Consider the following 72,089-nt stretch of genomic DNA (forward strand, 5'->3'; position numbering starts at 1 on the left):
CAACCCAAGCACCACGTTCCGGTTACTCAATTCGGACGTCTCTAAGCGGGTTATTTCGCCCTACTCATGATAACTTGTTAGCGAAGTGAGTGCAAAGAAATTGAGCAGCCACACGAACCTTTTTACGCGAGATGTAATGACAACCCAAGCACCACGTTTCGGTTACTCAGCCCGATGTACAGCCCAAATTTTTCACTCTTAACATTCGTATCAGAGGAGTATTTTTTTTTTGCATTTAAAAATTTGACATATGATAAAAAGTAGGCAGTGAAGCAAACTCATAATTCCCAAAAATTTCTTACCCATGAAGTTTAGGTTATTGAAAAGTTTATGTGTAAAGAACTAAATAGCTAAATAGGTCAAACCATAAGTGTACCATCCCCAATTTATCAAAAGAAAAATTTTACCTTTTACCGAAAACATGCAGAAATAGCGATTACAGATAAGCAAATTAGAACCAATTTATATTTCCCTCCCCCCTACTTATTTTACATTGTCCCAATGTAATTTTAAAAAAATAAAAGTAAAGATAAGTAGGAGAAAGAAAGAAAAAGAAACTTCCCATGCATTTCAACGTCGTGGAGGGTGGTCTCGTAGATAGAGTGAGCCTTGGCTGAAATAAAAAGAATTTTGTGGGTTGACATGTGGAATTTAATTTTGTCTTGGAATATTTTCCTGCAAAAATAAAAATGAAAATAAAATAAAATAGTAAAAATAAATAATAATAATATGAAATTTTTTTTCAAATTTATTAGTTAAGCTATAAACTCGAGAAATAAATTATTAAAAACCAAGATTACGAGATTTGGTAAAACAGTCGTGATAAATGCACCAAGTAAGTTCCCAAGAAAGAGAGGTGAGTCACAATGGACATACTTAAGTACCAAGTCTTTCCTTAGACAGAACTAATCCTTGACATGCATTTTCATTTTCCATTTTACCAAAAATTTTATTTGCATAAAGGAAAAGAAAATTTGGGTTGCCTCCCAACAGCGCTTTGTTTAACGTCGTTTAGCTCGACGACCTGTGTTATTCAAATTCTTTATCCTTTTGTAATAGACTGCAAGGCGGTTGCATGATCTTCGAGAAGTCTTTTATGAATCGTCTGTAAAATTCGTACACCGTGAAATCATTCATGAAGACTTCAATGATTTTCTCGACATAATCGGAGAATATGCTCACCATGCATCTCTGGAAAGTGGCCGGAGCATTACAGAGTCCAAACGACATTCGTCTATACGCAAACATTCCGGAAGGGCACGTGAAAGTTGTTTTGTCTTGATCCTCTGCCTCCCTCAATACTTCGAGGATTTCTTTTTCCTCCTTCGCTTTCTTATCCTTTGCGAGCCTCTCTAGAAAAGGGGGTGGCAACACGAATGGTTTCTGAATTTCTAATTCTGGTCTGACTTTTGGATCAGAGATCTGCTTTTCCTGTTCCTTGTCTTGCCCATGACTTTTGTCTGGAACTGTATCCAGAATCTTTGTCTACAAAGAGTTATTGCACTTACATTCTGCCTAGGATTCGGCTCTGTCTGGGAAGGTAATTTACCTTGAGATTCCAAATGATTAACCGCCATCGAGAGTTTACTAACTTGATTAGTTAACTCTTGTATTGATGCGTCTATCCTTTGTTGGCGCAACATCGACGACAAGTCTTTCCATAACAGCTTCTAGAGATGTGCTCGGCTTGGATGACAGTTGCGGAGGTCTTGGTTGGAACGATGGATTATATCGAGGATTAGCTCCGTAATTCAAGTTGGGATGATCCTTCCACCCGAGATTGTAAGCGTTAGAGAAAGGATCATAGCGTCTTTGTGGAGGTCCCGGAAAACCTCCAACAGCATCAACATGTGCCTTTGAATTTTCGTTAAGGATTGGGCACAAATCCGTCAGATGTTCAGATGTAGTACAAACTCCACACAGTTAGGTCCGATTCTTCTTTTCTGTAAGCATAGATTGAACAATATTAGTAAGCTTATCCAATTTATCTTATAAGGATGAAACGTTTACCCCATTAACCCGTCTTGTGGGTTCTGAATTTGGCCGATACTGTTGAGAATTTGCCGCCATGGTGGATATTAGTTCTCTTGCCCTTTGAGGAGTCATATTGACAAGCGCCTCTCCACTAGCAGTGTCAATCATTTTCATTTCCATAAGGATTAAACCCTCATAGAAATACTGAAGAAGTGATTGCTCAGTCAAACCGTGTTGAGGACAACTTGCACACAGTCTTTTGTACCGCTCCCAATAGTCATAGAGCGATCCGCTTTCCATTTGGCGAATTCCCACTATGTCTCTCCTAAGTTCAGCTGCTCACGATGCTGGCAAAAATCTGTCAAGAAAAACACGAGATAAGTCATCCCACGTTGTAATAGAACCTGGAGGTAAGTAAAATAACCATTCTTTTGCTGTATCAACTAAAGAAAAAGGAAAGGCTCGAAGTTTAATTTCATCTTCGGTTACTCCTAGTGGTTTCATGCTTGAGCAGACCATGTGAAATTCTCTCAAGTGGGTATGTGGATTCTCATTCTTCAAGCATCAAAAAGTGGGAAAAAGGTGGATCAGGCCTGACTTCAACTCGAATGGGGTTTCTCCGATTGGATAGTTGTGCATAACGGTGTTTGCTCGTTGGGAGCAGCGGCTAGTTGACGAATAGTTCGGTTCCCCATCCTTTCTGGTTCGCCGAGGTTGTCTTCTACTTCTTTTGTTTTGGAAAGTGGTTCGGTCTCAGGAACAACCACTTCAACTTGTTTCCCACGTCGAATTGCCTCTGCAAGAATTGCTTGTCTCAATTTTTCAATGTCGATTTCTAAGAGCCCTTGTCCTAGCTCAACTTCTTCTTTACTTGCACGTTTAAGAGATTCTATCTCTTTTTGTCGTGCTCGTGCTGATTTTTCGATCACTGGGTCGTATTCGAGATCTCCGGATGAAGATCTAGTCATGAAGATGATTAAAACAATTATAAGTGTCGCCAGTTCCCCGGAAACGGCGCCAAAACTGATGGGTGTCGAATCCACCAATATAAACCTACGCCTTAGTTTGCAAATTATGCAGTAAAAGGAGTAGGGTCGATCCCTCAGAGACTGGTTTACTGGAAATTGTTCCTTTCTTTACCAGATTTTTGTCGGGGCAGCTGTCGTGCCCAAGATGTTCGGGGGGATAAAAAATTGAAAACCTAAAATTAACAGAAAAATAACGTCAAAAGTAAAAGTTGAAAACAGAATAATAAAAATCGTGAAATAAATATTAGGAAAAATTAATTAGAATGAGCTCAGCTTTAGGCACGAATTTTCCTCGTCTTTGAAACGATCCTCGAAATTGGATGAACTCCTCTTTTCCAATAAGCTAGTTATAGCTACCAAGGACGCCTCGGACACCAACTCTTCCTTGTGTAAATTAGTTATGGAACGTCCAATAACTAATTCTTACCGATCGAACAACCACGAAACGTTCGTGATTTAGAACTCCGGCAGCTTTGCGTTCTAGAAGAGCCTAGCTCGAACCAATCCCCTCAACCGCGTGGGACATTTAAATCCGGTTATTACTTCCCTTGACGGAACCAAACAACAATCTCCACTTGGCACGCCAATGTGTTCACAGAAAACCAATTAGAAACGTTCCTTTTGGAATTCCAACTGTACGTCTAACCACACTAAATCAAACGACGTCTTTTTTGACTTAGTGTTGATCTAACTTTATGAGTTGACAAAATCATACTCTTAATCCGGAGAAGTAATAAGTACTGGAATTTTAGGAGTTAAATGGCTCGGGTTCGTAACTCACGGATTTTGACGAGGCTAATTTCGGCCTAAAGCTGAAAATAGATTTAGTTAGCTAAGGTTTGGAGCATGTTGGTATTTGATAAATTAAATAAGGTAGAAAGGGTGAAAAGATGGGTGATGTGATTGAGTATGGGGGTGGAAAAAAATATATTAAAGTGGGGTGGTTGAAAAAGGGAATTTGAAAAATGAGTTGTAAATGGTAAGTAGTAACAAGCTGGAAGTTTTAGGAATTGAAAGTTAAAAAAACTAAAGACAATAAATAAATTTGTGAAAAGTTGAAAATAAAAGTGAAATGGATGGTAGGCTACTGGAACTAATAAATTGAAGGAAAACAATCTAAAGAAACAACAAAGGCTACGTGAGAAAGGAGAGAATTGTCAGATAAAAGCTTAATATTTTTTTGATTGATGAATTGATGAACAATACAAGCTCTATTTATACTAGGGGATTTACTAAATTAGGAGCCAACTAGTCATAGGAAATTAAGGAAAAATATCCCATAATAAAATAAATCCCAAAATAATCTCCCCCACTAAGTCAACAAAATTTTCAGCTAATTAATATTGGAAAAATTCTATTTTGGCCCTCCTTCTTTGCTTCTTTCTTTAATTTGGCCCAATTATTTCCTTTTTCTTCTATTTAGCCCCAAATTGCATTCCTACACAAAATTCAATAAATATGGCAAAATTAGTGGTGCATTCTCATAAATTAACCAATTTAATTACATAAAATATGTAACTTTAGCATTTAATCAAAATCCAAGGTGCCCTCCAAGTTATATCTTCAGCACGAAGATTCTGAAAAATCGAGACCCAGTGCTGTTCAGTGACATCCTTTGGCCAATCTTTGTCAAAGTAGGCTTCTAACGGAGCGAATGTTTTTGAAAACATACGGAAATGTGTGCGTTCCACTTTCTAAAACTGACTAAAAATCCAAACATTAAGTAACTGAGCGCATCCGAATGAAACGCCCTTCCCCGTTCTTCCTACAAGCATTTAGGGATCGAAAAGTCTCGGTCAATATGGTTGGGACGGGGTTGATTCCTTGCCTTAACTTTTCAAAGAAATCTACTACCGCAACATCAACGTGCCCAAGAACCTTTGGGAAGACGATCAGTCCGTAAATGGCCAAGGAAAACAAATCTATTCTTTTCAAAACATCTGGATGATTCAGAACTTACTCCCGAAGAGAAAACCACGGAACACAACTGATTTCATTCTTCTTCTTTATCTATTTTTCAGCCCATATATCAATCATCCCCGTCAACTTCATTAGCTTTTTCTTGAAAGTCATTGGTTTAGGTTCCTTCACATATATCTTGTTGAGTTGCACATTGTCAATGCGAAGCAGGGCAGCATACTCTTCTATGGTCGGAGTCATGTCTTCCTGATTGAAAGTGAAACACTGATAGGCTGGGTCCCAGAATCGAACCATGGCTTGGATCAACTGCTCGTTCACATTGACTGCTATCAAGTGAGCTATATCCCCGTACTTTTCAGTGAAGATGCCTCTAGTATCTGAGTCTCATTGTTTCCAAATCCTAGTCAAGTCTTCGAGATCGTTCTGACGAGCATTTGAAGTCACATGCTCGGGAAGATCAGAGGTGTATCCTTCCTTTAAACTGTCCCCTTTCGCTTTTTGAGTCCTCAAAGACCAATCTCGGACTACAGCATTTTTCTCAGTTACTTGCGTAATTGACTCCTCCATCAGAAACCCATTTTTTACAACCAATCTCTAATCAACACCTTCCTCATAAGATGCCTATGATGCATGATGAAAAATAAAATGAAGAACAAATAACCTTGGTTAGAGATCACAACAGATATAAACAGAAGAAAAAAGAAAAATAAAGACTAAGGAAAATTTAACAAATTAAGTTATTCAATCATGTAATTTGGTGGAACAGACCCACACATTTTTTTTGCCCCAACATGCTTTACAAAAACTTACCGCACATACCATCAGACAATCTATCCGACCCAATTTATTAAACAGACTCAATTCATTTGCAAATAAGTGTAAATGTAAAAGAAATAAAAGGTAAGAGGCGTTTCTCCCGTGTACTTATTTTGGTGACTATTCAATGGACGAGGGTTCGACATGGCTCTAATCGGGTGGCTCATACGGTTCACTGTATGTGGTTTCGGTTCTAGAAAGGTACACGAATTGTCCGTACTATCACCTACTAAGGCTAGTATGGAACATCGGTCATCACTATCACAGGCTCGCGAGCTCAATTCAAGGGATTACATTTACTTATGCCTATGCGGAGGGACAAGTTAACTCACAAAAGCATAAGTCATATGTAACCCGGAAGTATTTCACTAGCCTGTGCGGAGGGACGAGTTAACTCACGAAGGCATAGCGTTTACTTCCACTTAAACAGACGGAGCCCAGGTAGAGAGCTCATGTTATGCAAGAATGCAAGTGCACGGTGTGTGGGGAGAAACTCACAAACCTTTTTATTTTTTATTTTTACTAAAAAACAAACTAAAAAAACTGTAAAACTTAAAGTTGAGAAAAAACAAAAAAAAATAAAACGAGTTAAAAAAATATTAATTTGAAAACCGGATGCAGATGCATGACTTTTTTAAAAATAAAATTCAAGGATCACGATTAAAAATTAATTTGAACAAGAAATTTTGAAAATTTTGACAATACGCGTTTAACATCAGACTAGACTCTAAAAAAAAGTCCCTAGTGGAGTCGCCAGCTGTAGCGACATAAAAAAAATTTGCACGTATCGGGCGCTAGTCGAAATGATTATTGCAAATTTGAAAATAGTATCTCGATTTTATTTGAAAAGGGAGTCGCCACCGATCTTTTTTTTTCTATGTGTGATCGGGCACCTAATAAATTATCTTTTTAAAAGAAAAATTTATTTTTAAACTTTTCGAAAAAAGAGGTAATTTTAGATCTACGTGGAAATCCAGAGAAAATTAGAGTTCGGGAGTCGGTTACGCGCGATGAAGGTATTAGTACCCTCGCGATGCCCAAAATTGGTATCTTGTTGAGCGCGTGTTGTCTTAATTTTTAAAAATACGAGTTCAATTTAATATTTAGTCGTGATCCGATTGAAACACGAGAAATTTTTTGTTTGAAAACACGAGAATTTTGAAACACAATAACTTTTTTTTTGAAAACACGAAAATTTTAAAACATGAAATTTTTTTTTGAAAACACGAGAATTTTTCGAAAACAGGAAATTTTTTGAAACATGAACTTTTTTTTGAAAACACAAAAATTTATGAAACGCGAGAATTTTTTTTTGAAAACTCAAATTTTTTTTACGCAAAAATTGTTGAAAACACGAATTTTTTTGGAACACGAATTTTTTTGAAAACACGGAAATTTCTGAAATACCGGAATTTTTGAAAACACAAAGATTTTTGAAACATGAATTTTTTTTATTTTTCCTTAAAGACGTATCGTATTTAACACAAACTGGTTATATTCACTCAACATAGCATGAAATCATCGAATTGGTGTCAAATCGATTCAATTTAATATTTAATCGTGATTCTATTAAAACACGAGAAATTTTTATTTTTATTCTTATTTTTATTTATTAAAAACACGAGAATTTTTGAATATTTTCGGTGTTTTTTTAAAAGGGCGTCCCGTATTTAACACGAGCCATCGATATTCACCCAACATAGCGATGAATTCTATGACTTAATATTAAATCGGTTCGTTGCCTTATGCATTAAAATTATTCGAATAAAAAAATTAAAAAAAAACATAATACAACATAAAATGCTCAAAGAAAATGCCAATAATATTAAACACGAGACAATATTTGAGTATTAAGACAAAATTAAAAGATTAAGAATTTACCAAAAGCCCAAGGTTATAGGCTTGAATTTTGGGCCCTTTCCCCCTTTTTTTCCTTTTCCTTCTTTTTTTGTTTTTTATTTTTTAGGGGGCCTGCTGCGAATTGGGCCTGCTTCAATGCTGTTGGGCTGCACTGGTCTGGGCCGCTGCACTACTGGGCTGCTGTTTTTTGGGTCAGGCCTGCTTATGGGGCAGCTGGAAGTGGGTTGCTGCTGTGAGTGGCCTGCTGCTGACTACTAGGTGTGCTGGGTTCAGATTCGGGTCGTGTTCGGTCGGGTCGGGTCGGGTTGACCCGACTGTTATATTATTTTTATTTTTTTTCTTTTTTCTTTCTTCTTTCTTTTTCTTTCTTTTTCTTCTTCTTCTTCTTTGGGCCGAACCCTAGCTGCCTTGCGCCGTCGACGACGCTCCCTTCGCCTGGTCCGACGGTCAACGATGGCACGCAATGGAACTCTCCTCTTCTCTTTTATTTTTCTTCTTTGCTTGTTTTTTTTTTCTTTTTGTTTGCTATTTTTTTTGTCTTTGCCCTTTTTTATTGGCTTTCTTTGTCTTTGGTGGATGGGGGAACGACGGCCGGTGGTGAGGGACGGCGATGGACGCGGCGACGTGGGGCTTTTCGCTGCTGTTTTTTGCTTGCTTTTGTTGTTTTTTTTCTCCTTTCTTGCTTGGCTTTTAGGTGGCGGTTTTGGCGATGGTGGCCGTGACGGTGGCGATGGCTTTGGCTGCTGTTTCCCTTGTGTTTTGCTGCTTTTTTTTCAAAAAAATTTTCTATTTTCTTTGTTGCCCGAATCCCCTTTCTTTCTCTCATTTTCTTCTTTTAAATCCTTCAATTTTGTCTTCTTCTTCTTTGTTTTCAGGTGGCAGCAAAAGAGGGGGAGCATGCCGAACGGCCGATTGGGGGTGTCAGGCGTGGAGAGCGGGCCACGCCCGAATGCTGATTGGGGCGGTCTTGTCATTCCCAGAAGGACCAAATTGTAAAGGGTGTAAAGTTTTTGGGGGAAATGCAATTTTAGGAAAATATGGGGCCAAAATGTAATTTTTAGAAAGTTGAGGGTTAAAATGTCATTTTTAAAAAGTTTAGGGGCTAAAATATAATTTTTGAAAAGTTGAGAGGTCAAAATGTACTTTTTATTTTTTGTATTTTTCCAATACTTTTTTAAAAGATAATAATAATAAAATAAAATAAAAACATGAAACCGAGCCGGACAAAATTTAGTGCTTACAGCTATTTTGTGATCCTTGACTGGGTACTGGATATATGTATGCGTATTGCATGTGAAAATCGTTAGTGATTTTGATATATATATTTTATACGAGCTTGATCTATATCTGAATGGTTATACAAACTTTTGCATTAACCGTGACTTGAATTTTGTATTTGCATTGGGTTGGGAACTGTATACTAGAGGTAGTGATCTGCTCTAACTCAGTGGCTAAGCCACGGATATTGTAATTGAATTTGACATTTAATGTAATCTGTACAACAACTAGGCTGCAAATATTCTAAAATATGTCATACCGACACTATGTGGTGTGTAGGGCTTAATAGGTATTGAACACCTATTGTGGTGTGTTGGGTTGGACGGAGACAGTGTGTAAGGATAGGGGTAGGAAACTGCATTTGATTCTGATCTGTTCCATATCTGAAATTGGTGACTCTACTAAACATCTGTTTTGTTAAGCAGAATTGTACATTCTTTGTTTTTGATTATGTATATGGTTGAGAAGTTACTTTTGCAAACATAATTCTATTGATTGTATTTTGAAATCGTTTGTTGAGTTAGTTACTCACTTTGACTGTTGATTGAACTATAGGTAGCCCACAAGGTTAATCAAGTCGGCGAATCGGGAGCTCGGTCGTTCTACTTATTATCTTTTATGTTATTAGTAGTTTTAATATGCTTTTCGTAAATTCGATTTCCTAGGATGTTGAATCATGGATTGAACTTTATGTTTGTTAAGTTCCTTTGATTCGAAATGGTTTTAAAAACAAAACTAGACTTTAGGAATTCGTATTTTGAAAAATCATTGATGTAATTCTCTAGACTTGGCCTTGTCATTTAAGCCGGGTATAGGACGTTACAAATTTTGAATCCATGAAGTTTTATTTTTTAATATTGCAATCCCTAAAGATAAATGCCTATAAACCACATTCTTTATATATTAAGAAGAATTCTAAGTGATAATCATAGCTTATATTCGTAACTAAAGAAAAGCCAAAAAGGAAAAAAAAGGAAAAATGGAAAAAGACAAATTAACATACAAAATTATATATTTAAAAAAAAAAACACACTGAAATCAACACATACCAGTACTGCGTCAAATTAAGCATTGAGTTAATTCATCCTACCCCTCCTCCGACTCTGTATCTTTCTTCCAAAATACTTGACAAACAATTTATGTTTCATCGGGTTAAAAAGGTAACCGAGAATTATTAGTCCATTCACTACCCCACTTCCATATCCCAGCATGATTGCTTTCCACCCAAATTGAAGCCATAAATCTTCACCATCATCTTTCTTTGGCAATGACGACGGCGGTGGTGATAAGCCTTCGGGATAGCATTTGTTTGACAATGGATTTCCACAAAATCCTAGGTTGCCCTCCAATGAGTTGTTTCCAAACGTACCGAACTGTTTGCCTATGTTGAACTTTGGCCTGCAATGCAACATGAAACCAGCAGCTAGCTCCCAGCAAGTTTAGCAACAGCAAAGCAACTTGAAGTGCAGCATTGGAGCTGAACCGAATGCAACAGTAGCTTTGTTCGTTTTGTTTCAATGTAATCTTGTTTAGTTGTGACTTGTGTAAGTGAGTTAGTAGGATTAGTCCTTGATTAGTGCTTGATGTAATGGCTGATATGTCAGCTCATTTTGTGTGTAATTTAAGTTATCTATTTAGTCATGTATTAGTGGGGGCAGTTAAGCCATTAGGTAACTGTTAAGTTAACATTTTGTACCTCATATATTATTTCAAATTTTGAATGAAATATACAATGTTCTTCAGTTACATTTTTGTGCTTTTGCTTCTGTCTTTCTTTCTGTTTTTGCTTCGATTTCATTGCTTCTGTTTAGTTATCTTATTTTTGTTTTAATGCCTTTGTTCCAACAGCCTAGCGGTATGAGTCCGATCAGCAGATCATGAGAAACATTGAAAAATCCAAGGAAAGTGAGTTGCACCAGCTCTTGAGGGATCTCCCCGAAGAGTTTGTTCCAAGAAAGGTCCAAAGCTTGGAGGTTTGAGAGGTTTCCCAATGATGATGGAATTGGACCTGAAAGAAAATTGTTGGAAAGGTTGAGAAATTGAAGTGCCTGTAGAATTTGAATGTCTTTTGGAATGCAACCATCAAATTTATTGCTTGACAGATCAACGGCTACCAAGAAATCTTCTCGTATTTTAATTCCACGCCTGCCTTTGTCATTGTCATTGAGTAGGAAAAGTCAATAGTCCAATATGTTTCTCTTCCTTCAAAACTAACGTCTGCCTTTAAGTACCTTAACTTGCCAACAGCAACAACTTTCATGGCCTTCCATATTTGGAAGTGACGAGATGGCAAACAACCTGTCAATTTATTGAAGGAAAGATCAAGAATTTGCAACTTTGTAAACTCATTGGATTTTGGTTCTCCAATTGCACCATGAAATCCATTATGTCGTAGGATGAGAATTTTCAACTCTTGAAGTCTTCCCAACCAAGAGGGAAACGTATCCTATATTTGATTATTTCCCAAATTAAGAAGCTCTAGCATGTTGCAGTTAACCAGTGATCTCGGAATACGTCCATTCAATTGATTTTGACTAAGATCAATCATCTTCAATGTGTTTCCTTTTTCACATGCTCGAGGAATAGGGCCACTAAAGTTATTGTTTTGGAGATTTAGTACTGAAAGTGATTCGCTTAGTTTGCCCAAACATGGTGGAAGCATGCCGCTGAAGCTGTTATTTGATAGGTCAAGTACAGTTATAGAAGTCAGGTTGCATATCCCTGATGAGATTTCTCCCTTGAGTAGGTTGTTTGAGACAAAATATTGGTAAATGGAAGCGGGTAGAAAGTTTTCACTCAAATCTAAAAGTTGAAGAGTTTGAGCAGATAAGCCCCATATCCATTTGGGGATAAACCCATGGATTTTGTTACCACCAAGATCAAGATACTCCAGTTTGTCTTGACTCGAAAGAAAATTCGGGAACTTGGATAAGTTGCAAGAAGCCAGTGTTAACAAGGTAAACTTTGGAACAGTAACATTAATAACAGTTGTACTGAGCAATGAAAACTGATTACTAGACAGTTGAAGCGCCTTCAGCTTTTTAAGATTAGAAAGGATTCCGCTGAGGTGGTTACCAAATAAATCAAGAAATTTAAGATTTTTAAGGATAAAGATTGATTTTGGTATCGAACCCCAAAATTCATTAAAACCGAGAGCCAAACTGGTCAGCCCGGTAAGATTACCAAACCAAGATGGGATTCGTTCAGAAAATTGATTCTGGGAAAGTCTCAAATATGTAAGCTTGGTAAGGTTTTCTAAATAAGCTTGGTCAAATTGAATCCTAATTTTGTGGTTCCATATGCGTATGATTTTTAGTAAGAATAAAAATTTTGAATATTCAAATCAAATCTTCATTTATATATTTAAAATAATTTTTTAAAATTTTAAGATTTTTAAAAATTAAATTTAATGATTTCAAGAATCTAATTAATTAAATATTTTATTTTTAATTATAATTAACAAAAATGAAAATCAACAAGAAAAATTCATTTATTCTCTTTCAACTATTATTATATATATTGTTTGCAATTATTAATTTTGAGTAAAATAATTTTGAGTTCGAGAGCTCAAGTTATTAACTGTCTTATTTATTACTTTTTAATATATCTACAATCATTATTTTTTTTAAAAAAAATTCTATAATTAATAATAATAGGTCTTAAATATGCGAATAATAATGATAAAATATTAGAAATATTGAAAAAATGCTCACTTAAAATACAAAATAAACTATGCACCAAAATAAAAAGAGTTAATATGTAGTTTTCTGAACTTGTCCAAAAGCATTTAGTTGGTATTTGAACTTATATTTCGTTATCTAAGTTAGTACATCTACACTAATATTGTTAGTTTATGACGTGGCATTAATAGAGAATCTATTGGTTATAAATTTATTTTTGAAAATAATTATAATAATTATTATTTGCATCTAAAAAAATTCATTTGAATAAATAAATTTTCAAAAAAGATAGGTTACTTAGAAACATTGTAATGTTATGAAAAAAGGTAAGTTGTTCCATAAGTAATGTGTTAAGTGACAGTTTGTTTAGTGAAAAACACACTCAACCTTAAGTAATACTTAATAATATCATTTTCGCTATTCTATTTTTGTTATTTTATAACTTCTTGGATCTTAGAGACAAAAGTAAAGCCTTAAGGATAAAGAATCATGCATAAATCCTTTTCTTGCACCATAATTATCTAACTCGATTTTCGAGATGTGACAACTCTACCAAAAAAATTACTTTAACATGATGGGTACGGATTAGTATTTTTTAAGGAAAAAAAAACTAACATCAACACTTCAACCGAAGTAGTTAAAGATGTTAAGTATTTTGATTAACTAATGTCATTATAATAGTATAGAGGCTAAGTTTTACCAAATAAAAGTATAGGAATTAAATCTTAAATTTAAACATAGTAAAAAGATCATAACCATAATTAAGGCTAAGCGTTGGATTGAATCGAGAAAAAACATTTCGAGTTAATCGAGTCAATGAATTTTATTTTATTTAGTTTTGACAAAGCTTACAAATAAACAAATTACATTCTATTAATTTTCAAACAATTTTTTTTTATATATTTTACAGATGCAATTATTAGATTTATTATTCCATATTTTGTGCCCAAAAAATATTCATTAACCAAATTCATTTTAATTTTATTACAAATAATTTATTACCAAAATTCAAATTACTCGTGGGAATAACGATTTTGGATATTGAAACCAAATATTTTTAAATTGTAAATTAAAAAAAATTAATATGGTATATCCAAGAATCTAAATAATGAAATATTTTATTTTTAATTGTAATTAAATTTTTTATTGAGTTGGTGTCACCTTCAACTAAGTCACCAACTCAGGGAAATTATGATAATGTTCTTCTATAATTAAAACAAGTTATATTATTTGAGCATAAATTAGTCTTTTTCATTTAAAAAAAATAAGCATATGGTGGGATTTGAACCTATACTAATTGAGTTAGTAAAACCTTTAATTTATTACTCAACTAAAACTTTATTTTAATATTTTTATACATTTCAATTTTTACTATGAACACTATATTCCCTCTATCAAGTGTGTGTGTCTACAAATATCTAGATAGATATTGATTTATTTGATTGAGTTTGAGTCACAAGTTAACTTGACACCGACTTAAGATTGATGGCAATATCGGGAAAAAATTTTAATCTAATATTTTTTTATTTTAACAGTGTACACATTTCATGTGTTATTATTAATTAGTTTCGAACCATACATTTCATTATTTATTGTATGTTATTTTTAAACATACATTTGAATCCTAATTTTGTGGTTTCCATATGCCTATGATAGGATTTTTAGTAAGAATAAAAATTTTGGATATTCAAATCAAATATTCATTTATATATTTAAAGTAATTGTTTGAATTTTAAGGTTTTAAAAAAATAAATTTAATGATTTCAAGAATCTAATTAATTAAATATTTTATTTTTAATTATAATTAACAAAAATGAAAATCAACAAGAAAAATTCATTTCTTCTCTTTCTAACTATTATTATATATATTGTTTGCAATTATTAATTTTGAATAAAATAATTTTGAGTTCGAGAGCTCAAGTTATTAACTCTCTTATTTATTACTTTTTAATATATCTATGATTATTATTTAAAAAAACAAAGCTTTCTATAATTAATAAATAATAGGTCTTAAATATGTAAATAATAATGATAAATGTATTAGAAATATTGAAAAAAATGCTCACTTAAAATACAAAATAAACTATGCACCAAAATGAAAAGAGTTAATATGTAGTTTGTCAATGAACTTGTTCCATAAGTAACGTGTTAAGTGACAGTTTGTTTAGTGAAAAACGCACTCAGCCTTAAGTAATACTTAATAATATCATTTTTGCTATTCTGTTTTTTCTTATTTTATAACTTCTTGAATCTTAGATACAAAATTAAAGCTTTAAGGATAAAGAATCATGCATAAATCTTTTTCTTGCACCATAATCTTCTAAGAACAGATGTCATCATTATTGTAATATCAATTTTAGATTTTAAATTAAGTCAATAGATGAGAAACATGATGTGCTGTGTTGACTGGTTGGGAGTAGAGGTGATCATGGGTCGGGCCGGGCCGGCTTTAGGCCGGGTCCAAACAAAAATTTAGGCTCGTTTTTTAGGCTCAGGCCCGGGCTCGGCCCGAAATATGGGCCTAAAAATTTGTCTAAGCCCGGCCCAAAAGAAAATTGCTAAGCCTGAGCCCGACCCAGCCCATATTAAATATATATATTTGATTAAAAATAAAAAATATATATTTAATATATAATTCTGGCTGGGCCAGGCCGGGCCCGGGCCAAAAAAGTTTTACCTGAGGACCGGCCCATTTAGAGTCTAAACCCATATTTCGGGCATATATTTTTATTCGAACCCTCCCATTTTTCGGGCGGGCTTTAGGCCGGGCTGGGTAGCCCAACCCATGATCACCTCTAGTTGGGAGTCACCCAAGATGGTCTAACATAAACCATTCAACTATCATAATGAAAATGTTGTTTGAATCGAACTGGATTAACTAGGGTGCCGATCCAAAGAGTGATTTTGAACCGATACAAATTGGTTAAAATTTGATTTTTAATTGAATCGATTGAACCAATTAAACTGATCAAATTAATAAACCGATGATCTGACCAGTTCCATCATTAATCTAATTTAAAATACAGTGACAAATTAATGAGAATGAAAATTTTTACGACTCCACTATTATTCACTAATTATTAAATTACATGATAATATAACATCTATTAGTTGTCATAATATTTAATATGTCATGTAGGGGTAAGCATTCGATCGAATCGAATTGAATCGAATAAAAAGTTTTCGAGTTAATCAAGTTTTCGAATCTCATTTTATCATCCTAACTTTATTTGAAGTTTTCTCGAATCGAGTCGAGTGAGATGGAATTCGAATCGAATCAAATCTAATATATTTGTTCGAGTTAAATTTTAAAAAATAATTTTGGGTCCTTGTAACCACTGTCACCCATCGTAATAAAATTTGTCCACTTTAATCAAAATTTGTATTAACTTTCATCACCTCATAATTTATTTATTACTTTTTTATATATTGATTAGCTTCTTTGCTTGCTTAATTGTTTCAATTATCTTCAGATTCTTGTCACTATGTATTTTGAAATTAAAAAATATATTAAATGTAAAAATATTATTTTTTAATAAAAGTTATTTTAAAAATAAAATGTGAAATTGATACCAATATAAAATTTTAACACGAATATTTTATGGCATAATTAATAATTCAATTTTAATATAAATATTCAATATGACTAAATAATTTAATAATATAAATAATATAAAATGTGAAATTTAATTTAATAATATAAATAGTAGATATAAATAAAATTATTACTATTTATGTTTAGTGATTTTTTATTTGAGAATAAAGGGTGAGAAGTAAAAGTTTAGGGGAAAAATAAAAAGTTTTGGAGAATAAAAGTTTGAGGGAAAGTAAATAGGGGAGTAAAATTTTGGAGGGAAAATATTAAAAAAAAATTGGAGGGGGAAGGGTTTGGGGTAGATGAGAGGTGGGATGGGAATGAAATAAAAGTTTTAGGGGAAAAGTGGAAGGAAGTAAAAATTTTGGGGGAAAATAAAATGTTTTGAGGGTTTTTGGGAGTAAAATTTTGAGAAAAAGTAAATGGGAGAGTAAAATTTTGGTGGGAAATGGATTTTGGGTAGATTGGGGGATTGGGAGGGGAGGGGAGTAAAAGTTTTGGGGGAAAGTGCGAAGGAGTAAAAGTTTTGAGGGAAAAGTAAAAATGTTTGGGAGTTTGGGGTAAAAATGTAAAATATTATAGTTTGATATTCGAATTATTCGAGTTATTCGAATTCGAAAACTCAACTCGATTCGAACTCGAAATTTGAAAAAAAAATTCGAGTTGATTCAAATAACTCGATTTGTTTAACTCAAAATTCGAAATTTTTTTATTTTTTCGAGTCAAATCGAGTTTTTCTCACCCCTAATGTCACGTAAGAATGCCCACAAGTGATTATGAATTTTAAAACTAATAACAACTTTTAAAAAAAAAATAAATTTTGTTTACTTAAATTTTTTTAAAATACTTGTTCACGTAAATTATATAAAAATTTCTATTAGTTGACTAATATTTATAAAATAATTAATATCTTATGCTCCTTGAAGTTGTAAATAGGGGTGGGTAAAACTCGATTCGACTCGAAAAAAGAAAAAAAATTCGAATTTCGAGTTAAACGAATCGAGTTATTCGAATCAACTCGAATTTTTTTTAAAATTTTGAGTTCGAATCGAGTTGAGTTTTCGAATTCGAATAACTCGAATAATTCGAATAATTCGAATATCAAACTATAATATTTTATATTTTTACTCCAAACTCCCAAACCTTTTTACTTTTCCCTCAAAACTTTTACTCGTTCTCACTTTCCCCCAAAACTTTTACTCCTCTCCCCTCCCAACTTCCCAATTTATCCAAAATCCATTTCCACCAAAATTTTACTCTCCCATTTACTTTTTCTCAAAATTTTACTCTCAAAAACTCTCAAAACCTTTTATTTTCCCTCAAAATTTTTACTCCCTCCTACTTTTCCCCTAAAACTTTTATTTTCTTCTCATGCCACCTCCCATCTACCCCAAACCCTCCCCCCTCCAATTTTTTTTAAAAATATATTTTCCCTCCAAAATTTTACTCTCCCCTATTTACTTTCCCTCAAATTTTTATTCCCCAAAATTTTTTATTTCCCCCCTAAACTTTTACTTCTCACCATTTACTCTCAAATAAAAAATCAAAATTATCCAAAAAAATCACTAAACATAAATAGTAATAATTTTATTTATATCTACTATTTATATTATTAAATAAATTTCACATTTTATATTATTTATATTATTGAATTGTTTAGTCATATTGAATATTTATATTAAAATTTAATTATTAATTATGCCATAAAATATTCGTGTTAAAATTTTATATTGGTATCAATTCCACATTTTATTTTTAAAATACCTTTTATTAAAAAATCATATTTTTTACATTTAATATATTTTTTAATTCTAAAATACATAGTGACAAGAATCTAAAGATTTAACTAAACAAGCAGAGAAACTAACCAATATATAAAAAATTAATAAATAAATTATGATGTGACGAAAGTTAATAAAAAATTTGATTAAGGTGGACAAATTTTATTACGATGGGTGACAGTGGTTATAAGGACCCAAAATTATTTTTTAAAATTTAACTTGAACAAATATATTTGATTCGAATCTCATCTCACTCGACTCGATTCGAGAAAACTTCAAATAAAGTTAGGATGATAAAATGAGATTCGAAAACTCGATTAACTCGAAAATTTTCGATTCGATTCGATCGGATACTTACCCCTAAATTCTTCAATTTCGACTTCTTTCACTTGAAACAAAGAATAATTTGTCAACATAACTTTTCATTGTAACCTGGTTGTGGATTTTATGTATTTTTTAAATTCTTTTCCATATTTTTTGAATTTTTAATGCACTTTTACACAAAATAGAATTTTTACCAAAACTTATTTTTGGATAATTTTCTATTTTAGACTTTGAGATTGTTTTGAAAAAAATTTTAAAATCAAGGTGTGTAAATGTACAGGTGAAATACATTATGTATAAATTAATAAAACGATGTGTAACATAAAAATAACTAATTGGTAGTAAAAGATTCTATAGTCAAATAATAACATAAACTTAAAATTAGGATTAAATATTTATATTACAAGTGAAATATATTATGTATAAATTAATAAAACGATGTATAACATAAAAATAAATAATTGATAGTAAAAGATAATTGTAAATTTTTTATAACTTATTAACTAAGCATATATTATAATTTAAAATTAATAAGAAATTATTACATCAAATTCATTAATAAATACTTATTTAACCAAACAACTCGTTGCATCTGATAAGGAAATAAAAAAGGTTGATAGATTGCAGTAGTTGGATCCAAGTTGAACTGGGATTATGACTCTGTTCACATCGTGAGAGGAGAGAAGGCGAGGAACCGGGAGTTATGGCACACCTCGCCTGATGCCCTTCTCTCGACCTTACAGAATAAGATTAAAGATGGGAGGAATGTTTATATAGCAACAAATGAAGCTGAAACATCCTTCTTTGAACCTTTGAAACACAAATATACCACTCGTTTTCTTAACGACTATAAGGAACTTTGGGATCAAAACAATGAGTGGTATTCAGACACAGCAAAGCTTAACAATGGAGCTCCCGTCGACTTCGACGTTTACATGAGGGCCTTTGTTGATGCAGAACCTTTCTTAAGAGGGAAGAAACAAATCGAAACATTCAACGATGGTAAAGATGGTGTAAACACCTGCAATATTGCAGCCATTTAATCCTTATAGTGATGTCTTAAACTTCATTGCAACATTTGGGTATGTTGTAATTGTAGTTGTAACTAGTTTCTTCCTTACCTTTTAATAATAAACTGCATCACTTACCTGACATTGCTTTGTCAACTGCTTTTTGATCAACCGTACTCATATTGTAATCGAGGGGTGGAATTTGCCTTCTACATTGTGATTAAAAAGAATAGATTAAATTATGAGAAAATTAAAATTTAAATACATAAATATATTATATTAAGAATACTAAATACAATAAAATTATTTATCATGTTATTATTAATTATCTTTAGTTGGTGTGAGTTAGCTTGTGATAACAACTTAATCAACAAGAGATATTATACTATTCTTACAAATAAAAAAAATCGTTTATTTTAAAGAGATATTACTTTTTACAAGAGTTATTTTTTTTCTAATTTCAAATTTAATTTTTTACTAACTATTCTTTATTTTATGTCTAATTGTTGTAGTATATACATAATAAATAAAATTTTTCCCTCATGTTATTACTATTAAAGATATCAACACCACCATAACACCATGGTCTTTTGTTGAACAAGTTTATGTCCATATTTTCTTTGTTTATTTATTAGCTATTTTTGGTTACTTAATTGTTTGGTTGTTACCAAATTTTTAGTGGATCTGTTTTGCCTATAAATAGGTCTTTGCTAAGCCTATAAATATGCAGTCATTTCATTGAATAATATTATCATCCCTTTGCAGTTTTATTCTTCCTGTGAGTTATATGTTCTTTTTATTTTTTGTCATTTGTCAGCTATTAGTTCTACAATTACACTAGTAACCAAATAACTCAGACCCCCAATAATAGAAGGTATTATCCTCGTGTCAAGTTTTGTCCCCAACCTCCATGTAGAGTAATGTATGGTTCACAGAGGAGGGCACCTTTGTTGGTGGAGATAAATACTTACAGGACTCGATAAATGTGTCAGTATCAAACGTGTGAATAATAATGGAGGTACTTAAGCGCATCATAGCTCGAACCACTAACATAAGCTTAAGACTAACTTATTTACAAATATGATACAACTTGAGCTACAAAACCTTGACGCACGAATAATAATACTTAATTCAAGTTCGAATTTAAATAATTTTACTCAAATAATTTGCAAATTGAATTTTTTAAACAAATTTACGGATTCAAATAATTAAAAAATTACAAATATGCAACCTGCTCCTATTCCTGGTTAATTCGGTTCTCTTTAGGAACAATTTCATTACAACTGTATTTCTGTTACCTAAAAAAATTGCAATCCATGAAGTTTTCCTTTTTAATATTTCAACCACATTCGTTTTACATTAATAAGAATTGTACATAATAATCATACCTTATATTCGTAATTCAACAGAAGGCCAAAAAGATAATAAATAAAAAAAAAGGAAAAAGGGAAAAAGACAAATTAACATACATAATTATATATTTAAAAAAACACATTCATATAAACACTTACTAGTACTGCGTCAAATTAAGCATTGAGTTAATTCATCCTACCCCTCCTCCGATTCTGCATCTTTCTTCCAAAATACTTGACAAACAACTTATGTTTCATCGGGTTGAAGAGGTAACCGAGAACTAGTCCATTCACTACCCCACTTCCATATCCCAACATGATTGCTTTCCACCCAAATTGAAGCCATGAATCTTCACCATCTTCTTTCTTTGACAATGACGGCGGCGGTGGTGATAAGCCTTCGGGATAGCATTTCTTTGACAATGGATTTCCACATAATCCTAGGTTGTCCTCAAATGAGTTGTTTTCGAACGTACCAAATTGTTTGCCTTGCGGTATGGGACCGGTCAGCTGATTATGAGAGACATTAAAAAATCCAAGGAAAGTGAGTTGCACCAGCTCTTGGGGGATCTCCCCGGACAGCTTGTTTCGAGAAAGGTCCAAAGCTTGGAGGTTAGAGAGATTTGCCAATGATGATGGAATTGGACCTGAAAGAAAATTGTTGGAAAGGTTGAGGAACTGAAGTGCCTTTAGCATTTGAATGTCTTCTGGAATGCAGCCATCAAATTTATTGCTTGACAGATCAATGGCTACCAAGATATCTTGAATCCTCTCGTATTTTGTTTCCACGCCTGCCTTTGTCATTGTCATTGAGTAGGAAAAGTCATGAACCCAACTTCTTTCTCCCGCTTTAAAACTAATGTCTGCCTCCAAGTACCTTAACTTGCCAATATCAACAACTTTCATGGCCTTCCATCTTTGGAAGTGACGAGATCGTAAACAACCTGTCAATTTATTGAAGGAAAGATCAAGTATTCGCAACTTTGGAAACTCATTGGATTTTGGTTCTCCAATTGCACCATGAAATCCATTGTGCCGTAGGATGAGAATTCTCAACTCTGGAAGCCTTCCCAACCAAGAGGGAGACGTATCCTCTATTTGATTATTTCCCAAATTAAGAAACCCTAGCATGTTGCAGTTAACCAGTGATCTCGGAATACGTCCATTCAATTGATTTTGACTAAGATCAATCATCCTCAATGCGCTTCCTTTTTCACATGCTCGAGGAATAGGGCCACTAAAGTTATTGTTTTGGAGATCTAGTACTGAAAGTGATTTGCTTAGGTTGCCCAAACATGGTGGAAGCATGCCACTGAAGCTGTTATTTGATAGGTCAAGTACAGCGATAGAGGTCAGATTGCAGATTATTGATGAGATTTCTCCCTTCAATAAGTTGTTTGAAATAAAGTAATTGTAAATGGAAGCGGGTGGAATTGGAAGGGATCCTTGTAGCTTGTTAGAGCCAAGGTCCAACTCTCTTAAATTGATCCATTGAGGGACAACAGTTGTTTGGTCGAAACCTGTAAGAAAGTTTTCACTTAAATCTAAAACTTGAAGAGTTTGACCAGATAAGCCCCATATCCATTTGGGGATACACCCATGGATTTTGTTACCACCAAGATCAAGAAGCTTCAGTTTGTCTTGACTCGAAAGTAAACTCGGGAACTTGGATAAGTTGCAAGAAGCCAATGTTAACAAGGTAAACTTTGGAACAGTAACATTAATAACAGTTGTACTGAGCAATGAAAACTGATTACTAGACAGTTGAAGCGTCTTCAGCTTTTTAAGATTTAGAAAGGATTCTAATTTGTAGGTGCCGCTGAGGTGGTTACCGTATAAATCAAGATCTACAAGATTTTTCAGTGTAAAGATTGATTTTGGTATCGAACCCCAAAATTCATTCGAACCGAGAGCCAAAGTGTTCAGCCCAGTAAGATTACCAAACCAAGATGGGATTCGTTCAGAAAATTGATTCCGGGTAAGTGTCAAATATGTAAGCTTGGTAAGGTTTTTTAAATAAGATAGGACTTCACCGTATGAATTTGTAGAATCTAAATTCAATGCGGTTAGTTTGGTTAGCTGAGTAAGCCAAGGCAAAGTGGCAGGGCTAAATTCATTTCCAGCTAGAGAGAGGTAAGTGAGCTGGGTAAGGTTGGCAAGGGAAGTGGGAAATGTACCATGCAATTCACAATCTTCAAGAGAGAGATATGTTAAAGCAGATAAATTTGCCAAACTCTGAGGGATTGTTGAAGATACATTTACCATGTCAAGATCAAGAATCTTGAGGTTCAATAACCTCTCGGATAAACTTTTCAAACTTGGGTTTCGGAGCTCTAATGGATTCCCAGAGAGATCAAGTCTCACCAGGTTTGAAAGCTGTAGAACTTCATATGGAATTTGACCTGTAAAGCCAGACGAGGAGAGGTCCAACCGTGATAGCCTTGTAAGGTTAGCAATTGCAGAAGGGATTTCAGAGCCGTTGAAGTCATTGTCCGAAAGGCTGAGCCTTCTAAGGTGATGGAGCTGGAAAACTTCAATAGGAAATGAACCATGCAATTCACAAGCGTCAAGAGAGAGATATGTTAAAGCAGATAAATTTGCCAAACTCTGAGGGATTGTCGACGATACATTTACCATGTCAAGATCAAGAATCTTGAGGTTCAATAACCTCTCGGATAAACTTTTCAAGCTTGGGTTTCGGAGCTCTAATCGATTCCTAGAGAGATCAAGTATCACCAGGTTTGAAAGCAATAGAACTTCATATGGAATTTGACCTGTAAAGCCAGACGAGGAGAGGTCCAACCGTGATAGCCTTGTAAGGTTACCAATTGCAGAAGGGATTTCAGAGCGATTGAAGTTATTGTCCGAAAGGTTGAGCCTTCTAAGGTGATGGAGCTGGAAAAGGCTGTTGTTGGAGTTGATAGAGCCATAAAGGAAACTACTGCTGAGATCAAGTCCAATAACGTGACCAGTGTTATCATCGCACTCAATTCCATCCCAAGAGCAGCAATCCCCACCGACCTGTCCTTCAAGTTTCCATGAACTAACTTTCGGATAAGCTAAAGTATCATAAGAAGCTGACCGATTAAGAATGAAGCCATCCTTCAACCGCAACAAAGCAGAGCGTTCAGAATCCAGACAAGATCGCAGCACAGAAGAAACACATTGAGTAAGAAAATGAGAGAGAATTAAAAAGAGTAAGCATTTTAGTAGAAAGTGTTGTAATAACTGCCCCATATTAGCTCAACAGATTTGTTGTTGTTGTTGTAAAGTGTTGCAAATAACAGCCACTTTTATAGACAAATCAAGTTGTGTATATGCGTATGTATATGCGTATGTATGCATCATTGACAATGAGAGTTCGGTTATGTGTGGAAATGTCCAACTAGCAAACTCTCATAGGCCATCGTGGTCCCATTTTCCATGGTCGTATAAGTAGAAAAAATAAGGAGCTAATAAAGGATTCGAATAAGCTATTGTCAATTGAAAATGATAATAATGACATTGAAATTAAGGTCCCATGTTGCTTTGGTTGGCCTCTCAATGGCAGGCTAGATTCTTCTTATACCCCAAGTAATTCACGCATACTAGTTTTTTATATTATATTTATATTTATTTGTTTAAAAATTATTACAAAATCTATTAAATTTAAAATATATATTATGATTCAAGAAGTTTAAATAATATAATATAAACTTTTATTGTGATCAATTTGTACTAATTTTAATTTAATTTAGAAATATTTTGTCAGAAGAATATTTTTGAATTTAATATAAAAAACATTTTAATTTAAAAGAAAGTGTTCTGAAAGTGTTTTCTTTTAAATTTGTATTAAAACATTATTATAACTTAATTTAAAACCAAACTATAGATTAAATTGTACTGCATTGTTCAAATTCTGAAAGCATGCTTACTACTTTAAATTATTATGTTTAGAATGGGGATTCTGCATTAAAAGTACAAAAACAACAACAGAAGATGTGTTTAAAGAAGTATGCCAACTTACTTTAGTATATTCATGATCGTGCCACGTGTGGATCAATGTAATTATATTAAATTAGTTATTTAAATTGTTTTTAAAAAATTAAATCGTTGCACTTAAAACAATAATATGATCAAAGTAATACAATATAATAATATAATATACGATAAAATATGGACTCTTGGCAGCTCAACATCGTAATCACGATCCAACCTAAAGTCCATAATTCAACGGATTGCTTTTGAGAGTTTCGATCCAAACCAATTGTCAATATTCTTATTCCCAAGTGGAGAGATCTTTCATAATGAACTAGATATTCACCACGTAATCAACATAGCTTAAATATAAGGTTCAATAAATTACCAACATCTAAACGTGGAACATATCTCCATACAAATTTGATGGTCAAAGAAGTGGACACTCCTTTTGGCATTAAATTATTAGTTTCATATTTTTTAATAATATAAAATAATAATTTCAATGTACAAGAAAAAGGTAATTGATTCCAAAACTAAATTATTTAAATTAACAAATTTAATGTATTATTTAATTTTGGAATGGATGATTTTGTTTAATATATCATTTTTAATATTTTTAAATTGTTTTTTTTTGGTAAAACTAAATGATTAAGAATGTCTAGAAGTTTGAGTTGAGTTTGGACGAGTTACACTAATGTGTGGAAAACTGTTTTCTTTTCAAAATTTTAACTTTGAAAACCAGAAATTCATTTTAGTCTACTTAGATGGTTTTGTAGTTTCGTGCTAGAAATCGACGGATATTAACGAGTTTATCAAAAGAAAAGAAAGGCAAGTCCAAAAGCAAATTACAAACCCAAAAGATCAAATCATAGTTATTTCAATGCAAAACAACCCAAGTTCCCGTACGTCATTCGGTCTTAAGTTAGATGTCCACCTGAACAGATTACGATAAGGCAAAGGATGAGTTATAAAGCATCGCATATAACCGAACTCAGATACAAATTAACAGATTTTATTATATAAATCAAAGTAACACAAGGAACTTAATAACAATTTTATAACTAAGACAAAATAGATCTAGAGCATCACAAACATTTCTACAACAGCAGTACAACAGAATCGAACAAAACAGAATGAAGCAGAACATAATAAAACAAGTAGCGTATAACAGTACAAAGTAGAGCAGAAGATGTGTTATGAAGATGTTGTATTTTCAAACAAATCAGAATGCAAATTTATTAGAAAACATCCTACCCAAACTCTGCTACACACTAAAATAGAGTTCCCCCAAGACTCGTCCAACCAAATCACACCAACAGATAACTGTGGATGGTGCCACTAGAATTTTGCAGTTAAGATTGCCAGATCGGTTACAAGTGGTCAAGCCACTATAGTACAGCTGAGCTGCCAAAACAGAAATGAAGATAAACCACCAGATAATGCAAATCATTAACTGCCAAAAACTTCCTCCTTTCACATCAACCTAAATCCCATGCAACATGTCATGGCATACATATGCAGAATCAGAGTGATGAGCATGTAAGTCATACTATCTTTCAATAACAGAACCAAGAGACATAAGAGTCCATGTTTTGTAAAACAAACTTATCAAATCTCAACGGCCCTATTACATATTCCATGAAGTCACATGCATAGTTATAAATCAAAATCAGTAACAATTAGTCTAACATATTCAGATATTGTGTATTCCTCATCAACAAAGTAACGTAAAGGGTCATAAATCAGAATCAGTAACAATCAATTTAACATAATCAAATGTCATATATTCTTCATCAACAAAGTAACGTAGAGATGTATCAACAAACTTAACAGAGTACAGATCGTACCTGGATAATTCGCATATGTCAGACAATAACGCATTACGTTATGACAAATCCTACTCACTTAGGTTCAAACATAGCAAACATACGTACAAATCACAAGTTGTTCATCATCAGATCATTAGATATCAAGTTATATAACCTAATTCAGATCGTATAAACCCTACAGTAGGCCTGTTTTCGTTTCGAACGACGCTTGTGACCCAAGGGAAAAAATTAAAATTTTGCTTCACACGCCCGTGTAGTTTCACACGACCTAGAAAATTGACCCATGTGACTCCATACAGTCTAGCACGTGCCCATGTGCTTGTCTGTGTATCCCACATGGCCTGATGCACGCCCTGCCACTTGCCCGTGTGGTCCTGATTAGCAAATAGTGAGTTACACGGCTTGGACACACACCCATGTCATTGGCCCGTGTGAACCTTACATAATTCATAACAACACACGATTTGGGCACATGTCCGTGTACCTCTAATTTTTGTGAACAGTAAGTTACATGGCTTACTACATGACCTACCACATGCTCGTGTGGCATCGATAGTCCCATTTTTCGACGATTAAATTTCAAAGAAGAAGGGGTTTCCTATACCCACCTAATTCGGACTCGATGTAGGAGCAACAAGGATGAATCCTCATCCCTAAACGACAAGCAATTGCCCAACAAATGATTAATTCGTAATCAAATCGCTAAAAACTAGCATTCTAAAATCGAAGTTGCATTGAAGAACTTTCGACACCAAAACTTTAAATCAAACTTACCGGCCAGTGAATTAACTAGAAGGAGAAGTCCAGCCTCGTACAGAATCGATGTAATGTAACATAACAAAAAGATTGTCACTTGAAAATAAGGAACCAAAATGAAGAAATTGAAGAACGAAAACAAAATGAAAACGTCGCAGAAAAAGAAGGAACAAAATGAAAATGAAAGTGCCAGAGGTTTCTAGAAGGTTTTAAATAACCAACCGAAACTAACTACCTTTTAACGAAATTCAAAAATAATAAATTCCCTATTGCTTTCTCGAGGATTCAAACACAAGACTAAAGATTATAAAAAACTTAACCATTGAACCAACTTGCTCATTCTTGACATCAATTGACTGAATTTAATTTATAAGCCAAATGTTTAAGGGTAAGGGTTTAAGCAAAATAACAAAATTTCCAGAAATATGATTCAAACCCAAAACCTCACACACATATCCAACACACTTGACCACTGAACCAAACCAATTTACTTGTCAAAATTTCCAAGATCTAAACTCATAATTAAGGAATGACCACTCTTGGTTTCAAAACCCTATTTTTTCTAACTCGGTTTTTGAGATGTTACATGCCTTGTATATTTAAAATGCAAGAGATTAATATAAAATTGTTATCATTTAAAAATAATTTAAAAAAAGTATAATAATTTTAATATATTTCATTATATTGTATGCCAATCACAGTTATTTTAGAATGGCATATGTTAGAATATTATACGTGTAATAATTTTAATATATTTCATTATACTGTTCGTACAGTTGTCAAGTATTTATAAAAATGTGTCGTAATCTAAGCACAATTTAAAATGAAAGATAGAGAATAAAAAAATGAATACTATAATAATACTAAAATGTAAATTATAATATGTGTTTCTGTATATTATTTATCACTTGGGAATGTACATTTATCATCATGTAATTAAATGTTTTTACTATTTTCTATTTATTCAAACGGTTATATTATGGAAATAATTTATTTTATATCATGTGTCTGATTTTTTTATATTAATTTAGTTATTTATTCAATTAGTTATATTATGAGATTAATTGTCGTGTGAATATAAATATTTAATATGTGATATTTGAAATTAAAAAAATTAATGCAAGAAAAGTTTTTAATTTTGGGGAATCAAGAAAATTTATTTCGTGTTCTTTACTGAAAGGGAACAATACAAGGGGAAGGTTGCAGGACAAGCCACCGGATTACGATTTAGAGGGTTTGCATATAATACAATGGTTTTCTCGAAGGCAATGGCGGACTTTGTCAGTATCTTGGAATAATGAGTCAAAAGAAAACCGATAGAAGACGATGAGTCGTCAAGAGAGGAGGTTATGGAAGATGAGAGTACATGTAATGATAAGGTTAGTTGTTGAGATGTCTACTTATTTTTGGGTTGGTTTTTTTTACTATTTATTTTTTTATGGATACAAAATTTTTTTGTTGGAACTATTAAGGAGTCGGGCATCCCCATTTCCATAATGTTGTAAAAGAATATAGAAAGAAGTTTTCCCCTGATTTAGTTAGTTTCTTTGAAACCCGGGTTAGTGGAGCAAGAGCTGATGGTATTATTTCTAGAATTGGGTATCCTAATTCATATTAGGTTGAAGCTAATGGGTTTGCTAGAGGTATTCGGATTTGTTGGAATGAGGATTTTTTGGTAGATGTATTGGTTGTTAATTCGTAGGTTATCCATTTAAGGGTTCGCAATAAGCAAGGTTCAGATAGTTTCCTTTGTTTGGCTATTTCTGCTTGTCCATAGTCGGCTAAGCGGAAAAAAACTTTGGCAGCTTTTGGGTAATCTGGTAGTGTCAATGGTCGAGCCTTGGATTTTAGCTAGGGATTTTAATTTGATCATCGGTAATTCTGAAAGAGAGGATGGTGCTTCTATTTCAAGGGTTGGGTGTAAACAATTCCGCAAGTTTTTGTTTAATAATGGGTTAAGGGACCTGGGAGCCTGTGGTTATCAATTTACTTGGTGCTAGGGAGCTTATCTCAGAGGTTGGATAGAGTTATTTGCAACGAGGAATGAGATTCTTTTACGCCTGAATGTTCCATTAGAAATTTACATAAGCTAAAATTTGATCACAGACCAATTCTTATCTCGCTTCAGCCACTACTCAATAGAGGTCATAGGGCATTCCGTTGTCTTGCGAGTTGGATGGTACGTACTAATTTAAAACACCTTGTCATGGAGAGTTGGATTAACGATGGGGCATTGGTGCGAATTTAGAGCATATTAAGGAAGTGTCTTAGGAGTGGAATAAAATGGTTTTTGACAACATTTTTATTCGCAAATGGAAATTGATTTCTGAATTAAACTGAATTCAAAGAGTTTTAGAATTAAAGTCTTTTTCTCCCCTAATACACCTAGGGCTCTAGCTAGTGCTATTTGTGCTAATATGGGGTTCACCTATGTGGATGACTTGGGCAACTATCTTGGAATGCCTTTATTCACTAGAGTTACGATAGGTACTTTTTCTTTCGTGGTGGATAAAGTAAGAAGTTGTCTAGTTAGGAAGTGAGGACTTTGTCCCTAGTAGGTCATTTAGCGTTGGTAAGTGCAGTCTTTTTGGCTATTCCAAACTATTTCATGAATATGGTTTGTATCCCATGTATCTCTTTGTAAGGAAATCGAGCATATTGCCCAAAATTTTATTTGGGGTTCTAATTCAAATTCTAAAAAACCCGCTTTAGTATCTTGGGATGATTGTTGTTGTCCTCTCGATGTTGGCGGGCTAATAAGAATAAAATTTTCCTATTGAAGTTTAGGTTTTAGCTTATTTCGAAAAACTGATGCTCTTTGGGTCAAAGTGTTGAGGAATAAATACAATGTAAAAAGTCTGCTACCAAGGTCTATTGTTAGAAGTAACTGCTCGTTTCTTTGGAGATAGTTGATGAAGGTCTGGCTTGAAGTAATTGCTAATGTCTATTGGTCCATTGGAGATAGTCGGCTCATGAATTTTTGGAATGATGTGTGGATTCAAAAATTAAGGCCCCTTCATATGTTTTATAAAGGTATTGGTCAACCGGATGATACACTACAGGTTTGTGAGTTTGTTACAAAAAGTGGAAGTTGGGACTAGTCTCGTTTAAGTTATCTTGTACTAGATCATATTGTCGTACAGATCACAACCATCTTGCTTCCTTCTTCTAATGTAGGTCAAGATAGATTAGCATGGAAATGGATGAGGAAAGATGATTTTTCCACAATTGTAACTTATAGGAATACGCATGCTATTGATGACATGGGTTCCATTTCGATTTGGAAGATTATTTGGAAAGAGATGACACCTCAAAGGGTTCGAGTTTTCCTTTGGCTTTTGTGGCAAAAAAAATTATTGATGAATGGTGAGCGAGTGAAAAGACACACAACAAGTGATGGGGGTTGTCCTAGATGTAGTAGTGTGTTGGAAACGGAATCCTGTGATTGCCCATTTGCTAAATCAGTGTGGCTATTGATAATTCCAACGCGAGTTTAGGGCTTTTTTTCTCTTCCGTTTGATGAGTGGTTTCTTTGGAATATGCAAAATATAGTGATTTCTGGTATAGAGAATATGGATTGGCAGACTCTATTTTCTAAAATAAGTTGATTGCTTTGGAAAGACCGAAACTCATTTGTTTTTTCTAACAACCATAGTTGTATTCAAGCTATTATGGTTACAGGTTTTTCTTGGGCAATGAGTTATGCAAAAACTGGTTCAAGTTTGTTTCAACCAAGTCCTATGCGCACGCTGTTGCATTGGTCTCAACCGAAGAAGGTTGTAACACCCCAAAACCTGGCCTAGGAGTTTTGTCTAGATCTCTGAGGTTACATTGATCACTGAAGTGATCAAAAAGCAATTTACAAAAAGAAATGTTAAAAACTCATTTCGAATACAGTTAACTAAATTTGAACTAAATTGTTTAACAATTTAATATTCAAAACAGTAATTAAGTTATGTTAAAAACATTCAGAAATAAAATCCACAGTTCCCATAAACACTTATGGTCCAAAACAGTTTAATAAATTAAGAATTGAAGAAAAACTTTATTAGCTTAATTTTAAACTTATCATTTTGAGACCTCTGGTATGCTGAGTCCAGCTTCAGAACACGAGAGTACCTAAAAGAGAGAAAACTAAGGGGATGAGCTACGCGAGCTCAGTGTGAGTCCGAAACATAAACAAATGCCAAAAGACGAGGTTTCAAAAATAATTATCCCAAACAAGAACCACAGTTAATGTACAAAAACCTTGAAGCCGTAATCAGAGGTACGACACATCAAATAAGTATAAACATTCGCAAATAATTTTAACAAAATCATAATCAAGCACATATGCTTTAATGCAAACCGAATGCAACAAGTTAAAACCCACCCAACCATCTGAACACCACTTCGACCACCCTGCATACCACATAAGACCATGTTAGATACATCCACCCTACACACCACAAATGGTGGAACTAAGCCACTCTGGTAATAATATGCAGCTCAGTTGACATATATTTCTTACAGGTGTACCGCTGTATAGAAATATTGCAGTTAAATTGCCCAAACAAACTCCCGTCTCTGCACAACTAAAATCCCAGAATGTTCATGCAAATGCAAAATTCACACTATTTGCAAACAATCATACAGAAATTGATTACACGTATTCGGACAATCAATTTCAGAATCAGTTATACCCATGTTCAATTACTGGATAACATCTCAATTCCAATTAATACATTGCTTTAACACCTAACCAAACCATTAACTTAGTTCTATAGTTACGGATAAACGCATGAACCCAAGCTGAAACAGAGTCCAATCACCATTACCAAAGCCCAATTTAGGGTCAGATTACATAAAATCAAAAGACGGGTCAGTTAAAGACACTTTACAAAAATCTGTGAAACAGGGCCACACGGTCGTGTGGAAGTGCCTAGGCTGTGTAGAGGTCTACGCTCCCGTGTGATGGTCTACAAGCCCGTGTGTGAGCTACACACACCCGTGTCTGAGCTACACACATCCGTGTGAAGGGGATACACGCTTGTGTGACCAAGTTACATGGCCGTGTGAGTAGCCCGTGTAACTCACTGTCTGAAATTGTTAAAATAATGAATAGATTGGACACGGCCGTGTGGAATCTCACACATCCGCGTGCAAATCGAAAAAAATCCCCATATTGCAGCCACACAACCGTATGGCACCAAAAATTGCCCAAAATTCCTAATTCCCAAAGTCACATGGTCGTGTGAACCGCCCATGTGCAGCACACACCCGTGTGGCTACCAGTGTGGTCACGAAACCATACCAAAATAGGCTAAAAAGTGTGCTTTCCTCTATGAAACGAGTTTTTAACATCAGTAGTTCTAAAAACCCACACTGAAATTGATTGAAAATCATGTAATGCATCATCAGAATGACCCCTACCCATTCTAATTTCAAAAACATACGGTTTAATTTCAGTAACATACAAGAAATAATTGAATTCCATGGAATCCAACATCGAAACTAAACAATTTAGAAACACACCCGTAATTTCCAAATACCACAAAACCTTACAACAGTTCGGTACCAAGATTAAACAGGTTAGAACACACACCTGTTTTTGCGATCTAAAACACCCAGAAAAAACCTCTGATGTATTGTAATACCCTCAATCCAAAAATTTCTTGTCGACAAAAGTGAAACCAAATGACGAACAAAACATAAATCAAACAGCGAGAGAAACAAAAATTGGTGACAAGAAAACAAGATTTTCAAAAGTAAAAGACCCAATTTTGAAATTGATGCAGAAAAACAAGAACGAAACAAAAATAGAAAACGTGAATAGCAAATAGAACGTGAAAGCTTTTTTTTTTACTTTTCTAATCTTTCAAAACAATTAAAACTAGAAATAAAGTTAGCAAAATAAATGTGTGTAATTTAAAATTAATATTTACAAAATTTAAGTCAAAATTTCCTTATTACACACATCAGGTTTTGAACTTAGGAACAAGAGTGAGCTTAACAACTAACCACTAGAGCACATGCTTATATTGTTCTAAACACTCAGGAAAACATAAAAACATACTTGAAACCTCTGACTTACATGCAAAACCTTAACCCTTCTAACCCTTAATCTCAGGATGTTAGAGGGGTCGGATAAAACTTAATATGGATGGTGCAGTCTCAGCCAGTAGTCTTTCTTCATCCATTGGAGGTGTGTTTAGAGATTCAAATGCTAATTGGTTGTGTGGTTTCTTGATGGCTTTTGGCAAGGATTATGTATTCAAAATAGAAGCAAAGGTGGTCTTAGAAGATCTTTTTATCGCTTGCAAGAAGGGTTTTAGATAGTTAGGGGTTGAATGTGATAATGTACTATTGGTGGAGTTAGTTTTAGCTGATGTGGGAGAAAATAGTAGTTTGGTAGAGTTACAATTGTTGCATCAAATTCTGAGATGGAGTTGAAGAGTAAGGATTTGTCATATTCTAAGAATTCGTAATGAAGTTGTCGATCATATGACTAAGGGCCAGTTCTTCATTGCTTTTGAAAAGTGCTTTTGAAAAGTGCTGTGGAGAAGTGCTTTTGAAAATTTTGAGTGTTTGGTATTACTGTCAAAAAGTACTTTTGAAGAATAAAATGTCCATTTTAGACATGATATTATAAAGTAACAAATATGTATTTAAATAATGTTCAAATTAGTTAATATTATGATATTTTAGCAAAAATATCAAAAAAAAATTATTATAACTTATTATTAATATTTTAATATATAATATTAATTTTAAATATTTCTAAGTAATTAAAATTATTTATTTATTAAATTTAATTAGAATATATAACCTATATTTAAATATTTAAATATAATAATTAAATATTTGTAATTAGATATTGACACATTGTCTAATAAAAGTATTCGCGCGCATAGCGCATACTACTTTTTAATACCATATAAAAGTAAGGTTAAATACTACTCAACAATTTAATATACCATATATATTTTTAGAAATAAATAAATTGCCATTAAAAGAAAGGCTACCCACGCTTGGTTATACAAATAAAGCAATTCCTAAAAGATTATTATAAATACAGAAAGTTTGTGTGTGTGGTGGGGCTAAAAAAGTAAAAAACCAGCTTAGAAGCACTTTTCTGCTAGAAAAGCTATAAATTTCTGCTTCTTCATCTTGGCAAAAGCACTTTAAAGAAGTTGAAAAATTGACCCCAAATGACGGTTATTCTTCATTACTTTTCACTCAAAAGCACTTTTGGGTGTAAAAGTGCTTTTCCACCGGGTAGAAGAACTAGCCCTAAATGTTAAACTTATGGAGTTTCAAGTTTGCAAGTATACGATGATCCCCAAATAAGGTGAAAAGTTTACTGTTAGCTAATTTAACTCAATTGATGCCAAATTAAGATGTAATTGATTGTTGTTTCGCTATATACTGTTATTTTTCTACCAAAAAAAATTATTACTTTGTTAATATCTAAATAAATATATTTTATTATATTTATAAAAAATGTTTGTATTTATTGATATGTAAAAGTTTTTTTTTAAAAATAAATATTAAAAGAATTATGTAATTTCATAAAAGCTTGACATTAGGAATTAAAAATGGAAATTAAATGTTTAAAGTTGGTTATTAATGAAAACTTTATATTTAAAACTTAGTTTAAAAATGAGATGCACTTTAAATATAACTTAAAAAATATTTTAAAATTTAAAAAACTATCCCAAAACTCAAAAGTTTTGGTTCCCTACTTTCTTCCCTTTGCTATGTTTATGTATGGATAGTCTTATTTATTATTTTTTAATATATTTATAATCATTAATTATAAAAAAAAACCATTTCTATAATTAATAAATGAGTATTACATATAAGAATAATGATGATAAATGTAATAAAACAGTGAAAAATATATTCACTTAAAATACGAAAAGTAGTGATTGATCCTAATGTATTGAAGTGGCAAAGGCCGTTGTCGTCGTCCCATTTTCTATTGTCGTATCAGTGGAAAAAAGAAAACAGAATCTAATTGACTAAGTCTAATTATATAGGACAATTTAGTAGCAATCAATTAATAGACCAAGACTTTAAAATACTGTCAATTTACTAATCTTCCTTTGCGAATGAGTGCAAATTACTTCCAACTTCGGATACTGGAACAACTTGCTCAATCATTTTTGAAGTTTCAACACAACCTCTTAATTTTCTGTTTAAGATTATATAAGAGTATAAAATTAAAAGCCATTGTCGTCGTCCCATTTTCTATTGTCGTATAAGTAGAAAAAAGCAATCAGAATCTAATTCACCAAGTCTTTAATTACTCATTTTATGTCCATAGATTTTGATATTCCTTTGTGAATGACTGAAAATTACATATATTTGGACCCACAATGAGGAGAATTAATGAAGGTCTAATCGCTCCAGTGCTTTGGTTGCTAACAGGCAGGCATAACCCAGGTTGCCTAAACGCTACAGTTTGTGGATCATAAGGGGTAGCCTTTGCTATCTTCTTCGGTTTCTTCCTCCACCTTCAATCTCACTTCCAACTTTATAATCCATTATTCTGGAATAATCCACTCAAATAGTTATCTTCTTTATCTATATTACAAGGAATGCCATGAAATTTTCTTATTCTACACGAACAGTAACTTTTTGTTTTTTTAATATTCTAAGGGTTAAGATAAACCTTCAGTTTAAAATTTTAAAAAATAATTTTTAAAAAAAATGCACTTAATTGAATCCTCAATGATTAAAAAAAACTCAATTAACCATTTTTGATTAACAGAAACCGTTAGTTGACCAGTTTGACCATGAACCGTTTTGACATGGTTGATGGAATCACTAAAAACTGTCATGTGGCAATAATATATTGAGGTGCAAAAAATAAAAATATTTTTTATAAAAATAAATCTATTCTAAAAAAATTAATTAAAATGTGCATATAGAATGAATTTGAACAATTGTTCAAATCCATTTTGAATGAGTGCAAAATTAATAATTCTTTTTTTATTTGGTGAATTACATTAGGAGAGTAAAACCTTAACAGCAACAAAACTAGTACGGCTCAAATCCAGGCTATACCTGAGGCGATGAATACCCTGACTATCAGGCCAACACAGGAAATTCCAAAACTAATAAATTTTAAAAATTACCAAAAAAAAACATATTTAAAAAATATATAAAAATTTCAAATCTAAAAAAACTCGTGAATATAATTCCAAATCTGTAAAAACAAAAACAACATATATGTATGCTAATATATATTTAAGAAATTATTTTATTTTGAGTTTTTACAGGTTTGAAATATATATTTAGAATTTTTAAATAATTTTAAAATTTTTAGTTTAGCATTCATCCAAAATGAATTTAGACAAATTATTGTCCAGATTCATTCTATATGCATATTTTAATTAATTTTTTTAAGAAAATATTTTATTTTTGTTGTGACCTCCCCAACCCGGTCTAGACGGTAGACTCAAATTTGGGAGATTACATTAACCATCGAAGTGGTTCGGTCTTTGTCAAAATCAATTTATATTTAAAACTCTAGTTTATTCCAGTGATTTACAATTTATAGTCTAGTTAAACTTATTAGAGTTAACAGTGGAATTAAAACGTAAGTCTTTTAAATAAAACAATTCGGTTTAATCACATATTAAAAAATGATAACCTAAATTTTATAACCTCTTCCTCCTAAGGAATTAAAAATAATAACATTAACGGAAATAAAGATGAAAATGTCGTGTCTGCGTCCTAGCCGGAAGGATTAGTTGTAAAGATCAAAATTAGAGGGAGTGAGCTATGAAAGCTCAATGTGAGTCCTTTTACAATAAAATAAATCATACAATTATCTTTTAAAACATTAAATAACACCATACATCACTATTAAGGTTAACAATCGGTTATAAATATCTGTCAATTTCAAATATGGTAATTCGATGATATTATTCTAGTCAAGCAATATTAATTTTCTCAAACATATATAATCAATTGAATCAATTTCAGAGTTATTCTCACTGTTCATTAAAGATATATGCACATAAATCAATTCAACCATTTCATCAAGTAAATTCAATCATGTATGCATAAATTGTCAAATATGTCATACAAAAATCGGTTGTCCTAACCCCAACCACTAGCGCTCCAAAATTGAGAGTTCCTTTCAACTCCCTCCACCATCACTCCAATTTGTGGACTTAATACCGCATTCGAATTCGGTAATTGTAGATAAAAGCTATCGGTAACTGCGGAAACACAATCATCTCGTGGATAAGAGCTATCAGGGGGACTGTGGGAGCATAGTAAAAATGTCACAGTTAGGATCTGCTGTAACTATGGGTACACAACGAGACTGTCGTAGCTGGAATCTTCTATAACTGTGAGTACACAGTGAACGATTAAATGCAGATAAATTTTCGGTACCTTTTCCAATCATATCAACCCAACCCATGCGAATGCATTACAATTAATTAAAATGCATTCAAACATTATAATATTCAATATTCTATCTCTTTGCAAATCAATAGCATTCATGGATCAATTAAGCATTCAATATGTCAACCATTGAGGGCATATGAATCATTCAATAGGGTATTTATACAAATAATACGTAAAGTTATTCACGATTTAATCAATTAACCAAGATTAATTCAATTAATAAATTCAATCATCCATATATCTCATTGTTTTACTCCTAACCCATGACCTACTTGTATAATCTAGTTCTCTAACTATCATTAAAAACCTAATTAGGGACTGATTTGAATACAATAATAAAAGTTAAGCAAAAACTGTAATTTTTAAGTTTCAAGGGCCACATGGTCGAGTGATCGGACCGTGTTTGAAACCCCCAGCCATGTGTGAAGCGAAGATTTGAGGGACTACAAAGGAACATGACCGTGTATGAGACCATGTGATCTACACGGGTTGGCCACTCGCCCGTGTGGTAGGCCGTGTGTGACTGGGCTGTTTCAACTTTTGACTCAATTTTTCATAAAAGATCAGACACCTAACTTTCGGGTCCCGTACGATGGTCCTCACGTCCAAGTATGATTCGAATTACCTACACGAGTCTTTCTATTGACAAAATGCAAGAATTAATGACAGATTTCAAGATTTAAGGGGTTTCCACAAGATCATAAAAGATCCGTAATGGATGAAAGTTCTAACGAAAATAATGATTTTCCAAAATTGATGAGATCTATCTACTGTTAAATGAGAAAAACTTACCAATCTTGATAGAAATTTAGAAATTGATGGCGCGAAATTCAACGATTAATGATAAACGATTTGATTTGGACTTGATTGCAAAGTTAAGATTAAAGAACTAAAATTTCAACAAGAACTTTGAGAGAATTTTGTAAAAAAGGGTTTGTAGAGAAAATTGAGAAGAAATATGGAGAATGGGGGTTTCAATTTGGGTTAGAATCAAATAGGAAATCCTAATTGTGCTAGGAAGTGGTTTATTAGTTGGACTTTGGAAAAAATAAGGGTTGTTTGACAATTAACCCTTTTTGGCTGAAATCAAGGAAAAAATAAAGAAAATGAAGCAAAACCAATGTAACTTAAACCTAGATCAAGTGAATGGGAAGGAAAAAGCTTAGCCAATGGGCTAGTGCCATTCTATGACCATATTTTACCACAATTAATACATAAGTTACTTTAATATTAATTCCTTATATATAGAAAAGTAAAAGGGAAAAGTGAAAATGTGAGATTATTTTACCACAATTAATACATAAGTTACTTTAATATTAATTCCTTATATATAGAAAAAGTAAAAAGGGAAAAGTGAAAATGTGAGATTTGAACCTTGGTTCTCAATAAATTTTACTAAACACTTAACCATTAATGCTAGAGTTTATGTAAATTTAAAATTCTAACCTCTTAATTTTTGAGTGTTACATTTGTAAAAATATTTTTTTTATTTCCACATTAGCATACTACCACATGGAAGCTGGTGGCTTTCGTTAGCCATGTCAGCACACTTAACGGTCAACTAACGGTTCCCATTAACGGAATGAGCCAATTGATGTTTTTTTTTTGGACCACTGAGGGATCAATCGAATGCAGTTTTTCATAAGGGTTCAATTGATTTTTTTATTTATTTTAGGGTTTTTTTACCCTTTAGCTATTGTAATAATATAGGTGATTAATTTCCAATTTTGATTCTTATATTACGTTCAAATTTAAAACTTAATTTCTATACTTTAATTCTTTATATAATTTGATTCATCAACTTTTACAATATCTTAGTGAGTCTAAATACTTGATTTTTTTTAAAATCCTAACATGAATTTTTTTTCAATCCTATTATAACAAAAAAATTATTTTATCATGATGAGTTATAATGGATGTTTTTAAGAAAAAAATTCACAACAATATTTTAATTGAGGTAATTAGAAGTTATAATCATTAGAACTAATTAATATAATTATAATGATAGATAGATCAAATTTTACCAAATAAAAGTGTGGAAACTAATATCAACTTTTTTATGAATTACAACAACAGGGTAAAGTCCGAATAACAAACACAACACACTTTGAACATGACAAAATGATCAAAATCATAATAGAACTAGAATCTTTACAAAACCCAAATTATATCAAATAAAAATATAAAAAAAACTCAAATTAAGCATTATAAAAAAGATCATAAAGACAATATATACTTAATTTATAATCAATATTATAATTAAAATGAAAATTTTGATTTCATCGGTCTTTATTTTTCACAAATTCGTATGTAATAGGTTTGATTATTAGATTTATTATATTAGATCGATTCATGCTACAAATCAATTTGAACTAAACAATATTCATTATTTAAATTCACTTTATATTGGTGGTTAAGCTTCTAAATGCCTCTGGTCCTGTATTTGAGTTTGTGCGTTTAGGATGTATTTTTATGTCATTCAGTAAAATTGGTTTCTTTACTTAATTAAATTGTTTTTTTTTTCTATTTCCCTCTTTTCTTTTCTTTTCTTTTTTACATTTTTTTTCCTTCTTCTTCCTGCATTTTTCTTTTTGTCATACTTTTCTTCTTTATCGACTGCTCATTTATCTCTTATCGCTATTGTTATTCTATCGGGCGAATTGCGTATTTCATTGTTTCGACTAAAAAGTTAACCTCGTAAGTTCATTGGTGAAATTCAATTAATGTTCATTTTTGTTTTTTAAATTGTCAAAATTGGTTTCTAGTTGTTAAAAATAGAATGTCAGTAATGACAATATATCACAAAAAAAAATAAAGAACACACAGATTTTACGTGGAAACCCTTTCGGGAAAAAAACCACGGGCAAAGGAGAAGAAAATTCACTATGTCGAATTTGAATTATTACAAGAGGAGTAGACTATGTCTATTTATAGGCCTGTAAAACCATATTCTAAAAGGAGTGTAGTAAGATTGAAACACCTTATTCTAATCAATATCAAATAGATAGAGTTCAATAAGGTTTAAAAAACCTTATTCTAAAAATAAAATAAAAGAAGTATAATTCTATAGGGATTTTACTTTTATTTTATTTTACCACTATATTTGATTTAAATAAGGATTCGGGTCACTTAATTCTAACACTGGTTAATTTGTTCAATTTCTTGGTCTGAATGTTCAGTTGACTTCCTTTTTAGGCAAAGATCGAAAGGGTAACATTCCTTTAACGAATTAGGTCTGTGTATTGTTGTTTCACACGGGAGTTAGTGTTCGATTCTCGAGTTGGGGTTTTACGTCGAAGTTTTTGATGTATTTCAATTTTTTATGTGAATTTAGTGTTGTGATGGTGAATGAATCATTTGATTGGGCAATTGGTTGTTGTTTTTAGGTTCCGAGATCGTCTGTGTTGCTCCTACATCGAATTCGTATCAGGTTTGTAATAAAAACCCAGAAATTTTACAAATGGAGGAAGCCAAAATCCATGGCTGTCAACACCACACGGCCGTGTGGTAGGACGTGCTAAAGACTGTTTTGGAATTAGAGTCACATGGGTCAGGGACGGGCGTGTGTCTAGGCCGTGTGAGAGACTTTTTGAGTCTTGGGTCACAGGGGCATCTGCTTAGCTGTGTGCTAGACCGTGCAACTCACTATTTTGAGTCACATGGTCATATGCTAGGCTGTGTGATAAGCCTTGTGTGACACTAGGATAGGCCACACTGGCCAGCCATCTAGGCCGTGTGAATGCACACGGGCCTCTGGGTCAAAAATTGAGGTTTTTCCCTAAAGTCGTAAACTTAGTTCTAATTGAACGTAGGCCTACCATAGGGTCCGTATGATCTGAATTAGACATTATAATTTGATATATGATGATCTAGTGATGAATAATATGTTATCTGCACTTATATTCGATGTGATATCTGTTAATTGAGTATTATCTACTTAATTTGAATATGATCTGAATCTAGATAACTGTATATGCATTTATGACATCTGACAATTTTTTATCTGCATTAGGTTGGGATTTGTGATAAAGGAGGAAGTGTGGGTAGTTTAATTATCTATCGATTTTGGTGGCTAAGCCACATATAAATCTGATTCTGGCGAACTATCGCACTCTGGTCTAATAGCTAGTCTGCAGATACTCTAAAACGTGACATATAGTCACCATGTGGTATGTAGAGATGGATGGGTACTTGATACCTTATTTGGTATGTAGGGAGGTGTAATAGTCCATTTTTCTGAAATATTAGAATAGTGGATTCGAGGTCACAAATCTAACGAATAGGTTTGTAAATATTATTATTTAATATTTACGAGTTAAATATGGTATTAAAATAAATTTTGAATTGATAATTTATGCTATTCAAATGAACAAGTAGGTTCAAGTGGTAAAACTCTAAAGTTAAGTGGTTTTAGAAAATGAGGTATCGGGACCTCATTTCTATAAACCAAGTCGTAAATATTTTTATAAATATTTATAGAGTTTTATTAAGGTTGTATTAAAATTTCGTTAAGAAATTTTAATGTTTTGATAGTTAATTAATAAAAAAGGACTAAATCGTAAAGGATGTAAAATTTGATCACTATTAGATTTGAGTGATTAACTAGCTTATTGAATAAAGATAAATATACTTAAATGGTAATAAACCATTTGAGGAATTAGAGGACAAATATGGACATGGATTTGGTGTTTTATTTAATTATTAACCAAGGTTAAAATGATAATTTGATAAATTAAGTAAAATAAAATTTTCTATCATGTTTTCTAATTCTTTATTTCTTCAAATTTGGGGAGAAGAAAGCCATTGTTAAAGGCTTTGAAGCTTCTTCCAAGCTTCAATGTATGCATGTAAGTCCGTTTTGAACCCATTTCTCATAATTTTTATGTTTTTGAAATCGTTACAATTAGGTCCAGCTAGCTCGTACCTTCATTTTTAAAACTATTAAAGATTTTGAATGTTGTCATTGATGAATATTTGCTATTTTAGATGTTAATTTATGAATTTAAAGTATTATTTGTTATTTATAAGTATTTTATTAGGTGATTTTTGATAAAATTATCAATTAGGGACTAAATTGTTGAAATAGTAATAGTTCAAGGACTTGATGTGAAATTGTTGCAAAAATAGACTGAAATCGAAGCTATTAACATTTGGTTGGTATGACTTTTCAATAAAATTGGTTTATTTGCATGATTAGGACATAATGACTAAATTGAATAAAAATGAAAAGTTGAGGGCAATTTTATAAAAATATCAAAAAGAACTAAATTGCATAAAATCAAGTGATTTTGCTGTCTAAATTAATGAATTTAATGAAATTATTAATTTAGATAAAAAAAGAGTAGAAAATCGAGAAGGGAAAACTACCAAATAGCCTCTATACTTTGACATTTTTGTAATTTAGCCAGGTAAGTTCGTATTAACTAAAATCACTTAAATTTTGATTAAATTGAATGTTTAATGTGTTTTTCTAATGTAAATGAATCAATATATATATGATTACGTCCACATTATGACAAATTGATCGTTATCGAGTCCCGTTTGGACCTTAGGAATCCGTAGGATACAAATGACATGTCATTAGGGTTTTCATGTTTCGGGTGCTTGTATTAAATGTCCTATCGATGGCTGAGGTCCTGCATTTGTTTCGGATACTCCACAGCTCGTGTGAGCAGCATCGTATAGCTTTCATTTCGACCTACAGCTCGTGTGAGCAGGCCTATTTCACAGCTCGTGTGAGCAATGATGTAAAGGAAAGATTACGGTTATATGTTTGCACACTTTGTATGAGCTATCCCGCATATCCAATGATATTCTAAATGGTTCACCGGGCATGAAAAGGAAAGGAACAGTAAGTGTTCAAATGACTTATGTCATGAATCTATGAAAAGAAATGAAAAGGAAATGTTCATTAAAAGTATGTCTATGTTCATGAAATTGATACTTTTAAGTGATGTTGTTCATGTATAATGAATTATCCTATGTTAATTCAAGTGAATTATGACTTGATGTACTAACATGTGTTGTGGATGGTACTTAAGATTGTACCAAGCTTAGGGTTGGGTTATATCATCCTTATTCTTAATGATATACATTGAAATGGTAAGTGTCCAGATGGAAATATGCTTATGTTCAGAAAAAGTGGTATGAATCAAAAGATGTATTTTCTTATAAAATGGTTTATCATGTGGTTGATCACAAAAGAGTTATGTATAAATGCACTAACTTGTGTATTGATGTCGATATTAGGCTTGTGTCAAGCTTGTGTAATTGGTGATGTTTATTCTTATATCTCGCATTATGCAAATGAAACGGGTAAGAAAAGGTAATGAAATGGTAAGTTCATAAATGAGAAGTAATATGAAGATAAAAGGATTCATGAATTGAATAACGTACTTATATGTGAGAAATTTACTTATGCTATGGGTGAATTAACCTATGTCATGAATAAATACACTAATTCATGAATTGATAATGTTATTTAAGCTTATGCTAAGTAAATGGAAGGGAAAGTAAGTAAATGGAATAATTCATAGTCTTATGAAATGGCTAATGGTTGTGTAATATGTATTAAAAAATCCTATTATGTTAGGAATGAAAAATATATGTGATGCTAATGGACTTACTCATTTGTAAGTTAAAGGTTATATGGTTTGATAATCTTGTGGTGTTGGTATAGGTTTATAATTACCCTATAAAGGTCATCACTAAAATGAAATGTTATGTTTAAAGTTTATACAATCTTACTAAGCATTCATTGCTTACATAGTTATTTTCTTTTACTTTACAATTTATCAGAAGCTCGATTGGTTTGGAAGCTCGTCAGAGACATATCACACTATCCAGTGAATATATATTGGTAGATTTTAATGTTTTGATCAAGGTTATAATGGCATGTATAGGTGGACTTGTGTTTAATGATCTAGTTGTTATGTTTGGCATGTATATATGGTATTATGGTTGGTGTGCTTTTGGCACTTTGATGCCTTGGTGGTTGGTGTTATTATGGCTAAGTTGATGTATGTTGGAATGACCAATTTGGTATGTGATGGTAGTTTTATAATGTGTCCAAGTTAGGTTATGCTTTAAGATGGTTATGAGCTATATGTATTGGTATGAATATGGTCAATTATGCTTGTGATTGGGTATATTTGATTGTTTGTGTTTGAGGTGCCTATATGACATACTGGTTGGATGGTTAAATGCCCTGTTGAATTGGTATTATTATGTATGATTTGGGTATATTTTAAGGTCTTGGTTATATATGTGCAAGTTGCTTGTAGGCTCATGGTTGAATGGGTGAAAGAAATGGCTTGATTTTGACCATTTTCTTGTCCACACGGCCTAAGACATGAGTGTGTGTCTCAGCCGTATGTGACACACGGCCATGCGACACGGTCGTGTGTCCCCTATAGGTTTTAAAGGTTGCAAGTCAGGTAGTTACACGACCTAGCACACGGCATGTGAGGTCATTTCGAGAGTTACATAGCCTAGCACATGGACGTGTGGCTTGTCGTGTGACCTAAGTCAGTGAGTTACACGGGCACGGACACGATCGTGTGTCCCTATTTCGAATGTTACACGATCGTGTTTCCCTATTTTGAATGTTATACGGCTTGAGACACGGGCGTGTGTCTCAACTGTGTGACTCACACGACTGTGTGACGACCCCTATAGCCCAATTTTTCTAACTTTTTCCTCAATGTTCCAATTATTTTTGAATTAGTCCCAAATCATTTCTAAAGTGTTTTTAAGGCCTTGAGAGAGCTCGATTAAGGGACAATATGCATGTGTATGATTGGATTATGCTATGATTATTGTAATGTTTGGAAATGAATGTTTTTATGTTACGGTTTTACGGTAAGGCTCTATAACCCTATTCTGGTGATGAATACGGGTTAGGGGTGTTACAGGAGGATAGAGATGGCGTGTAGCAGATGAGGGTAGGAATTTTGCATTTGTATCTAATATGATCCACAACTATATCTGATATATTTTGTTTTTGTTTTTGTGTCCAATGTTAAGAACTATCTGTATAATAAGAACTGGCAGACTTGCCTGGTATCTTCTGCTTAATTGAATACATAAGTTACACACAGAGTTTGTAAACTCAATACGTTTTTTATTGAGTTTCAGGTAACCTACAGGCTTAGGCAGATCAACATATCCGGGAGCTCGGTCATTTTGCTTAATTATTTTATTATGTTATTTGGATTTATACAGTTACTAGTTTCTAGGTTTGTTGTTTTAAAAGATTGGATTTTACGGTTTGCTTATAATTGTTTAAATGTTTCTAGATTGTTTGAATTCTTGATTAGTAAAAGTTGAATTTTTTAGAAGTAGTTTAATGTAACTCTCCAAATTTAGCCATAATGTCTACGTCAGATTTAGGGTGTTGCAGTGAAAACTTTATTATTAATGGAAAAAATAATATTTAAAACTTAATTTAAAAATGAGAATCACTTTAAATATAATTCAAAAAACTAATCCAAAACTCATAATTTTCAATGTTGCTTCCCTACTTTCTTCCCTTTCCTATATTTATGTATGGATAATCTTATTTATTGTTTTTAAATATATCTATAATCATTAATTATAAAAAAAGTTTCTATAATTAATAAATGAATATTACATATGTGAAAAATGATGATAAATGTAATAAAACGCTTAAAATACGAAATGAATAGATTGATACTTATGTATTGGAGTGTGAAACACGCAAATAGCAAAGGCTGTTGTCGTCGTCCCATTTTCTATTGTGGTATAGGATCTAATTGACTAAGGGCTAGTTTGGATGGGCGGTGTGTTTACCTCCGGTGAGGTTAAAAACAGCGGTGGCGGTGAGATTAGTTACTGTAGCGGTGAGATTGGGTACTGTAGTGGTGAGATTAGAAACAATGGTGGAGTGTGTGTTTGGATTCAAACGCAGCTGTAGCGGTGAGGTGAGAATGAAAAATGACTATTAAGGACATCAGATTAGAATTGATATATAATAGAAGTTATTTAAATTATTTTACTTTTTTAAAATTATTAAAATATGCAAATTCATTTAATAAAATATTAAAATGTATCTTCCAATATTTTAATGAATTATATAATTAATTTAAATTATTTATTAGATAAAATGATAATTATTTTTAATTTTTTTATAGTTATAATTAAATATTTTTTATAACAATGATAAATATTATTTTCACAAATAATAACATTATACTTGGATCAAATTTTGAAGTATCTAAACGGATGATTTTTAATTAAAAAAAATATAGTAACATAAGACATAACAAGTTTCATTATTACTAGAAATTAGGTTATGATACAAAATGTGTTTACAAATATTGATTCATTAAACTAGTTGCAATGGTTTCCCTTAACATTGTGATTTCAAGTTCACTTTCTCTGTTAGAAGAACTCGATTCACCTCTGTCAAACTGGCTTGAAGAGACTGACATGTCCGGTATATTCTCAAATTCTCGAAAATCCTCATCATTTGACCAAGCATGTCTTCGAATGTAATTATGCAAAACCATTGTTGCAATAACTATTAAAACTTGCTTGTCGAATGAATAACTTGGAATATCTCTTAATATTGGCCATTTTTTTTCCACACTCCAAATGTTCGTTCAATCACAGAGCGTAACGAAGAATGGGCATGATTAAAGATTTCTTTTTTTCCAGATACTTGATGATTACCTCGACGACAATCAGGTAAATGATATTGTTCCCCCTATATGGACCTAGAAAACCTGCCATTTGTGGATATCCGGAATCCACAAGATAATATTTTCCTGCAAAAAAAGTAAAACATAATATCAAGTTTAAAAATAAATTAAAAATTTTAATATTTTTTTATGTAAAAAGTAATTAAAAAATTAAAGTTCAACCTGGTGGAGGGTGTGGAAACTTCAACTCTTGCTTTCTAAGTGCTTGCAAAAAAATTCTACTATCATGTCTTATTCCTTCCCAACCAGGAAATGCAAAAATAAAGCACATGTTGAAGTCACAAGCTGCCATAATATTTTGAGTTGGTTCACCTTTCCGTCCGATACAAGGTATTTGAGAAGAAGGCGAAATGCATGCTTTTATGTGTGTTCCATCTATAGCCCCAATACAATCCTTTAAAATAAATACAAGTAATGAGATAAAAGTTAGAAATAATTTATGTTTTAAAAATATAAAGATTGTGTAAATTTTACCTTAAAGTGAGGCCAATATCTTGTATCATGTTGAATATGGTTCGGTACTTCCTCGAATTGACCTTCAATGGGTTTAATCGTGTCTATTCCCATTTGAGCAAATATATGCAACATATCAGTAAAAATTCGACTAACAGTTTCCCCAGATCGTTGAAATCGCTCTGTTGCATTTGAATTTGATTCCCTATTTCCAAGAATGTACAATGATAATGCTAACTTCTCCATCGCCGATACTTTCCCATTCTTTAAGCCATAATTTGTTTGCAAATCATGCAACAATCTGTGAAATATATTTTTTGGCATCCTAAAACTAATCATGCAACGATCATCGTGCCCATTTAATACTTCGTCCACCCATATTTGACCAGTATAATTTGAATCCATACGCGGTTGCATAGTGAAATAAGTTTCATGGTGTACCAATACACTGCTTAACACATATTCTTCCTCTTTATGATAATTGTTGTGCTCAACTTGGGTAACAATTGTGGCTATTCTTCGTTGAGCTTCTTCACTTAATTTAGAGGTATCATAATTCATATCAAAACTATTATACATATTGTTAAATTCATCCATAACCTGAAAAAGTAATCAAATGAAAATAAATTAATATTTCGTGACATTCTATAGAACACAGAAACTTGATTAAAAGCATAGCATAAAAATACCAAACATAAAAAGTATCATACATTAGTTTTACATATAAAAAAGTAGTATAGTTATATTACAATAATAATTCTAAGGAGCTTATGGTGGAGGTGGTTGATGGTAAGGTTGGAAGGGAAACGAGGATGTTGCTACCAAGGACGAAAATGATGCAATTGGATTTTGTTCAGCATACTCGGGTCGAAGCCACCAAACCCTATCATCTGGATCTAAGTTCAAAAACACTTTTCGTTTCACCGGTATTTGGAACATTTTGGTGGCAAAATAGTACAGTTCATCTTTTTTTGGAATTTCATCTCCCAAAGCACGCAAAGCATCCATTGCATTTGAAATAGTATACTGAGAGTGTGGAAAAATAATTTCATTCACTGACTTCCTTGGACTAGACATGCTCTCACACAATTTCTCAATCTGGGTAGTTAATGTATTTCTTGATGATTTTCTACTTGAACTTGATTTTTTTCCTTTACCATGTACAACCCCAAGTGTTTGCTTTCTTCGATCAGGGATTTCATGAAAAGGGTTTGATGGTACCTCATCAGGAGGAATACCTTCATTCTCGTTACAATGTTCATCTGAATCACCAAATCCCTCATTAGGTGCATCATCTCCTATAGGAACCCCACTTGGAAGAACACCAGACGAAGGTGCCCATGCGTTCTCTCCAGTGGCTACAATGCCACCAAACATTTGCCACATTAACTCATTCAATCGTGGTTCAATTCCTTTCTTCTTAAATCCTTTAAAATCAGGATTTTCCTACATAACATGTTAAATTTAAATGTTATACTAAGATTTTTATAATTGTAAATTATTAATTTCAATAAACTTTATGCATTAAAATAATGATAAAGTTAACACTAACCCTGTATTTTTGCAGCCCACCATTCTTTCGTAGCATCGACTGTCTTTTTAGATGGACACCATCCAATACCTGTAAATTCCTTAAGCAACTCCCTCCATAACCTCAATTCCTTTTTTAATGTATCCCGCTTATTTTTCAATTGAGGTTTTCCATAATTTTTTTGTGTTTTTGCTTGAAAAAAAGCAATGATATTTTCCCATCCTTTTGAGTTTAGATGAGTTGTCGGTCTATTACCAGCATTGACTTCATTCACACAAAGTTCACAAAATATCAACGTCAGCTCATCATCCCAAACAGCTTTTGTTGCTAAGCTACTATCTCCGTCCACAAAATTTCGTGTCTTTACCATCTATTGTCATTGATATAATTCAGTCAATGTGCTAGCATTCACCAAGAAGCATAGAGAACATATATAGTCTATAAGTTATTTTAGACATCTCCCAATGCTAATCTTTATCTAGCCACACCCAAAAAAAACTGGCACCTTAATTGAAGCTTCAACTTAATGGAAAAAGGGAAAATGAATGCAACAAAAATATAATTTTCAAGTCTCATATTTACTCCATTTCTGATTCTCTTGGACACAAGACATATTTATATAGATATCAGACTTAAGTCTCTAGGGCAAACTAATAAAATTAAAGAAAAAATCTACAAGAACCAATGGTTCACGTTTATTGCTTAAAAATCTATCTACAATACAATTTCTTCATGTTTTTGTCAAATAAAATTAACAAATGCTAATTTTTTTCATCTATTTTAGAATGATTTGACAAAAACTATAAATTAAAATACTCAAATAAATTTTCTTCTAAAGTTGGAGGACTAAAAAGGTTATTATGCCGAAAAAGAATAATAATAAAACAGATAAAATGTTTATGTTCAAAGAAGCATAAAATTAATACGTGTAATTCACAAGAATTTGACTCGACGGAGCCACCGATGGGAGAAAAAAAAGAAAGAAAAGCTCTTTCGTTCTTTGTAATATTGGCGTAGGCAAAATAAATCCATTAGGCTTCAAAGATTGAAACTAACCGATTATGGCTTCCTTGGAGATTATGTAGTTCAGTTCGCTTCTTTCTTTGTTTAATTCTCTCTCTTTTTTTCTGATACTTTTTTTCTAATTATTTGAAATTCAATGTGATTTTAATATAGGAGCAAGGCAGTTTTTCATTTATTCTTCTTTTTCTGTTATATTTTTGTGAATAATATTTGGTGAAATGTTTTGATCTCTGTTGTAATTTGTTAGATTTAATCATATTCATTTTTTATGTAAATTTTTTTGGATTAATTAATGGAGTTTTTTATAAAAAGATATGTAGGCACGGATCTTTCCTAGCTTTTCTAAAAAAAGTATGAGGCATTGGTTATATTCAATTCCTCATATGTTGATAAATTGGTGGATTGTTATATTGAAATTGTATCAAATCCAGTGGTTCTATGTTCTACCTTCACGCTACTGAGTTTGCAGCAAATTTTTTGTTTGGTATCCTCATTGGATGCTCCAACTGCTGAAAATTCGGGGTGGGAATGGTGTTTATGCTTTCAGTGGCTTCATGTGTGTCTTGTATGGGTTTGATTGTGTCTGATTCAAGTCTTATTTGTTCTATTGAATGCTTTATACTGACATTCATGTGTGTCATATATGGTTATCTTATATTATGATATTGCATGTGGTGATGTGGTTCCAGTGCAGTTAAAGCACACTAGTTCTTAACAGAGGAAAGCTGGGATACTTCTAAATAGATTTTTGATACCAACATGCTTGAAGCGTCGAAGGTATTGACATAAGTATTCATTTATTCTCTTGACATTGGATATCAAAATATTATTGGGCACATTTGTGAGAGAAGGAATATGCATTTCCTCTAATATTAACTTGCAGTTACTCTTGTTGCACTATCCTATCTCCTGTTCTTGTGGTATTTATGCTGGTTATGAATATAACTTAAGTGATTTTAGTCTAAAATTTGCATGTTCATCAGCTTTTTTGGGAGTTAATCAGACTCATGAAACTTTGGGCCAATGGTGTGTTGTGTTCATGTCATTCGGGGTGAAAGAGATGGATTTAGGGGAAGATGTTGATGCTGTTGATGGTGGTTTGTAGTATGTGAGAAGAGCAATAACTAGTTTTCATTCAATTCTGGTATGTTTTATCCTTAAATAAGTCACTGTGCCTGGCATTTAAGTTTCCTGCTTTACATCATTGACAGGAATGGATCGAGGCATATGGGGGCAATTCACTCCTCAAAACAATTTATAAGGCTCTAGATTAGGTGAGTGTAAGTTCGAAATGACTAAATGCAAGTCTCAGCAGCTGGTAATTTTAAATACCCGGTTATCCAGGTTGTGAAACTCTCAGAGTGCGAAATTATAGTTATAATCCAGACTCTGATGCAGATCCCTTTCTGGAGAAATGATCAATGTAAGTGTGTATTATATTAATACTTTAGTGAGTAGTCAGTGGGCCATAATTGTTCAGTAACTGTTGTGGAGTTATATTTTCAGATGGTTATTCAGTTTCTTCTTCTACAATAGGAAACTAAAGCGTGTAGTGAGTTTAAGCTTTTGCTGCTTAAGGTGGGTCTAATTGTGTTCTGTGATATTTATAGTTATGTACAAGCTTCCATTATTATTTTTATGCCTCATTACCATATATTGTCTCTTGCAGTAACTTAGTGGTTGATCGTTTTGCTGCTGACTACTTGTCTTGCGAGGAAGATGGTGAAATATTTGATAACATGGATATATGATCACTTACATACTGCTTGTACAATGTGTCAATACCTTTTGACATCAGCCTGCACTTAGTTATGTTCTGTAGCATATTTTCTACTTTGCTGTGTATATGTCGTTTATTTTACCTAGACTCAGATTTGTTCTACTTAGATATGTTGTCTTTTAAGTGTTTTCTTACCCAGATCCATTCTTTCTAATAAAATCTCAAATTCTATTTCCTGTTTTATTTAAATGGGTTCAGTCTCTATGTTATCCATTTCTCCTACTTTTTGAATTGATACTTCTTTCAGGAAAAGGAAGAAAAAAAATCCTTGCTTCCTGTTTGTTATATATAAAATCTCAATTTTGGAAGTAGTTGTGAAATTTGTTTGTTAAAGGCCGTAGATAATATTCTACCTGCCTGTGGGGAAAGATGACAAATATTCTCCACAAATTACAAACAGTTATCTTTCCATAGGATTTAAGCAGTTTGGCTAGAAAGAAAAAAATAAATTCGCGTTTGAAATTATCTAATAGTGCTACCGGGTGGATACTTGTACACTAATCTCTGACAAGTATTTAGGAGTATTGGAATTTGAAAATTGTAGAGACTAGTTCAGCATCAGCCAACACAGTACCCAACATTGGAAGAACTAAGCATAGGAATCATCAAATTCAAGGCCTTTGATTTGGGTTGTCATCAGATTGCTCGTAGGGTCTGGAAGGACTATTATGCCAAGGTATTTGCATTTATGTATGTGTGTATATGTATTTTTTCAATAAGAAACCAACTAAAAAATTCAAGTATTAATCAATTGTTATCACCAGTTTAATAAGAAACATGTTAATGGATGGTTGGATGGTGAAAAGACTCAAAAGATAGCAAAATTTTGCCGATATACATATTTGCTTGGTTATATGCCCACATTTTTGCTGTAATTTTGTGATGAGAGAATTTTGTTATATTTTACAAAGCATAGGTCATCTTTTAACAGGTATGGATGAATTTGGTAACCTACCTATGTGATTGAAATCGTTTTGGGATAGTTTTAGCATTTTTTTTATATTTTGATATATTTTAGAAATTATTAATAACCATTAATAATTTTATTTTTAATAACTTTCATAGCTTTTTTTATTAAATTTTTTTTTTAATGATAATATTCCAAAATGAATTTGTATATATAGTTGTTTAGTCATTTGTTCAAGTTAATTATGAATGTGCAAATTTTATTTTTTTAATGATAATATCTTCTTGCACCTAGTAGGTTGGATTGATGCTAAGAGGAATGGGATAAAATTCCTTTTATTAGGTGATGCAGGCCATGACTGTTTGATTTCTTTCTTCCCCAAAGTACCAAAAATTCCCTTCGATAAAAGAAGGAATTATAAGATCATATATGCTTGTGATATATGGTATATGGTATATGGTACTAACCCCCTCACGATGAACTTGTGTTAGGCATGAAGTCATATAGCAAACCTGCTAAACTTGTTCATATTACTACAAGCTTTTGTTGTTTCGTTTGTTTAGTTGTACTTTGTTTTGTTTTTGATAGTTTTAATTTTTGAGGGTTTGAGACATGAATACAGCATTGCTGGAGACATGAATATGGATGGTATTATTACTGATTTGTTTTTTTTTATTTTATCAGGTCTCTTTCATTAGATAATAATGTTTTAATTATGTTGATTTATATAGGTTAGAAGGGAGAAAATTAGTGAAAGAATGAAGTATCTGCAAGATTTAGTACCAGGATGTAACAAAATCACAGACAAAGCTGGTATGCTGAATGAAATCATCAATTATGTTCAATCTCTTCAACGACAAGTAGAGGTAAAAAAATAATGGAGAAAGAACATATGGATTTGTGTTTAAAGGAAAAACAGAAACTACTTTCATACAATTCAAACACATATATAGAGTAGAAAAAGAAGGGTTTTCATTTACCAGATCAAAGTTGAGAACAAGATTGATAGGATGAGTAGAAAAATATAGCTTCTTTGAGAGTCTGCTCTGCTGTTACGGTGGAGTTTTGTTACTGTCAATTGAAGAGCAGGGTTTTTTGCATTTTGGGAATGAAATTAACTTAATTTTTAAGGATAAAATGGTAAAATAATAAATAAAAGTAAGGCTATTTTTGTCTGTTACAATGTCAACTGCTCAGTTTAGCCTCCACTGCTGCTATTTGCTCCAGCTGAAAATCAGCTGATCAGTGTGGTTGAAAAGAAACCTCACTGCACTGACACCCTCAACCAAACAACACAGCAATGAGTTTGGCACCATCTTTTCCTTCAAAACGTGCCTCACTGCCTCAATCCAAAGGAGCCCTAAGTCTTCAAAAATTCAAAATATCTACCGTCAATTTACGTTGATAGATACTAATATTCCTTTGTGAATGAGTGGAAATTACTTCCAACTTCGGGTACTGGAACAACATGCTCTAATATTTTTAAAGTTTCAACACAACTTCTTAGTTTTCCGTTTAAGATTATATAACGGTAGAAAATCAGTATTCTTACTAAACCTAACATTATAGCCTTATTTAATGTATCTATAATCATTATTTGTAAAACAATCTTTCTATAATTAATAAATAGGTATTGCTTCTGTAAATAGTAAATAGCAAAAGTCATTGTGATCGTCCCATTTTCTATTGTCTTATAAGTAGAAAAAGCAATCAGAATCTAATTCACCAAGCCTTCAATTATATAGGACAATTTAGTAGAAGTTAATTAATTTAACCTACTAGCTACTCAATTTATGTGCATAGATTTTAATATTCCTTTGTGAATGAGTGAAATTTACATATATTTGGACTAACAATAAGGAGAATTAATGGTGGTCTCATCGCTCCAGTGCTTTGGTTGCTGACAGGCAGCCATAAGCCAGGTTCTTCTTCTCCAAGAACTGATCCATGGCCGTGCCTAAACGCTCCAGTTTGTAGGTCATAAGGGGTAGCCTTTGCCATCTTCTTCGTTTTCTTCCTCCACTTTCAGTCTTACTTCAAACTTCATAATCCATGATTCAGGAATAACCCACTCAAATAGTTATCTTTTTTATCTATATTACAAGGAACGCCATGAAATTTTCTTATTTTCCACGAATAGTAACTTTTTTTTTTAGTAGTCTAAAGGCTCAAGAAACTCCTTTCAATTTAAAATTAAAAAATTTCTTATAAAAATAATAATAATAATTAAAATGTGCATATAAAATAAATCTGAACAAATGGTTGTTTAAATTTATTTTGAATGAGTATAAAATTAATAATTTTTTTTATTTGGTGAATTGCAATAAGAAGGTAAAGCCTTAACAGTAACGTAAATAGTGCAACTCGAACCCAAACCATACCTGGGACGATAAACACCCTAACTATCAAACCAACATACAGAAATAACAATATATATTACTATATAAATTCTAAAGTTCGTGAAATTATTATTATTTTTACATGTATTCTTTTATTGTTCTTAATTTTTTGGTATTGTATTTTATATATTACTTTAATTATTTTTCTCATGTTTTATCATTTCATATAACCATATGGTTTAAAACGTTACTAAATTATAATTCACCAAAACAAATTAAATTATTTCATTAAACAAATTTTTATTTACAATAATAATGATTAAGTTTTACTAAAAAAACTTATAATTAAGTTAATTTTTCAGTAAAATAGTTAAATAAAAGAAAATTGTCTATATTCGCATCCTTTTCATTTTATTTTAATAATTAAACACTGGATAATGTTTTTCATTTCTCAATCAAATCTAAAAGAATCTTTTATTTTTAGTTTTTACAGATTTGAAATACATATATTTAGAATTTTTAATATTTTTAATTTTATCCCCATTCATTCTATATATATATATATTAATTATTTTTTTAAGAAAATAATTTCTTTTTGTAAAAATATTATTTTTATTTCCATGTTACCACACTGCTACGTAGAAGCTGGTGACTTTCATTAGCCATATCAACACAATTAATTAATCATCAACTAATACTTCCCATTAATAGAATAAGAAGATCAAAATGACAAAATCATAATAGAAGCACAATCTATACCCAACACAAATTATATCAAATAAAAATATAAAGAACTCAAATTAAGCATTATAAAAAGATCAGAACTAGAGGTGATCATGGGTTGGGCTACCCGGCCCGGCACGACGGTCTGTCCGAAAAATGAGAAGGCTCGAGTAAAAATATAGGCTCAAAATATGAGTTTGAGCAAAAAATGAGGCCCGTTTAGAAAACGGGTCAGGCTCGGGCCAAAAAAAATTTACCGGAGGCCCGACCAGGCCCGAATTATATATTAAATATATTTTTTAATTTTTAATCAAAAATATATTTTTTTATTTTTAATCAAATATATATATTTAATTTATATTTAATATGGGTCGGGCTGGGCCGGGCTAGACTTGGACAAATTTTTAGGCCCATATTTTGGGACGGGCTGGGCCCGGGCCTAGAAAACGAGCCTAAAATTTTATCTGGGTCCAGCCCGGCCCCTGATCACCTCTAATCAGAACCTTAATATGATCAAAGACCATATATACTTAATCTATAATAAATATTGTAATTAAAATCACATATTTGGTACCATCAATTTTTTTTCAGAAATTCATATATAATAATTTTGATTATTTGTTTTATTATATTATATCGCTACAAATCAATTCTAACTAAAGAATATTCATTATTTAAATTCCCTTTGATTTTATTACAAATAATTAGTTACTAAACTCAATTTCTTCATTCAAAAATAATAAATTGTAATATTTCTAAGAATCTAATTAATGAAGTGTTTTATTCTTAATTGGAATGCAACGAGAATTTTTTATTTGACACGTGTTTAACACATTTTTTGGTTTTTTAAATATATAATAATGATCAAATTTTAATTTTGATCCTTATATTATGCTTAAACTTGAGATTCAATTTGAGTTTAAATTTTTATATAACTTGATCTCTCAAATTTTATAATATCATTAGTTAGTCTAACTACTTTATTTTTACTAAAATGAAACATTTTTTTCTTAAGAAGCACACTATTCTAACAAAAAAATTTATTTTACTATGATGGGAATTAGTATGTTTTAAGGAAAAAAAATACCTTGCAATAGTTTCTTGATTCCTTGAGCTCTAACCGAATACACTTGATCCCAAAGTGAAGAAGTACCCTGAAGTGATCTTCATATCTTCAAAAGAAAATATAATATATGGGCTAAATGCTTTCAAATAAAGCAAACATCCTGTAAGGCTCCTGTAACTTCCTTCATCAACTCTTTCAAAATCACTTTGGCTTAAGAGTTTTTCACCTTGAGCAATGGAAGTCTCTGTTGACTCGCAATTTTCCATACAAAATATATTCAAGATCTTCAAAGCAAAGCTCTTTTGATTGATGAAGATACATTGATCTAACTGAAATACTTCTAGACTAAGAAAATAAATCATGTCTCCAAGGTTAGACATTTCAAGTTCATCTCACATCTGTTTCTTGAACTCGGTTAGCAGATTTCCCCAACTTCCAATTACTAGTAGATCGTCAACATACAAGGACACTATCAGTGAGGTCTCTTTTCTTTCTTTCTTTCTTTCTTTCTTTCTTTCTTTCTTCACATACAAGGTGGATTCGCTAATGCTTCTTTCAAATTCTAAGCTTGCTAGGTGTTTGTCAACTATCTCATACGGGTGGTACAATCTCAGCCACCAGTCTTTCTTCATCCATTAGAGGTGTGTTTAGAGATTCAAATGCTAACTAGTTGTGTTGTTTCTTGATGGCTTTTGGCAAGGATTCTGTATTCAAAGTTGAAGCAAGGGCGATCTTAAAAAGTCTTTTTATCGCTTGGAAGAAGGGTTTTAAACAGTTAGGGGTTGAATGTGATAATGCATTATTGGTGGAGTTACTTTTAGCTAATGGGGGAGAAAATAGCAATTTGGTAGAGTTACAATTATTGCATCAAATTCTGAGATGGAGTTGGAGAGTAAGGATTCGTCATATTCCAATAATTCATAATGAAGTTGTCGATCATATGACTAAATGTTATACTTATGGAGTTTCAAGTTTGCAAGTATACGATGATCCCCAAATACGGTGAAAAGTTTATTGTTAGCTGATTTAACTCAATTGATGCCAGATTAAGATGTAACTGGTTATTGTTTAGCTATATGCTGTTATTTTTCTACCAAAAAAATTATTACTTTGTTAATATCTAAATAAATATTATTATATTTATAAAAAATGTTTTCATTTATTCATATGTAATTTTAAAAAAAAAACAGAATTATCTATTTTTATAAAAGCATGATATTAGAAATTAAAAATGGAAACTAAATGTTTAAAGTTGCTTATTAATGATAACTTTATTATTAATAACAAAAAATTATATTTAAAACTTAATTTAAATGCCATGGTAATTCCAGGAAGATGTTGGTTAGAGTGCCAACAAGAATGCCATGACAATTCTAGGAAGATGACACAGCACTCAGTGCATGTCCCTATCAGCCAGCTATACTTGTACCAGATAAACCACCCTGAAAAATAGGAAGCAAAAGGTGTGTGCTGAGAGGGAGGGACCTACTCTATAAAGGAGGAAAGAGAAAAGAAAAGGGAGAGGGATTTTTAGAGAGAGAGGAATTGGAGAGCAATTTTCATCTCTACATCAAATTCTCGTGGAAAATTAAGAGAAAAGAGATGAGAGGGTAGCAACTTATAGAAGAGAAAAATCACAAATGCAAGGAAGGGGAAGAGAAATCTGCCCTGGATTTTACATCAAATTTCAGTATTAAAGTGAAAGTTGGAGTAGCTTCCTACGGTTCTGCCTTTATTTTCTGATTTGAACTTTGTGATTCGTAAGCTTGAATGATGATGATGAATGGTTTTGTTTTGGATTTGAATGTCCAGTCTATGAGCTAAATCTTATTGGGTTGGAATTATTTGGGTGAATTTTTACTATATTTAATGCCCATGGTCTGATTTTGAGTATATTATTGTTTCATTCCATTTGTGATTATTTTAAATGCATGCATACAAGCAAGCTCTAGACATAGATGATTATATGGTATGTTGTTAGATCTAATTTAATTCTGAAAAGGTTAAATAGATCAGATTATTATCGGTTGTTACATACGAGTATTTGAAAGAATATTCGCAGCACTCTAGACATAGAAGTTGTGATCTTTACAAGGATAGGAAGAACGGTCTGGGTATCATGCTTGAGTTCTGTAGACATACAAAAAATCAAAATGATAGCTCAAAGTTTGGCTCTTGAAAAAAGCAAACTGCAGTAGTGAAGCCCTGAGCAGTAGAACAATCAAGATTTTTCCATGGCATTATTATGATATAAAGATAAAACCTAAGTAATTCCAACATTTATCATTCAACAGTACAAATCCTCCCCATTTATTCTTTGAGAATTGCCACAGCATTTCAATTGCTCTAGCATTTTTTATTCATAATTGATTTTATTAATCTAGTCATTAATTCTCTTCATCAATTTTTCATCTGTTTCTTTTCCATAGTTTAATTAGTCAATTTCATAGTAATAGCATAACCATTTTTAATCAATTCTAATCCCTATGGAGACGATATTCACTCATCACTTTATTACTTGATTCGATATGTATACTTGCACATTTGCATTACACATTCACACACAAAAACTAAAGACATGTTTAAGTTCGTCTACTAATACAAGTTGTCTTTTCGTATTACGATCCGACCACGTAATATTGCTTAGTATTAGTAAACATTAGACAATCAATGAACATTTACTTCCATTTTACTTTGCATGCAAAAGCCATGTGAGGACAATAATACAAAGTATATTAATTGTAATCAATGAATTTGTTTTATTAACCAATCTGTTCAAAAAAATTACAAGTGTATATTGACAAAAATTGTACACTTAGGGCACCAGATTCAACACCAACTTCCCAAAACGCTGAAATTGATAAACTCCAAGAATAGATTGTCTCACTCACATAAAACTTCAACAAAGCATTCAAGAACTAGCCAAGGAGAATAAAAAAAGTTTGAAGCCAATGTTATGTTCCCAAAATTAAGTCAAAAGGAATTGTGTTCAAGGCAAAATCTGAGAAAGATAAGAAAAAAGAAGTATAGTGCTTTGAGTGCCAATGATATGGTCATATCTAGTCTAAGCGTGTAACACTCTGATGAAGAATAAAAAGTCACTTTGTGTATCTTTGGAGTGATAAGGGCTCATTAATGTATCTGAATTAGAGGAGTACTATTACAATTTTGTTGCTTTTGTTTCCAGTACTATTGATGATGGTGATTTTGTTAGTGATTCATATACTGGTTCAGATGAATTCTTGAATACCTACAAGAAGATGTTGGGAAAATGAGGGAAAATGTGTGAAATTAATTCTCAATTATTATAGGAAAATAAGCAGTTGAAGGATGAGAATGCTATGTTGATTAAATAGGTTGAGGCTAAGGAATCTCATCTTGCAAAGAAGGTTAGCAACAAAATACTCAATATACAGTTAACCTTATTAGGTGAAAACACTACCCTAATAAGTTCTTCATTCCAAACCCATTTATGCTCTACCTTCAGGTTAGTAACCTATTGAAAATCATTAACCCATTGTGTTTGAACAGTACAAAGACCCCCAAAATGAATCCATTTATCCTCCCAAATAAAAATGGTGGTGCTTGTAACAACTCGCCAATACAAGCTCAATTCAAATAAGCCTCTTATAGTTCGTATACTCTACCTACATTGGCATTGAAAACACGGTTCAATGTGAAACAACCTCTGCTATCATAGCATTCAAAACAACATCAACTGCATGAGGTTTAAGCCAAATCCATATAAATATATATAACTTCAAATGGTGAATTACCAAACTCAACCCAATATATGTCATGATTTCATTTTCTAATTTATTATCTTGCTCACATGAACTATTCAATTTGCATAATATACTCTTATCATAAACACTCATTAAATATATAAGGTTTTGAGCACAAACCATAAACATAATCACAATAGTTCACATATCCATCGTAATAAACTTATATTAACTAACCATGTCATAAACTTTTTTTTTTTTTGCCAACATCCAATGGCATGTCATCACATTTTCATTTCATAATTCTATCTAATTAAACTTTGTAAAAGAACTCTATACACAGGTGAAAATAATAGCGTATGGTTACCCGTTATGGTTGAACCTACACGATAAATAGCTTAGATAGGGCTTAATATTCATGTATTCTCGAGTTCGCAACACATACAGGAGCTTAGAATCTAAACTTGTAATCGTTTTCGGACGTACTAACATCCAGAGTGTGAATACTATAGTAAAAGATATATAAATGAGGCAGTATCCGCAAATATACAGGTTTAGTTGTAATATAGTTACAAAGGTGTAAGTGAGTACTTCGAGGATCGTACCCAATGGAGGCTAGTGCTAGACCAATTTTAACCTAAACACCAAAAGATCTAATTATTACTTGAAATAGGTTATATTATGCTAATATAAATAAAAGGAGTTTTTAAGATTTTTATACTAATAAAATATAATAAAGAAAGAAATAACTATCAAGAGATTGAAAAGTGGAATTAATCAAATTTGGTTATGGGTGATTAGCTCGTTTTGGTAATCTTCATCAACTGTTACTTCGGTTTCCTCGTTAATTAGCTAGTCGTTATCCAACAGGATATTCCAATCTTTCACTAAAATAACTAGTCGGTAATGACTACATATCTTCTGACCTCACAGTCCAAACCGACTTGGGTGAAGGTGTTCACAGATGGGCCATATCAATTTTGAGTTAATTCCCACCTTAATGACTTCCTACGGTTGTCAGTCCTAGGGTTTAGGTTCTTCCTCTCTCAAATAGTTGATCCATTGAGTAACCCTATAAAACAGTTAATAGATCATACCCCCACTCGCTAATCTCCCATAGAAGGATTAGTTCCTCATGGTTTTCATAAATAATATAGAATTAATATAAAGAGTAAACATGATAAACGAATCAAAAGTATAGAGTTTAAGAAAAAGTCTGATTTGTATTAAGAATGAATGCGAATCCATAAAGTTTTATTATCTCCACAAATCAGATCTCTCGAGATAAAACAAAGAACAAACTGAAAGTAAATCTAAAACCTAATAAAAGAGAAATTAAACTAAAATTAAAAGAGAAATTCTAAGCTAAGCAATTGGTGTCCATAATGTGTGACAAATAAGCCTATTTATAGATTTCAGGTGGTAGCCATCCTTAACTAGGTTAGCTGACGTTCCCAACCTTTAAGTTTGATTTTGCAAACCAAAATGCCCCCTGGCTCATGTTAGTTTTCTTCCAAAGTCAATGTCGCGACACATCAGGACTTGTGCCGCGACATAGGAGTTAGCAGACTTCTTTTCAAATTTTCTTCAGGGCTATGTCGTGACACTCTTCAGCTATGTCGCAACGTCGAAGGCAGCCTGAGAATTTCTCCATTCTGCTCCCTATGTTGTGACATCGAACCCTCCGTGTTGCAACATAGTGACCAGTATCAGTTTAGCATGCCTTCTAATGGTTTCCTGCACACTTATAGAGTTCATTAGCTCAAACTTAGGCCTCATTCATCCCCTAATATTAATAAAAGACTCAATCTGCACATTTTATTGACTTTAAGAAAACTTACAAAAATCTAGTTAAAACCTAATGATAATACTTGTTTTCAAGCTTCTAAAGTGCAAAAATTAGTTTAATATGCTACTCTGAATTACGACAGATCAACCCGTATTCTCGAGTCTGCAACACTTGCTGGAGCTCAGACCCTATACATGTATTCTTGAGCCTACAACAGATGCAAGAACTTGGAACCTAGGCAAGAACTCATAACATCGCATACGAGACTTTTACTAATTTCAACAAGATTTATCTCACATTATAACACAATTCCAATTCACCTACAATCAATATTAACAAATCAAATATAACACATTAGCATAAGCAATTTAAATTACACTATATGAACTTACCTGATAAATCAGTAACGCTTTAGATACTAGGGACTATTCGATAGTTTTCCCTTTTTCACTTAAATTAACAACTTGATCTATATAATTGTTAAGATTCAAAATATCAATATCAATCTCATGATAACACTCAAATTCATGTCTATAATCTTTTGATTTCATTTTACATAATTTCCCTAAACTTTTACATTTTATTCAATTTAGCCCTTAAAATTGAAACAAGTATAACTTTCACAATTGAGTTTTATTTTTCATTCAAATTTAAATTATGTCCTTCTAAAACCCTCAAAAATCCAAATTTATAGAAATTTAATGTTACTTTTGATATATTCACAATTTAGTCCTTATATCTAAAATTAATAAAATTTACTTTATCAAATTATCCTTAAACATTTCATAGCTTCTAAATCTACCATTTTCTATCAAAAACATCTATAATTCATCAATGACAAGTTTTAAAATCTTTAATAGTTTTGAAACGGAAATACAGGTTAACTAGACCTAATTGCAACGATCTCAAAAACATAAAAATTATGAAAAACCGACTTGGTTTAGCTTACCGTGCGAAGATCCAAAAGGCTAAGAATGTTTGAAGCTTCTCTTTCACTTATCCATGGTGGTTTTTCAATGGAAAAATACGAAATGAAAATATTATACATTTTTTTATGTTTTATTACTTTATTGATTAATATTTTAACATAAATAATATAAAACTTTATTGATTAATATTTTAACATAAATAAAAGTAAGCATTAACTGCCATTACACTCAAATAGGGGTTAATTGTCACTTAAACCCTTGAACAATCATTAATCATGCATTTTAGCTAATAAAAAATCAATAGCGATTAATTTTTATGATTTTTACGATTTAGTCCTTTTCTGTTAATTAACCATCCAGACACTAAAATTTTTGGACCAAACTTCTATTCACCTATATAATAGCTCTGTAAATATTTAATAAAAATATTCACAGGTTCAATTTATAGAAACGAGGTCTCGATACCTCATTTTCCAAAAACACTTGACTTTCAGTACGTACCATTTGTACCTTGATTAACTGATCAATTAATAAAATCTATTAAATCACGGTTCAATATTATAATATATTTAACTCATAAATATTAATTAAATATATCTATGAACTCTCTCATCGAAATTGTGATCCTGAAATCACTATTTCCGACACCTCTAAAAAACAAATTGTTACAAAAGATCTTAAATATCATTCAAGAACTAAGCACATAAACATAAAGTACAATTTTGTACTAAACATGTTGCACAAAGAGAAGTCAACATACAGTACATATCTACACAAAGATGGTTGCAAACCCTTTTATGAAACCAATTGGGAGAAATGTTTTTACTAAACATGCTAGATCTCTAAGATTGCATAAAATTTGATGTACTAATTGCATTGAGACTTATGAGCAGTTTATTAACTATTGATGTACGTTAGAAATTTATATGAATGAAATTTATTATTAATGCCTACTGAAGCTTAGTACTTTTGTTGAGTGTCTATATATATGTTAAGTACATATATATGATTAAAGGTATGTTGGACAAATGTTTGGTCTTCTCACATAAGCAATCACCTTTATGGCTTAGCGTCATGTAGAGATACTATTAGTTTTAAGCATTTCAAAACTGGGAGTTTTGAAGAGAGCTTAGGCTTAAACAGAATCGCCTTAACAATAGATCAAGATGAGCTCATATAGTGATGAAATTATGACAAAAAATGAATAATAGATCCCACAATTCACTTTTCTTTAGTCTTTAATAGCTAGGCGTGAGTCTTGCTGATATATTCATTAAAGTTAGATGTATAGTGTATCTAAATTATCATCTGTACAGTATTGAAATCTCAATAACAAACATAGGCTCCAAGAAGAGGGAAAGTTATACTTTAGCATGTGTTTCATTCATGAAACGACTAATATGGTTAACAAAAGTTTTGATATTTTCTTCTAATATGGTACCCTTATGACCTTTGATTGTTTCATGAAGTTTTAATTCAATATGTTATTAATGATCTATCGCATTTGACATTTGAAATTAAATTTTAAAAAATGAAAAGTAACTACTATACAATTCGTGGGGTTAAAAGGGCTAGTCCCTTTGCTACAAAAGCCCCCCTCCCCACGTCTTGTTGAAAAAAAACCAAAAGGAAAAGAAAAAGAGCCAAAATTATTTTTTAATTCTTAAGCATTCCGTTGTGTTTTTTCTTGGGAAGTTTGTGTTCTGATACGTGAAAAACTTTTGTTGGTGATTTTGTTCTTTATCGGTATATTGAACCACGGTTTTATGTAAAGGTGAGTGTTCGATAGAATCAATCGAATGAAATTTTTTTAAGTTAATCGAGTTTATGAATCTTATTTTATCATCTTAACTCGATTTAAAATTTTCTCAAATCGAGTCGAGTGAGATGGAATTCGAATTGAATCGAATCGAATATATTTGGTCAAATTAAATTAAAAAATTATTTTAGTGTTTTTTATTTTTATGCAATATTTTTAAAAAATATTTTTCTTTAAAGTTTTTTAAAAATAATCATAAAAAGCATCCGGTTAAAAAAGAATAAGAGCATTTTGATTTTTAGGGATAAAGGGGAAGAAATAAAATATTATTGGGGGATTATGATTTTTGAAAGTAAAAGGGGAGGGAAAGTATAAATTTTTGGAGGTAAGGGGGATAAAAAATTTGTGGGGATTTAATTTTTGGGGTAAAAAGAGAGAAAAAGTAAAAATATATATATATTTTGAAGAGAAGAATTGATGGGGCAAAAAATGGGGTAATTTAATACTCGGTTTATTTGAATTTAAAAACTCAATTTGGAGATTGAAGAATGATAACTTAATTCGAATAATTTGATTAACTTTAAAATTACTTGGTGATTGGAGAATGATAACTAAAATAATTTTTAAAAAAATAAAATTTTAATTCATCCTAATATCTATAATATATATAAGCATGAGTTTGAAAAAAAAGTTGATCCAACAAGAATACCTTTTATTTTTTAACATATTACTAAATGAATTTTTAAAAATAATTATAATATTATGTGTAGAATTATTATTAATTAAAAAAATTGATGTAAAATAGATATTGTGATAATTATACATTTAAAAATAATTATAATTTAATAAAATTTGTAATAATTACACGTTTAGAAATAATTATAATTTAATTTACAAATATTACTTAAAATTTTTAATTAAAATAATTATAATTGAAGTAAAAGTTCACCTAAAAAAGTTTTTACAATTACAATCAATTAGAAAAAGTTCCTTTAAACAGATTTTTTACTTATATTATTTTCTTTTGCTAAAAGTTAATTAGATGTTATTTAAAAATCATTATAGTCTATTTATTGACTATTAAGAAAATAAAAATATTAATTTTATGTTTTAATTATGATTTGAATTTTTATTATTAAAAAATTTATTAATCTACAAAATATCAATATTTTAATATAATATTTGAAATTTTGTTGTTATTATATTTAAATTGTTAAATAAGTTAATATATTTTAATTACATTTAACGAATAATAAATTACAAAATTAATTACAAAATTTTAAACTAAACACGTGTTGCATGTCTAGAATTCAACCTTATTTCAATTAAAAATAATAAAAAAGGGCAAACTATTAAAATAGTCACTTTTGTTTGTCTAAGGTTACATTTTAGTCACTTATGTTTGAAATGTTACGTTTTAGTCACTTACGCTATCCTGTTGTAATAAACTGATGTAGCATGTTAAACCATCAGTTCAAAAAAAAATTTAGGCTAAATTATACAATTGGTCCACAATTTTTTTCATTTTGAGCAATTTAATTTTTTTATTTTATATTCTTAAAACTTTCCTTTTTTTTCTTTTTTTTCCGTTCTCTTCTCATTCTCCCTCTGTTTTCTTCCCTTCTCCATTTCTTGTAATGTAGTTTTTCTGTGTTTTTCATTTGTTAAAACTCGTCTCTATATTTCTATTTTTTTGAACAATTTCTTTTTCTTTTTCTTTTTCTTCTTCCCTTTTGTTTTTCTCTCTTCTCATATTCTTCAATGTAGAAACATAAGCTTTGCCCATTAAATAAACCAAGTCTTTATTTCTTTCACATGATTCCTAAATTGAATTTCACTCAAAAATAAAAATTAATTATTCTTAATCAAATCTTGATTTGAATATAACCTTGAAACTAAAATTGGATCTAACTAATCAATATAAAAAAAAACTATATCCTTAATCAAATCTAAACATAAATTGAATTCTTTATATTCAAAACAATTTTTTTCCGTTTCTAAACTTTTACAAAATCGCATAGATTATTTCTTTCCTTTTCTTTTATTTTCTGAAAGATAAAAAAGTTGATTTAAATTTTTTTGGATATTCCCAAGCAAGCTTGATTGGAAGCCGAGCATGGATAAACCAAAGAGAGAAAGAGAGCATGGAACCAAACTGGTTTCGGTAAAGTTGATGTAAATTTCGTACAGTGGTCATTTTAGTCATTGAGAGTGTAGAGCTCATTTGAAGAATTCGTGAAACAACGTAGTTTCGAAAGGGCGAAAATGTTGTAAGTAAGATAGATAAGGTGGTTCTCGGGGTTGGTTAGGAGGTTAGGGGAATGGGCCCGGAAAATTTGTTGAGGGTGGACTGCCATAAGTCATGATTGGCAAGGTCTTCAAGTGAGGCAAGCTTGTAGACTAAGTTTAGGGTTTAAGGTTGATAAGAGTTTGTAACTGTGGGGTGAGAATATGTAAAACAAGTTTTATTTTTGTTTCAGCTTTCAGTTTTTCCTTTTTATATATATATATATAAGTTTTAACAAATGGAAAACATAAATAAATAAAAAAACTATGTTAAAAGAGATAAAGAAGGGAGGAAAATAAAGGGAGAAGCAAATGGAGAATGAAAAATAAAGGGAAAAAGAGGAAAGTTAAAAAACATAAAAAGAAAAAATTAAATTGCTCAAAACTAAAAAATATGAAGACCAATTATATAATTTAACATAAATTTTTGTTGATACCGTTACACCATTAACGGTGGTAATTAATTGTTCAGTGACTACAATATTACAACATGTTAACGTGACTAAAACATAGCATTTCAAACATAAGTGACTAAATGTAACCAAGATAAACAAAAATGACTATTTTAATAGTTTACTCTAATAAAAATTCGTTCAAATAAAATTCGTTCAAAGTACACATCCCTAATATAAGACCATTAATTAAATGTAAGTTATATTACCATTGTAATATTAATAAAATCACATGATTGGTAGATAATAATTAAAATAGATTCATAAAATATAATAAGTAAAATCCCAAAGTCGACCAAATATTGATCCAAATCTATTCAACTCGTAATTCTCGAATAGGTCTCGTACAATTTTAGTCTTAAAATTAAACACATGACCTTCATGTCAAACTGCAGGTGGTGGCATGTAAGTTCAAAATTAAAATGTTCGATAAGCAATATATTGATAGACAGAGAGAAAATCATGGTTTATACTTCAAACTTCTCTCCTACGGCCAGAGAGGTGTATGGCTGATATTGTTATACATCAAGTTAGACCCTATGAATGTCAATTCCTTTTTTGGTTTTGCTACCTTTGATTACCTTCATTTTCTGCTAGAGTCTACGATTTATGAATGAAATGACTTGTTTGGAAGCAAAGAAAATGATAGAAACAGCAAGAATACTAAAACAGGCAACAGAATTTTAGAAAAACGTGATCTTTCTTTTGATCAGGGCTAGCTGACTGCTACCGTAGTGTTTCAACAAAACAGTATTCACATGAATATCGTATGTTGACAAATGAGTGAAACATGCTCCCAGATAGAACATCAGAAACCTGACATCAACAAACACACTAGAACAGCTATCGCATCACAAGGCAATATCCTGTCAGGAAACTACCCTTCAATCTCTTTAACCTAAGTGTCCAACGCTGATATTTGAATATGAGGTTATGATCTTCCAAATAGTGAATATACCCAATCTTAGAATGGAAAAGACAGAATGAGATTCGCATATAACATTAGAAACCTCGAGAACATGTACATTCATTAGCACATCACCACATCAAGTTAAAACTTGCGGGTAGCTTAGCACTAAGCCAATGCTCATCACATTTAATTTATATACCCATATACCATAAACACGCTGTACATTCAAATTTCCTCATACTCATCATGCTTCTTAATGTTCTCACCCCAAGCAGCAACTCTCTTCTTCCGGCAGCAGAGGAGTCCTGCAAAGAGGGCAAGTAACTTTCAAATAATTCAACCATTTTTCCAAGCACACCTTGTGAAAGAGATGGCCGCAAGACAATCGGTTAATCTCCGATTTAGGCTCAAACTCAGACAGGCAGACCGGACAGTCATTCTCGGCTCGCTTGCAACTGCATAAAGTGTCAAATTGAATTGCCGGCGTCCTACTCCGGAACTCCTCAATGTAAAATTCAGATGTACTGAACTGGAAATCAAATGATTCATTTTCGATGGAATCTGGGGATGGTGATAGCGACGAGAGATGGATACCGACAACGTGAAGGATGGATCGAAGTATGCCTTTAATTACAGATATGGATAAAGCTGTGTTTACCAACAGTATACAAAGCATTCCTTCTGACGGAGATGGCAGACTTGAGAGACCCATTTCTTGTATATGAATCTAAGTTTTAGCAGAACAAATGATCATATAATGTGTAAGACCTGGAAAAACATAAAACATCCATTAGAATACCATATAAAGAAAAGAAATCAATGAAAAGTAAAAGCAGATCATCAAACTTATCATGGCCTAAACAAAGGGTTTGGTTCAACTATACTCCATAAACTAAAAAAGGCAAATCATCATCTGAGATTTCAAAGGAGAATTTAGATCATTCAAAACTCTGCAGAGCTAATATCTTAGCTAAGATCAATGCTAAAAACACTTATCTTAAGCTTTTCCATATCAAGATCTAGTATGGTAATAAACATGGTCAGAGCACATAACCAAAGTAATAACAAAATAAGGGGAAGGAAAAAGATACCAAATTTCCAATTTGGAAACAAGATAATAGAGATCTAACATTTCATTACATATAAACCAAACATTTCTTTCAAGACCTTCCAAATCCAGAGGTTAAAGATTTGAGTTTGTTTTAAGATAAGAAACTTACACACAAAAAAGAAAAAGGGGTCAACTTGGCTCTGCAGAAAATACCCAGAACAAGAACTACACAAGATTTTTCTTTTCGTGGGATCAACGAAACATGAAGAAAGGAGATTTGGGTTTGGTCTTGGAAGTCAGGTAACGGCTGTGCCCATGTTACCATCCCTCTATACTTAAATAGCAACCCCCCACCCTAACCCTGGAAACAAACTATGGTTAATGTTCCGGGTTTTCAGGACTCTATTAGCCCTTAACTATGGTTACTTTATATCATCAATCTATTCACTTCACTTTAGTCTTTAATGTCTTCGAGCTTAACTAAACCTAATTTTTAATATTAGAAGATTAGATGAGATTCTCAGCAGTTATAAAAGGAAGTGTCTTTCTCTTGTTTTGGTACAATATTCCCACTCTTAGCTTAACAGTTTTCGGCTGGAATTTTCAATTTGCAATTTAAGTCAAATAAACTTTCATATAGTAAGTATCCCATTATTAAAGGGTTAATTACCATTTAGTTGCTGAAAATGATTCTAATATTCAATTTGATACATAAATTTATTTGTCTCAATTCGATATTTAAGTTTAGTTTCAATGTTTAATCTGATTCTTAGACCAAACGATATTATGCAATTCAATGAATGTTTAACACATGTAATCTAATAAAAAACTTAAATAATTAATTAGGATAAAAAAACTCTAGTATTGAAATTAAACTTAAGTATCAAATTAAAAAATATTTAAGTATCAAAATAATATTGAAATAAATTCAAGTATTAAATTAAAAAAAAAACTCTCAAATATTAAATAGTGAATATTGAAACTAAATTCAGATATCCATTTGCATTTGGTTGGATAAGAAAAAGATATTTATAAAAAATGATGATTATGATATACATTTGCGGTGAGGTCCTTTTCCTTTCCTTTCTCTTCATCGTATCTATAGCTACACAGTGACAAGTGGCAGTTAAGATGTGATTACTTGTGTCCAATCTTTTTCTCAGCATTCCATGTGTCTTTTCTTCTGCAATTTAAACATTAGAGAATATGATTTTGGGTGGTGGGTGGACCGCACTATTTATTACCACTGTCTTTGACTGTAAAATTTTACATCCCACGTGTCAAAATCTCAGTGGGGTAAATGCAAACATGTCAGCAGATTATGGAATTGGGTCAGATTCCCAAACTCCTAAGTTCCCAATAATGATTTGATTGCCTTTTTTTTTTTACTATTTGTGTTATAATTTATATAATTGCAAGTCTTTTTCTTTATTAATTGAATAAATTATTTTTTTAAATTTAGGATAATTAATTATAATGATAATATTTTTTATTAATTACATTTGATTTTAATTGGTATAATAATAAATTTAGTCTTTAAGATTTATGTATTTTGTTTAGTCGTAATGTAACAAATTTATCCGATGCTATTGATACAAATATATAAATATTGAGACTGAATTTATATAATTGAAAAAAGATTAAATCGTTTTCCTTAATTATTCACTTTCAAAATTAATAGAAATTAAATTATTCTAATTTCTTTAAATTTATTCAATTTCGAAATCACCAAACACAATCATATATTTTAAACAAATGAAGAAGAAGAAGAATGTTAAGTATATCTAAATATAGCATGCTATATCTGTTTTTAGAGATACAGGATGTGGTCCACATTTATTAGTGTTTAATTATTAACAGTAAAATAGGTGACATTTTGGTATAGTGGCGTGGGGACGCTGACAACTATATTGAGGGCTAATCTGTCTCTTCTTGCCTAATATATAGCATTTTTAGAATTTGGGTTGATGTTTTCTTTTTTTTTAATGTAAAAAACAATCCTGCTGATATAGTTGAATAAAATGCCGACAAATAAATGTGTAAAAGAGTGGAACTTCTCAAAGCTCCTAAGCTT

At 31.8% G+C, this 72,089-nt stretch overlaps 4 protein-coding genes across 24 annotated transcripts; 1 reads left to right on the top strand and 3 right to left on the bottom strand.

Moving 5' to 3' along the window:
• Positions 1 to 10,127: 10,127 nt before the first annotated feature.
• On the bottom strand, positions 10,128 to 19,295 carry LOC107956251 (receptor-like protein 48). The gene is made up of 5 exons (XM_016891966.1): positions 19,192 to 19,295; positions 11,374 to 11,938; positions 11,108 to 11,322; positions 10,793 to 11,021; positions 10,128 to 10,274 (listed from the first exon to the last, which is right to left on the bottom strand). The coding sequence occupies exons 1-5, from the start codon at positions 19,293 to 19,295 to the stop codon at positions 10,128 to 10,130; spliced, it is 1,260 nt and encodes a 419-aa protein (XP_016747455.1).
• Positions 19,296 to 20,718: 1,423 nt separating this feature from the next.
• On the bottom strand, positions 20,719 to 23,875 carry LOC107954989 (receptor-like protein 7). The gene has a single exon (XM_016890685.2). The coding sequence runs from the start codon at positions 23,853 to 23,855 to the stop codon at positions 20,805 to 20,807; it is 3,051 nt and encodes a 1,016-aa protein (XP_016746174.1). The 5' UTR covers positions 23,856 to 23,875; the 3' UTR covers positions 20,719 to 20,804.
• A 26,318-nt stretch (positions 23,876 to 50,193) lies between these two features.
• LOC107954991 (GTP-binding protein SAR1) lies at positions 50,194 to 54,161 on the top strand. Of its 21 annotated transcripts, none has more exons than XR_005916360.1 (7): positions 50,194 to 50,360; positions 50,989 to 51,076; positions 51,283 to 51,407; positions 51,511 to 51,573; positions 51,644 to 51,722; positions 51,806 to 51,877; positions 51,969 to 52,262. XR_005916360.1 is itself a non-coding variant. In XM_041097830.1 (4 exons), exons 2-4 carry the CDS (start codon positions 51,059 to 51,061, stop codon positions 53,862 to 53,864), a joined length of 297 nt encoding a protein of 98 aa, XP_040953764.1. In that variant the 5' UTR covers positions 50,194 to 50,360; positions 50,989 to 51,058; the 3' UTR covers positions 53,865 to 54,161. The 21 variants fall into 21 exon arrangements, 2 of the variants coding, with proteins under 2 accessions (XP_040953764.1, XP_040953765.1); XR_005916354.1 differs by having other exon boundaries at positions 51,283 to 51,403; XR_005916367.1 differs by having other exon boundaries at positions 50,194 to 50,357; positions 50,612 to 51,076; positions 51,487 to 51,573.
• A 14,857-nt stretch (positions 54,162 to 69,018) lies between these two features.
• Positions 69,019 to 70,344, bottom strand: LOC107954993 (probable E3 ubiquitin-protein ligase XERICO). Its single transcript, XM_016890687.1, has 2 exons — positions 70,185 to 70,344; positions 69,019 to 69,732 (listed from the first exon to the last, which is right to left on the bottom strand). The coding sequence occupies exon 2, from the start codon at positions 69,674 to 69,676 to the stop codon at positions 69,227 to 69,229; it is 450 nt and encodes a 149-aa protein (XP_016746176.1). The 5' UTR covers positions 69,677 to 69,732; positions 70,185 to 70,344; the 3' UTR covers positions 69,019 to 69,226.
• Between the last annotated feature and the right edge of the window lie 1,745 nt (positions 70,345 to 72,089).

The sequence above is a fragment of the Gossypium hirsutum genome, chromosome D07, assembly GCF_007990345.1.
Source record: "Gossypium hirsutum isolate 1008001.06 chromosome D07, Gossypium_hirsutum_v2.1, whole genome shotgun sequence".
Classification (NCBI taxonomy): Eukaryota; Viridiplantae; Streptophyta; class Magnoliopsida; order Malvales; family Malvaceae; genus Gossypium; species Gossypium hirsutum.

Coding starts and splice junctions, on each gene's coding strand:
- LOC107956251 (XM_016891966.1), bottom strand. CDS start 19,295: ATGGCTGCAATATTGCAGGTGTTTACACCATCTTTACCATCGTTGAAT. Junction 11,939..19,191: donor GCATCAACAAAGGCCCTCAT/GTAAACGTCGAA, acceptor TAACCACCTCAG/CGGAATCCTTTCTAATCTTA. Junction 10,275..10,792: donor GGGAGATCCCTCAAGAGCTG/GTGCAACTCACT, acceptor GTTGCATTGCAG/GCCAAAGTTCAACATAGGCA.
- LOC107954989 (XM_016890685.2), bottom strand. CDS start 23,855: ATGGGGCAGTTATTACAACACTTTCTACTAAAATGCTTACTCTTTTTA.
- LOC107954991 (XM_041097830.1), top strand. Junction 52,756..53,717: donor GGAAGGACTATTATGCCAAG/GTATTTGCATTT, acceptor TGATTTATATAG/GTTAGAAGGGAGAAAATTAG.
- LOC107954993 (XM_016890687.1), bottom strand. CDS start 69,676: ATGGGTCTCTCAAGTCTGCCATCTCCGTCAGAAGGAATGCTTTGTATA.